Raw genomic sequence first — 70605 nt, 5'->3', positions numbered from 1 at the left:
GAGTGATAAATTGTTAAACTCTGTAGATTCATTTGTAGCACACTCACTAGTTTCACTCTCTTCTTCACAATATGTTTTTCACTCTCTTCTTCACAAATAAACAGCTTACACAAGCAATAAATGTTTCTATTATTATTTAGAAGTCATTAAACTTACTATGTTACTTGGAGTGATAAATTGTTAAACTCTGTAGATTCATTTGTAGCACACTCACTAGTTTCACTCTCTTCTTCACAATATGTTTTTCACTCTCTTCTTCACAAATAAACAGCTTACACAAGCAATAAATGTTTCTATTATTATTTAGAAGTCATTAAACTTACTATGTTACTTGGAGTGATAAATTGTTAAACTCTGTAGATTCATTTGTAGCACACTCACTAGTTTCACTCTCTTCTTCACAATATGTTTTTCACTCTCTTCTTCACAAATAAACAGCTTACACAAGCAATAAATGTTTCTATTATTATTTAGAAGTCATTAAACTTACTATGTTACTTGGAGTGATAAATTGTTAAACTCTGTAGATTCATTTGTAGCACACTCACTAGTTTCACTCTCTTCTTCACAATATGTTTTTCACTCTCTTCTTCACAAATAAACAGCTTACACAAGCAATAAATGTTTCTATTATTATTTAGAAGTCATTAAACTTACTATGTTACTTGGAGTGATAAATTGTTAAACTCTGTAGATTCATTTGTAGCACACTCACTAGTTTCACTCTCTTCTTCACAATATGTTTTTCACTCTCTTCTTCACAAATAAACAGCTTACACAAGCAATAAATGTTTCTATTATTATTTAGAAGTCATTAAACTTACTATGTTACTTGGAGTGATAAATTGTTAAACTCTGTAGATTCATTTGTAGCACACTCACTAGTTTCACTCTCTTCTTCACAATATGTTTTTCTTCTTTCTAAATCGAAATTATCTTCTTGAAGGACAGCTGTCTGTTTAGAATGTTTAGAAAAACAAGTATCAGCCTGCGATGTATAGTGATGTTGCCAAGATTGTTTCTCTTCAACTTCTCTACTAACTACTATGAACAGTTCCTTATCTTTGCACTGCAGCTGCTCTTTGAGGTAAGAAATTAAGTCACTGCCCTAAATAATTCAATCCAAATTAGTACATGTATCATGAAAATATAAACTTCCATAATTGTAAATCACAGCAAATAAGTTTCTCACCTATAAATTTTTAATACATATTTAATTTAATATTATAATTTAAATGGATTACATATATGTATGATATGTACAAATGTATTAAAAAAACATTCTTCAATATATTTCTGCACTGTATGCTGAAATATTTTCTAGTTTTGGGTAAATTCTTTTTTAAAAAATCTTGGCATAAACTAAATACTACCACTAAAATGTATGTGATTTGATTAACATACGTTTGGAATTTGTGAATTTATTAAATAATAATGTACAGTTGCATGTACATAAAAAATATTGGTACAAAACCACTTTATGGGTATTAGTGTCGTATTGCATACTATTTATTAGGTGGGACCTTAAATTAAGTGAGAAAGATCACAAAAAAAACTTGATAAAATATAAATTACGTATATGTAAGGTAAAATGATTATTTTTATTATTATTAAAAAAAAACACACTTGTAATCAACCACTTAATGAGTTTTATTTTATTATACACGACTAGTTTTGAAAACTAACAGATGTTTTCAAACTGATTGTGTATAATAAAATAAAACTCATTACGTGGTTTATTAAAAGTGTTTTATAAAATAATAATCAACATGTCATTCCACAAAGCTAATGCCGAATCAATAAATAATATAAGGTAAAATGCATTAAGAATATCCTTAAATTTCTTTGTTCAATAATTTTTTTTTTATTAAATAGGAACTTTGCTGAATAGAAGTTCATTCTATGAATGTTCAAATGCAATTTGTAATCCTCCTGAAGTAAGAAATTAACTTACTCTTCCTATAAGCAGGGGAGAGTCTAATTTGGAATCCAAATTATAAAAATTCCCATGTATTTGTCTCAATGTTATCCAGTGACGCCTTTTCAATGGAAGCATTACAAATCCTAGTTTATATTCCGATGGCACATTCAAGATGAATCCGCAAATATTTGTCAAGTCCAGGCACCCGGGGTCTCTGAAATATATTCACATTATTATGCTCATGCATGTGGTTCCACCATTTACATACTGAGAAAGACGGCTGCTCTTGGCCTCAAAACACATTTAAATGAGTGATGGTATATTATCACACTTAGATTCTTTTTTTAAAACCAAATGCCTCTTATACTATTTTATTGAAAGTCTATTATCTCTGATTGATTACATTGTATTGTACATCATAGTTTCAAATTAAATCTTTACTTAAATTGGTCAGAAATTATTGCGAGGTATTATATTTATGTACCATGCATTACAATGCAAGGTATATAAATATGATACCTCGATATAAATACATACGTACATATATATTTATATATTACACCAATTAATAGAGAAAACTTTCCAGTTAAATATTGTACATCATTTTATGTCATTTTTCTTGGACTTTATTTTACATCAATTCATATTTCCAACAAAGTTATGTAAACCATTTTGGAGTTTGTGACTTCTCTTTTATCTTCAACTATACTTTTTTCTGGGTTTCGGGTCCGATTCCCAGGGGGGTCAAAATAAATATGGGGCTTTTCACTCTCATATTCATATACTATCGGCATGGACTTGGTACAAGAAGTGCAGGGCTGATCACATTGCCTTAATCCAATTAACAATCAAGATAACATTGCATAAATGTGATGCAGTGCGCTATGCACCATTGGGTACGGAAAAGGATAAAAAATATTTTAAATTTTTTTTTCGCCTTTACCAACAGATGATTGTATTCGAAAGCTTTTTGAAGGAATTAGGGAAATGAAACTATTAGCTGACATAAAATTACATTTAATCAAACAGTAATTTTCACACTATACAGGCGAAAATTATCATTTACTAAAAACATTGATAAGTCTTTAAAATATACATACTTTCTTTTATCAAACCAAACAGCTTCACATCCCTTTTTCTGAAGTGCTGCCATTATTACGTTAATATCATAATTACCCAGACCTAATATGGATCTATGGGGATTTATCCAGACATTCGGGGACAGGGCATTGCAAATTGTATCAAGTTCAGACTTCGAGTAGGAACCCCGGACCTAAAAAATGAGATTCATAAAAATCGAAGCTCCGCTAATTTAGTGTAGAATAAAAGTTAATTCAGCACAAAATACAGAATATTGATAATGGTTCAACCATAAACATCGAGGTAAAAGAAAAATTAAACAGAAACTGAATGAGTGGGTAAAATTCGGTAAATTATGTTTTAAATCGAATAATCCAAGCTATGTTTATAAAATGACCGCCAAATCAATTTAATTTTCTTTTAATAAATACTAACTTGAAAAAGATTATTAAGTGCATGTAAGGCACAGAGTTCTTTAACTTGTTTTTCGTGATATATACGATCTGTTTCATTCATAATTTAAAATAAAAGTGATAATTCATAATATAACTAGTAAAATAAAATGGGATATTTTGGTTATCCCCTGTCCTAAGTTATGTTCTTATCTAACAATAATAAAATTTACGATACATGACAATAACGTCAATATTACATACGACTGTCAAATTACGAGAGATTCACTTCATAAGCAGAGATTTAATTTTCGTCATAGACATTAGTCATAGATTAAAATGAAAAAGAAAACAATCGTCTCTCCAGTTGCTGCCAACAGTTAAACATGCCGGTAGGTACGAATCTTCGTGGGTTACAGTATTTGTGATGATTGGTTTGCTTCTTTTATGGTCATTCTCCACTCATCTCTATCCTCTCCTCATCTCTTGAACCGTGCTTAATTCATGTTTTAGCTCAACTTCTTTTAATCAACTCAATATACAATGTGAGGCGATCTTAAATCAATTTCAATAAACAATCGAAAGGTTCAAAATTTAATCAATTAATTCCATTGCCCCTGAATTTCAGCCTATCTTACATCACAGCTTTAGACGGACAAAACAGGTTGAAAGAACAGGGTAGCAAATAAAATTTAAAAACGAGACGCTAGACTGATTTTTTATATTTTTTATGTGACTGAATTTCAATTAGGGCTTGTCCAACTTAATTAGTTTTATAACCTATTCTTAAACGTGAGTGGATACTCTTTACTTAAATTACGTACAGTTCTTGCACTGACTTATTTCATAAAAGAACTTTTATTACATATGGTTATCGAATCGCCCGGTTAGTGAAAGATCAAGCCATGAGAGTATTATCGTCCTCCCGTGTTGAGCTTACTTCCCGTCACGTAACCCCTATACACCTAAATATCTTAGTGAATGATTTATGTAGCTTTATGATCATGATATGGTATACCCATTCGCTCTTCTCAAAAGAGAACACTTTCTCGTCCTCGAAATAACACATTATTCTTCAGCAATTTCTTTTCTGTTCAAGCGGCTAGACGGGCCAGACTATGGAATGAATTAGCTATTGAATTAAAAATACGCCATTTATTATGATATATTACTAGACACTAATACATCATAGGATAGACATTCTTAGAACCCCAATGTATTATAAGCATTTCGTTAAAAAATATGGAAAAATGTTATTCTTATTAGCTTTATTATTTGTGTTAGAAAAATGATAAACTTTATCCTATGAATCAATTCCAAACCATAAAAACTATATATAACTATTTGAGGTCATATATTTCCAGATAAAAACTTAATAACTTACGAATGTACGAATATTTATAAACAACAGACTCGATTTACCGCGCCAAAGCTAGTTCCTATTTCAGAAAAACATAAGCGCACACACGCACAAGGCAACAAAATAAGCAACAACTATAGTAAGCACATGTCAAAATAAAATGACAGGTTTTGAGAAAAAAAAACTCTCTTAAAAAAAAAACTTAAGAAATTAATAATCCTTATTTTAAAAACAATATCAAACAATTTTAGTCATAGTCAAACGGCATCGCATGGGGTAACTAAATACTTGGAAAATTCGTTTAAACAGGATGTCTTCACACTCATTACTATAAGTCAGATGTTCGCAGAAACAAAGTTTTGTAATGAATTGTGACAATCTTAAGAGTCAATTGTTGGTTCACTTTTTTTCTAAAAACATAAATAACAGGACAATTGTAACATGTTAATAACTAATAGTTATGATGGTATACGGACTGAAAACTGACTATCACACATTTTTATTTAGTCCTTAGTTGCACAGTTGAAAAAGTCCTATTTTGACGATGGTAAATAAAATAACATCACAAAAAACATTCCTAAATCCAAATAGGCACGGCCTGTGTTCGAATGAATAACAATGATGATAAGACAATTAAAGGTTTTCAGCCTCTGGCGTACCTACTTTGACCACACGTACAAACACGTTGCAACTTGTATCTTTATTTCGGAATCGGATGACGTATCCATAGAAAATATTTGACAGCTGTCACAAAAGATTTGAGCTTCGTTTAAATGTTAATTTTAACTTATTGTTGTGCAATAATCATATTGAATACGTATTTTCCGTATCGGGCAGTAAAGGGTGTTGTATAAATTATGAATTTCACCCTTCCCAATTCATTATTTGTGACGACATATTTTCGCGGTATTTCCTTATTTTAACTAACGCTGTTTGTCCTTTAACCACGAAAAACAGTTAAACTGTTGTGAAATAGTATTAAGTACGAAATTTTGTGATAAAAATATAGCGTGTGGCAATTTCAACATTGTTATTATTTGTAACAAGACTTTTTCACAATGGATACGTCTAATCAGTCCCCAACTGAATCGACACCAGATGTGACATCTCCCACTTTAGATGACAGGAATCATTCCGATGTTGACTATTCAGCAATTCGTGGAAAGGTATTTAAAAATCATGTTTAATTTTTCTTCCTTTTTGTCAACAGATATATGTACCACATATCTTGTATGTTATTTTTAATCAAATAAATTGACATGGTTTTAGTGTGGGAATAAACCCAACGAAAAGCATCAACTTCTTTTATGACTGCATACAAAGATTACAGGAAAGTTTATGAATCGACTTTATTTTTCCGTCTTTCCTGCAAAAAGTGTAACGATATAATATATATTGTGGTGATGGTTTCCACTTGTTCCTTCATTATTTTTAATAATTGTATTATTTCTTAAAATGCTATGATTGTTTATATGTGGGTTAAAATCTAAACTAATTCTGAAATGTGTAAACATGCCTACTATTAACCTTCGGGACTCTGTAATTTCTTAATCAATGTTTTTTATTGCTATTTTGTAAATTAATTAATATTAGTTCTGTTTTGGAACATGGTAGAAAGTGTTGATTTTTTCATTTTTATTATTTTAGAAATTGTGCCATGTAAAGTTAACCCTTTCTACGCATAAATTGACAAAAGTCGCCCAATTTTTTTTCTCCTTTGGACGCTTAAATCGACTATAGTCCATGGCTTTTACAAGCCATGGACATGGCTTAAACAAATTAAAGGGAATAAAAGGAATTTTATAGAAAACCTTATTTTTTATGGAAAATTTGCATTTTTCAAATCAACCTTTATTTTTTGCTTAACGCATTCAAAGGGTTAAGCCAAAATTGACATCGGAGTTGGCATAATCAATACAATGCAGAGCCACACTCCACATAGGAGTGCTATGGGTCAAATGAATTCCTTTAAATTTAAATTCAATAAGACAGTTAATTAATAACCGCCTCTGTGGTGTAATAGTTTAGCTACCGTACTGGAGGTCCCGGGTTTGATTCCCAGGGGGGGGGGGGTGAAAATAAATATTAGTGATTTTACACTTAAATATTTTTTTTTTATTTTACCATGGACTGGTATCTGAAGCGCAAGACTGATCACACAACACCTTGTCTTCATATAATAAATAAACAAATTAATATTGCATCAATCTGATGCTACACTGTATATACCATTGGGATCAGATAAGGGTCAGTAGTAAGATTTATAATATTTTTTCCAAGAGTGTTTCTTCGCCATAAGCCAAAATAGGTACTAACAATTTTAGTGGTCCACAAAAGAAAAATATTTTTTTAAATGCTCTACAGTTCATTATATCTTTTCGTGTTGAGGTTGCCATATTAATGTAAATAATTATATATTTATGGGAAAGTGATTATTGTTTTGTATTTTAGACAGTATTAGTGAGTCCAACAGAAGAACAGTATGATCTCTTACAGAAGCAACTGCTAGAAAGGATAGAAGAAGGACATGGAGAAATTATATATGAAATAGGAATTGGAGAAGGTAACTAATGAAAAACTCATTATCTATCATTATTATCCTTATCCTATTATTATCCAAGTCTTCATAAGCGCTCTTGAGGTAGTATTACGAAAATGGCGCTATATAAATTGTCCAAATGATTATTATTCTTATTACACAAGCCAATACGAGTATGGGGATGCAACCCCAATTGCCCTATTTATTGCGGCTATTCTCTTTTTCCTATATACTATTCATTTACTTTCCTGTATAGAAGGAATGTCTTCAACGTGAGTCCCTTTATTTACATCATCGTTGATACATTCATTCTTTTTATGTACATAAAATTTTTTACTTCCATCAATGTGTATCAAATATATGTATTCCACTCCTGTATCCAAAATTTTGGAGAACAAGACTGATTATATTACTTTAATTTAATCAGCAATCAGGCTAACATTGCATTAGTGTGATACGCTCCATGCGCAATCTATGCATCTAGATGCAGATAGGGGTTAAAGTAGTTTTTCCCGTACGCAACACGATATGTATTTTTTTTATTTCTCAATTATTTACTCATTTTAATAGAGAATATTAATAACTGGACTCTTTTTTCAGGTGACAGTGAGAGTGGACTAAATGAAGATGACTACAATGCTTCATTAGCAACGTTACAGACTCTAGCAGCTGCTCTCGGTGCTTCGTGTGTGGAACTGAGAAAAAGAATCGGTTCTCAACCGCATCAATCTATTACTGGTCAATATTTGATCAGAAAGAAACTAGAAGATGCTGATTTTATGGAAATAAGGTCAAAACACATTTAAGAGAAATTGCTTTATGTTCCAAAATAAATTAGCAGTGACAAAATTTAATTTAACAGTATTTGTGTGCTTTAGCTTAAATTAAGATCTGGTTTCTTCCCGCCAAGGTTTAATTTTTTTTATTAAATCATTAATTAGTCCTGGAGGGTATTAATTTAAGTAAAATATCACTCCTATGATATTATAAATATCTAGAAAATACAATTTTCATAAATACACTTTTATTTAATAAATAATTTGGTGTGTGTAAACTTATTTTGTAATGTAAGCTGTGTTAGAGAATGTATATCGACAATTGATAGTTCAACAATGGGACCTGCTAAGTATTGAATGACAGGATGAGGATGCGTTAGAAAGAATTTATCAATTATTCAGCCTGTTAAAAGAAGTTGACTGTGGATTATGATTTCATTGCTACTCTTTATTCTATAGAGTTGCGGTTGTCGGCAATGTGGATGCTGGAAAATCTACATTACTCGGAGTTCTCACCCACGGTGAATTGGATAATGGAAGAGGATACGCACGACAAAGGTTATTCAGACACAAACACGAGTTGGAAAGTGGACGAACTAGTTCAGTTGGTAACGATATATTAGGGTTTGATAGTCAAGGTAATTCACATTTTCCGCATGATATTACGGACTTTGTATTACTTAGAGAAATTATATTATATTTGTATGATTTTTAGGTAATGTTGTGAACAAACCGTCACACGGAACCTTGGACTGGGTAAATGTGTGCACAAAATCATCAAAGGTTGTGACATTTATCGATCTCGCAGGCCACGAGCGTTATCTGAAGACTACAGTATTTGGGATGACAGGACACGCACCAGACTTTGGAATGCTTATGGTAAATTAAATTAAACATTTTTGTTGTATTGTGGGATATACTTTAATATCGGCAAATAAAAATTATTCTATTTTACAGATTGGAGCTAATGCGGGAATTGTTGGTATGACCAAAGAACATCTAGGATTAGCGCTAGCCTTATCGGTTCCTGTATTTGTCGTTGTGACTAAAATTGATATGTGCCCACCAAATATATTGGCCGTAAGAGATAATTTTTTTATCCACTTTGTTCTAATGATCTATAAGACTTAAAATATCTTAAATTTACATACTGCAAGGTACGGTGATTAAGTGATCACTATATTTTAAAATCAATGTCATGAAATAGATCACGAAGTCGCTACTTCACACATTGATTATATTATGTTTTAAATGCTGTGCTGGTATCATTATAGAATTTTTGGGCTTTATTGAGATAGAAATTCTAAAGCTGCACTTTAAAATCATACATTAACTCGCTAAAATCGCAATTTAAATATGATAATTATCAATTTATATAAATGTACCATGGAGACACTATTTATTACATACGGACGAAAATGTTAAGTGGGAATTTTATTAAGGAAATGCATTCTGATATAATTTATGCCAATATAACTATGCTTTCTTACATGTTGTTAAATTATTTCAACAGATTTAATTATTATTTAAATTTAATTTTCAGGAAAATTTAAAACTTTTGGTGCGGTTACTTAAATCACCGGGATGTCGTAAAGTGCCGGTGATGGTCAAAACAAGTGATGATGTCATTCTTAGTGCAACAAATTTTGTATCTGAAAGGTAAAAAAATTGTATAAAATTGATGTATTGATCGACAAATTGTATAATTAATTAAAATAAAATATTACAGTGCCATTGATATGTTACTGGGAATTGCTATAGATTTATCTTCAAAATACATGAATCTGCATACATATTTGTATTTTTTTAGACTATGCCCAATTTTCCAAGTTTCAAATATGAGTGGGGAAAATCTGGATTTATTAACAATGTTTCTGAATTTGTTAAATACTCGAATGCCATCTCGTGATCAAGAACCTGCAGAATTTCAAATTGATGATACTTATTCGGTTCCTGTAAGTTTTATACATACTTGTTTTACTTATTTTTTTACTTTTATATGCATATATACTCGTATATATAACAAACAGTTATTTATTTCAGGGTGTAGGTACTGTTGTATCCGGTACCACATTACAAGGTACCATCCGATTAAATGACACCCTGTTACTTGGGCCAGATCCACTTGGACATTTTATACCCATTGCCGTGAAGAGTATTCATAGGAAACGAATGACTGTACGTGAAGTTAAAGGAGGACAAACAGCAAGCTTTGCACTTAAAAAGGTAGTAGTAATTTTATATGTATGAAGATATCTATATGTGTGTGTGTACTTTTTCTCTCATCAATTTCAAAATAAAACAATTTGTTGAAACACTTGAAAGTTTGGATGCCTTAGCAATGCAAGAAAGTCTGCACATCAAGTCAATATTACACTATGACATTCTCTGCATTATTTTTATATGACGATTACCTAAGAGCACCAAAAATACATCTTCACAGTGAAATATCTATGTATGTTTTGTTGTTAAAAAATTTTAATAAATGTTTGTGTAATAATTATTTGACCATGTATCAGGAAAAACAAGAATTTCAAACACTGGAATAAAAAAAAAATTCTTCAGTATGTATTTTGTTATGTAAACATTATTCGTTTTTATGAGCACCATCAAGAGGTACATATCAGGAAGCATGTGTACATATTCCCTCATGGTTTGGACAGATGTGCTCATAATAAGTAGTTGAATAAAATAGTTTATAGATTCATGAATATAAATTTTCTCATTTTCTTTTTATTTTAAGGTTTTTGAACTTTTTGAGAGTGTTCTAGCCAATGATTAACCATAAAATGAAACGCCCTTATTGGTAATTACTTAATTTTAGATTAAAAGATCACAGATTCGTAAGGGAATGGTGATGGTTTCTCCATCATTAAATCCTCAGGCATGCTGGCAATTTGAAGGGGAAATTCTTGTTCTGCATCATCCCACTACAATTTTATCAAGTTACCAAGCCATGGGTAAGAATTTTTAATAAAATACTTATTTTCATTATTTTTACCTTGTTTTATTCTGCACTTGAATTTATTTAAAGGCACAATTTTAATAGTAGTAAGTGAGCTTGTTGTTTATATTTAGTGTTGTCAAATCAAACTTTAAATATGTACATTGCATTTAATCATTTAGAGCCAAAAAAACAATTGAAAAGTTTTAACAAATGAATCATTCAAAAATATTCAAAGCTAGTAAATCCTAAATGAGCAGTGTTTCATCATGACAATGTGAGACCATACACAAGCGTGATCATCAGTTGAAATTTTTTTTAGCTTGGAGGTAGTGTGCTGCCACACTTACCATACTCGCTCAACCTTGTGCCATCGGACTTTCAGTTCAACTTCCGTTTCGCGTTCTTCAAAACTTATGCGTTTTAACGTCCTTTTCAGTTTTTCACTAATAAAGACAGATTCTACTGAGGAAAACAGCAAAAATGCATCAAGAATTCTCAGACAACCCAATATATCCAATTTGCAATTGTAATTGATAAATTATTGCAGAAAAGATTTAATTTTGCCATGTAAAATAACAATTTTAGTTTTTATTTATTTATATAACCAGAGGGTCGATCTTGATTGATATATTTATGTAGATAAGTGAATTGTTAATAAATTAAATTTTTATTTTATTAAAACAAATGATTATTTTATTTATTATAAGAAAGGTTAACTTTCTGATAATAAAGATCGACAGCCGGTTTTAAAATGCCATGTCGTTTGGAATAGAAGCCCAGAACAAAATTTTTATTTGACTACATATCTAAATATTAATACATATATAGATGTGACCCACAGGTGTAAAAAAAACTATATATGTATTGGTATTGAGTGTTTATTTTAAGAGGAGTATCTCTTTATTAATAAATGTTTTATTTCAGTCCATTGTGGAAGCATACGTCAAACTGCTTCTATACTAGGAATGTCGCAGGAGTTTTTACGAACTGGAGACAAAGCAGTTGTACGATTCAGATTCATTAAACATCCTGAATACATTAAACCCGGCCAGCGAATGGTGCGTAAATTAAAATTAAAATAAACTGTATTTAGTAAATTGACGTTAATATTTTATTTGTTATATGTATTTAACTTTTATATAGCTCTTTCGTGAGGGGCGCACAAAAGCTGTAGGAAACGTTTTACGATTATTACAATCAAATAATATCCAGATTACACCAAAAATAAAAGCAAACAAAATGCACGGCAGGGGACAGCAACAAGGAACTAACGGGGCACCGAGTACTTCATCGAATACTTCGACCACCACACCCCAAAGTAGCATGCCACTGGTGAGTGTATTAAACATTGTAGCTCATATGAGTACAGATGCTCCCATTTAGAATAAATACATACACATTGTTGAACTCTTTTGATTGCATCGCAAAACTGGCCCGACAGATAAGTAGAGACGTACTGCTCAACAGAAGCAGTATGTTGTTGTATATTTTGAAGTACCTTTGCATTGTGTATTTTCCTCATCAAACAAAATATTGTAGCAAGTCTCATAATTTGTATAAATATATCTGTTTGCCGCTTTCATTATGTACAGTAATTTTTTATTACTATTTGTTGTACATATAAACTGTGGTTTTGTATTTGATCTATAAAATAATTTTATTTCTTATAGCCGACCGATGTAACCAATTCGGGTTCAACATTTGAAATTCAAAATGATAAGAGAAAAGAAAACTCGCAACAAAGGACAACTGGAAAGAGGTCCAGAGGGAAAAAGGTTGATCAAGTAAATGTTACACAAAAAATCGAACCACCCAAGGCAACCTCAGAACAAAATATTCATCCATCTGAGCAGCCACCTATCAAATTAGCAGTTTGATTGGATTAATTTTTTTTTAAAAGAGCAGTGGTGAATCGAAAGGTATTATGTATATCCATGGATAAAATTGCGTTTTTATTACCTAATAACTGTATCCAAAAGCATACAAATGAGAGTCTTCCGAAACACAAGGATGTCGTTGGAGTAACATCTTCTTGTCTTAAAACTTTTCATGTTTGGGACTTGCATTTGTATGCCTCTCAAATACAGGTATTATAGTGTACTAAATTGATTCTGTATCAATTCCGATTGTATTTTACAATCTTTTAAGACTCCTTGAAGATCTTTAAATCACTTTCCTCATTTAATGTTATGATACCCGGAAATTTCTAATAAATAAGTAAATCTATGGATGTAATCTAGGTTAAACCAATTTGGTGTAGGTATGTATATGGTAGATATGTATCGGTGTGCATATGTAGGCAATGTTTGTTTGTTTGTTTTTTTTAATATGTATAGGTTTATCAAATTTAATTATCTTCTTTTTAATAAAAGATAAATATTTGTGTTATTATTATATACACAAATAACAATGTGTTATAAAAAAGGCGCCTGTTATAAAAATAGGAATTGATTTGTGGTAGAGTGGGTTCGAACTTACTCATCATATTTGAAATACATATGTTTACACTTTTAGTATCTACAGTAGTTTGTTTGATTCAAGAAAGTATTTTTGACAAAATCATTACAATTTACATAAGTAATAGATATAACACTAGTACATAATATATTTAGTTCATTACTCCATATTTGTCCTTTTAATACAAATATTTTTTCATTTATGTATTTAAAATTTACCGTCCTTATAAAAAGTTATCACATATATAGAAAAATTATAATTGCGTTTAATTCTGAATAGATAAGATATTCGTGGGATTAAAAACTCGGCCAATAAAAAATGTTACAAAATACTATGTAATGGTATTATTACATGACTACCTATAACTGAATTTGGAGTTTTTAGATCCAATAATTTGAAATGAGTATATATATATATATATATATATATATATATATATATATATATATATATATATATATATATATATATATATATATATATATATATATATATATATATATATATATATATATATATATATATATATATATATATATATATATATATATATATATATATATATATATATATATATATATATATATATATATATATATATATATATATATATATATATATATATATATATATATATATATATATATATATATATATATATATATATATATATATATATATATATATATATATATATATATATATATATATATATATATATGCATATCTTGTAAAATGAGTCCTGGTCTGTTATATTTTCTAAAAAATGCATGCAACCCAAATTAAGTATTAGTTAGGGATTCCCCGCATCTATATTATATTTACATATAAAACAAGACTATTTTTGAGAATAAGCATCCTAAATTAAGCTTATGCACTGCCAAGTGGAAGAAAAGAAAAAGTTAATTGTCAGCTACAAGACCTGAAGAAAATATATTTTTATTATATTTAAAAAATGGTCATTTAAATTGTTATTTCAAGAATACCTTTGTAATTGTACTCAACTTTTATTAGTTTTAGTTGCAAGATATGAGGAAAATATATTTTTATATTCGATTATACTACAAAACTTTACATAAATGATTATTTAAGCACACTTGTAAGTTTTTGTATAAAGAACAATTGATATATGTATGTATTGAACATGCAGTTAAACTCTGTCTTCTTTTGGCACTGCTTGTGGTTGATGATATTTTATTTAGGACTGTTGACTTACTGCCAGGTGGTTTGTGATTTTATCTATTTTTGAATGTCGATTGATCTGTGTAACTTCTCAAAAGTTTTAGGTTTCACTTGTTTTTTGATTGGCTTTATTTTGCTTACAATTCTAGTTTTAAAACACCTTTTGTTCCATATGTTTAACTTAAGGGCAGTGATTTGGTCGGTTATGAATATATTTCAGTTCATTTAAAAAATATTTTAATGTTAAATGAATTATATTTTTAAAAAATATATATTTTCAGTATTATTCTGACCAACATCTTTCATATTTTAATTTTATACAGTGATATAGGTATAAAGTATCTGTTTTGAAGTCAATAAAATTATGTTTTTTCATATTATGAAAATTAGTAGTTTTAATAAGTCTGCAAACACTTATTATTTTTAGTGAATATGAAATAACAACATAGTATTTAGTTTATTATAAATAAAATAAAAATTACAAGTATGATAATATTGGTTTTATAAAACTTATTTTTTTAATGTTTTTGGTTCCATTAATTATGTGAAGATTTGAAATATTTTTATATAATACAAACATATAATTAATTAACCACATTCTCATAAATACAAAACAAACTTGTTAATCATTTATACTTATCTCTTTATATTCTGTAAAGATAGCACTTGGTATTATATAATCTTTTTTTCATTTTTATTATATTAAAATGATAACATTTTATTTGATATTATAATATTGAATGTGTAAAAGATTAAGTATTATCTTAAATATTTTCTAATTAAATATGTGAACTTTTATCAATTGTAATTGAGAAAAGAAATCTGCAAGTACTTATTATGAGGTCTGATATATATATTTATAACTTATTGTGTTACATAATAGGTAATACCTTATCTCTGACGTAATATCGCAGAGTAGTACATATTTGGTCTTCTCTACAAGTGCTTTCCATCGGCTCCTATCCCTGGTCTTCTTCCACACTGTTCATCGACCTTTTCCTAGATCTAACTCTGAGCCATTTCCATTAGGGCACCCACCCACTCAGTCTTGACTTGGAGGCCTTTCATCTAGCATTCTTTCTAGATGTCCTACCTAACGCAGCTTTTGGGACCTGCAAAATCCCACTATGTTTGTCTCTTTAAGTCAATATTTTTATCTTACTTCTGTAACACCATTTTCAAACACACCAAATATATTTCTAAAAACTTCTCTGTTCAAAGAGTGGTAGCTCCTCAATCCCAATATTGTCCCAATAACCATTTTTCTTCATAATTTATGTTTTGCATCATCAAAAATTTAAGTACAACAAATCATATCGCTAAGTAAATAAATTTTAATAATTATTTGTATTTGTGGATTTTTATCTATTGTGAATCTTAGTGTGTAATTTATATGTGGCACAATGGTTACACTTTAAGCACATTTTGTTTTTATCAAACACATAGTGTACATATGTATGTACTATGTGATAAATTTTAAGAATACACACTTGTCTCAACTAAAACCGGTTAAGAAAATATTAAGTGAGATTTACTTCAGCTTGTTAAGTGTATTTTTATTCTCCCTGTTTTTAATTGATGTGATTTTATTCTTAATAGATGTTTGGTATTTTTCTGAAACTAATAAAGCGATTAAACACAAATATTTTTTATTTACATTTAGGGCGCTGGAGCAGATTAATGCTCATAAAACTGATTAAAATGTTTTTTTTTTAAATTATATGAAAACAATTCCTGTAATTGGAGATAATCCAGATTTTCTGAACAAGTATTTGGACACACTCAAAATGTTGAAAATAATGTATGTTTACACTTTTTCAAAGTTACTAGATAAGCGCAACATTTGAATCATTATATTTAAGTCACTTTTACTAGGATATACCAATAAGTTTCATTTTTAAATTGAGTCCGCTAATTTAAAAAAAAAGACAAAATCGATTTGAGAACAAAAAATGGATGTCGATGCTGTGCAGATATGTATCTGTTTTTCTTTCTAGTACACAACTGATTTTTGATTTCTAGCTAATTTTTGTTCCATCCGGGTGACCAACATCAAATAAACATTGCACTTGTTGTTCATGCCATCACAATCTAGTAAGCACCTACTAAAGCTCAATGGAAACCAAATAATACCGCTAATTTTCTTTCACTGTTTCATATTTCTCATCGCATCCACTTTTAGGAAATGACCTTTTTTATTTAGATACTATTTTTTAAACGCTTACTGTTGAGAAATTCTGATTTTATTACAATAATAGGTATATGATTAAAAATTTAAAACATTTTTTTTTATGATAATCTATTAACGCTTTGAATAACGATATTCATTAACATATCGCCCACTCCTTTCAAGAACGTCATAAATCAAAAAACTTGATTTTTCAGGAGAACGTTTTGAAAGTTAAAAGATATAATGCAATGTATTAAAAATAAATATCAAGCCACTTATCAAACTTTTTACTGCGCAACAGATCTTTTGAGGTAAAACCTGAAGGTTTTTTCTCCATTTGAAAAATATTTAGTTTATTTAAAAAATTAATTAAACAATACATTTTCTTCAAAATGCAAAAACATCACTTTCTGCCCTGTAGCGGGTAAATATTAAGTTAAAAATATGCCACTTTTGCTGGGATATAGTACATTTTCTGGGCATTCTGAAAACATACACAACTGAAAATTGACGATTTTTGATTTATGACATTCTTGAAAGGAGTGAGCGATATGTAAAAAAAACATTCTTTACAATGTATCTCTCTTATTCTTAAACATGCTCTAAGTTACTATTTTGTCATATAGTGTGAGCGAGGCACATATGTATTTTGTAGAGTATGAGGGAAATAATTGTAAGTGGAGTGAAATTAATTTAAATAGTAAAAAAACAATTAAAAACTATTTCCTGCTAGTTTTTAAGAAAAAACATAAAATGATTAACATAATATGTAATATTATATTGACTTGGTAGATAGATACCACTCATTTTTAATCTGTATTGTGACACATGTTTTAATACCCTTAACATCATTGAAATACCACACATGAAATGACACATGCCTTCTCCTTTAGCTGCTTCACATAACTGCCTCTTGGTTTTTCTCTTTCTCTCTTCCGTTTTCTATTAAGTCTAATAAGGTTTTCTCTCTCTTTCCTTACAACCAATCCAGTTTGTCCCTTTTTATTTTCCAGTTATAACTCTTGCAGAGCAAATCTCTTTGGAATCTGTGTATAGTGTATTTTGTAAAGGAAAAGAGTTGATTGGATAAGTTTTATTTAACACAGTCTTACATAAAAGAAAACAAAATACAACAAATCAATCAGCTTTTAAATCATCTATTTCTAGAATTTATTCCAAGTAAACTATTTCCATGTTTAATTTTAACTCAAAACCAAATTTAAAAAAAAATATTGGCTCGAAATTCAAAAGATTATACTATAGATCAGTTTTATATATTTGCTATTTTTTTTTCGTTATCTCTTCTAATGCTAAAATATTTGATAATATTGTTTCATTTTTTTTAGTGTTACATGTGTGACCTGTATGCACAGTAAACACTGATCATTGAAATTTAATCTGATGGTAATCAAGTATTTTTTTTTAAATAAAAAAAATAGTAACTACAAAAGTTTATGTTTATTTTTATAAACATTCCACATTATTTTCACTGATGAGAAACACAGACCATATCTAGTAATCATGTATGTAGTATCTCAAATGAGATCTTTGCTGATTTTCAAAATTAATCAATAAAAAATTCTATTATAAATTGATTCTGCAGTCAGTATGTGGTGATATCTATGAATTTTTTATTTAAAAATCACTTGGTAAATACCACTATTAGTAAAAATCTACTGACACTTGTTTCAATGCATTTCGCATCATTTTCAAAATACTGTATTGACAATGTGGTATTTACCAAGTGATAATAAATTAAAAACTGTAGAAAATATTTTAAATAAAAGCTAGTTTTACGTGCACTTAAGAAATCTGGCACAATCAGGTTCTAAGTGTTTTATTAGTGGGGTTTTTCTAAATATGAACATATGTTATACGGCAGCCTTCATTGTCATTTATTTTTCTTTTCATTGTCTTTTATTTGTTCCCGTGCTTCTTTCAAACCTTGAGTTATATTTTGTTTAAATCTATTAAAGAAAGAAGAGAAGGCTATTTTATCTATTCCAGGTAGTTTATCTTTCGAACGGTAAAATAGAGATACACAAAGTTGAGCAGTTCTTCTGACAGGATAAGATTCCGCAATTCGTTGCACTAAATGTTCATTATTAGCAAGATACTTTAAGATAAATCGTAGCGGCATTCTTGCGGTTTTTTGGATACTATTCTAAAAAGGAGCGTCAAAAGAACACATATTCCTATATTTCTGCAGAAGTTCACGCTTCAAATGAAGTTGTCTGCGTAGGATTTCAAATTGACGCAACTGTTCTTGTTTGTTGTATTCGATTCCAGGTAACCGCTTGATCTGAAAAGAGAAAAGTAAATGTTTGAAATCAGAAGGCAAGCGAAGCAATGAATACATATTGTTGACAAAAAGCACAATGTTGCTGTCATGCACACAATTGGAACTCCTTTATTGTAGGAACATCACATAAATAAAACACAGCACCCATGAGGTAGTATTATACGTAGTATTAGTAGTATTTTATGAAATAGTATTTTAGTATTTAAATGGCGCTACATAAATTGTGCAAAATTGTAAAAATACAACTATAAAACTTATAAAATTATTTATAAGTATACACAAAGTAAGAACGTTATCAAATACGGCAATATAAACATGGTTCCCTCTTGAATACAATCAAGTTGCCACCAAATTGTTTATCTCTCCCACATTGTCAATAACAAAGATGTTACCATAATTGGAAGGGTTCTATTTTAACTTACGTAACATTAATTAAGACAGTTAATTTATAATACAACTAGCGCATTTGAGTATGCGTAACCGCAACTATTGGAGTGTTATTAATTGAATGAAGTAATATTATTTTAACACTGCACATGATTTACTTACCTGATCTCTTGCAGAGTCGAGTTTTTTTTGCAGCTCTAAAACTTTAAGACTGCAATCTTGCGATTCTCTTGCTTTTGCGGTATTATCGTGGTCACGTTCCACGCTAAAGAAAATAATGTATAAATATATGTTACTATTGTTATTGTGAATAGCAATACAATGGTTTCAATGTGAAGAATACTAATAATAGCAATAAATTCCGAGTGCTTACCTTCTTATTATATCGTATACTATTGGCAGTATATCAACATCTACGTCTTGGACAGTGAGAGGAGAGAAATTGTTTTGAGGTTCGTTGGAATCATTATTTATAGCATCCATTTCTCAATGCCCATATCTCACAAAAAACCATAAATATTCATTTTATATATAACATAAAAGATAGTTCTAATACACCTGCGATATTAATCCTATTGATCGAACAGACCAACGAAATGATTACTAATTATTTACATCTATAAAATCCGACTTGACAGCTTGTTTTTCAACCACAGACTTTTATATTTTGAGGTTAGAAGAAAAGTACACACTCTCGTAGTCTATGGTTAAGTCATTCTGGTTCCGGTTGTAATGTCGAACTCTAGGTAGGTGAAAAAACACCTCTGGTTTGTCGTATTTTTTCATCTATGATTTAATTGTAGTTTCACGACTGGTTTGACGTCTTTGGATTTGACGTATGTGTTAGTCCTGTCATTTTGTTATTTTTTATTATTGGTAATTGATATAATATCAATTAACAATTTAAAAGATGGGAGCTCTAACAAGCAGACAAAATGCAGGCGTTGAAGAAGTGGATGTCATTTCAAATCATGCGTATAAGTATCCACCACGATCAGGTACCTTATAAATTATTTATTTTATGATATATTTAATTGATTTCAATGTTATGCCAGTACCGTTTAGTTCTGCGGTCTTTAATTTAGTTTTATTTGAGGTATGACCTTTTTTCAATTTAATTTCTTTTTATTATGAACCTGTATAGTGAGTTTAGAGTAATTATTGTGCATCTATGTTTGTAGGAAACTATTTTGGCAGTCATTTTATAATGGGAGGGGAGAGGTTTGACACTCCTCAACCTGAAGCATATTTGTTTGGCGAGAATGCCGATTTAAACTTTTTAGGCAGTCGACCTACTCCGGTAAGTCATGTACATTTAACATGTTTAGTATCATAAATATTTTTGTTTTTATTTTAATTAGATTGTTTATTTCATTTTAGTTTCCTTATCCTCCACCGCAAGCAAATGAGCCGACTAAGACGCTTAAAAGTTTAGTAAACATTAGAAAAGAATCTTTAAGGTTTGTCCGTTGTGCTGAAGCTACTGCTAAGATTTCGGAACAAGGAGAAGGCGATGTGGTTGCTAAAAGTTCACAGTTCAACATTGAATTTACATTCGACTGTGATTCAAAATGTGCGATAACAATTTATTACTTTTGTACAGAAGAATTCGCACCTAATGGTGTTGTGTAAGTATAAACCAACAATAATTTTTAATTTCAGAATATAAAACAAAAAAGGTATTTCACATTTTCAAGGTGAAAACTTTTGTTGAACTAATTTGTAAGAATTTATGAAAAGGTATTTACCTGTTTTAAGATATAATCCGCGAGATGCTTCGATGAACTCGCAAACATATCGCTACAAGCGAGGCGCCAATCAACAGTTTTCTCAGGCCACTCATATTTTTGATCCGAGCAAATATTCCGAAGAAGATCTACTTTTTAATTCTGAAAAGGATGTCTTTCCCATTGCTATTCACTGTGTTGTAGAGGAAGGTCTGGAAGGTTTGTGTTGCTCATATTTAAATATTATATGAAAATGTAATTATCATTTTTATATTATATTTTATTTGAATATTCCAGAAGCGAGGCAATCGCACACGACTGTGGCTGTTGTTGAAAAGCATTCGGATGGAACATTCGTTTTGAAAGCCTTGAAACAGAAACTGTTTGTGGATGGTCTGTGCTATTTACTTCAGGAAATTTATGGCATTGAAAACAAGAATGTAGAAAATAACAAGGTAGTTTAATTAACTCTCATTTAAATATTGATTTGCCATATGCCAATTGATATATTTTTCATTTTTATTTTCAGAATAATGGTGATGAAGATTGTGAAGATAATGGAAGTGAATGTGTAATATGCATGTGTGATGTACGTGATACTCTCATTCTACCGTGCAGACATCTTTGCCTTTGCAATTCCTGTGCAGATTCCTTAAGGTACCAAGCGAATAACTGCCCGATATGTAGGGCTCCATTCCGTGCTCTGTTACAAATTAGAGCCTTGCAGAAGCAGTCTGGACTACCTCAAGCATTAGCACCTAGCCCACCAGATGTAAGAATATTTTTATATTTATAATGTAGACTTTACTGCAAGTTCAGAAAAAAATATATTTACTGTGGAAAAAATACTATTTTCTCAAAATTCATATTTTACACGCTGATAAATAATAAAATATTTTTATAAAAAAACAAAATGTTTTAGCCTTCAAGGATAAATAAAAAAAAAACTACAATTTTGATGTATTATCTATTCCAGTGTTCCGCAAACTTTTTCTATTCAAGGTACACCTACCAAATTGAAAAAATTCAGAGGTGCTTATTTACCAAATTATGGTAACATATTTAACATATTGTAAAATAATGTGAAATTTGAGCCTACTTAACTGAGCACAGGCAATCAAAATTTGAAGCAATTGTGTAATTTTCACAAAACTAGACTTTTTTCCGCGACACACTAACTAATCACCACGGTACACCAGTGTGCCGCGGCACACACTTAGCGGAACAATGATCTATTCAGTCATTTTATGTTTGTTGTATTTAAATTGCAATACCACTTACAGGGAAGCTCTGACAATATTCCCCCTGGATATGAAACAGTCTCGCTGATTGAAGCCCTGAATGGTCCATGTCCAGTGCGTGTGGCACTTCCTCCTCCAACACCACAAGCCAACCATCAACCGCTTTCAACCACCACTAACTCTACCGATGGCGAAACAAATATTCAGGCATGTAATGTGAGAGTTTTATATCTATTGTGATGTAACTAACTTTATGTTTGATGTATTTTTCTATATAATAACTAATGAACAAGTATTCACAGATTTTATTCTGCACGATGTTCATTAACGTATTTAAAATGCAATGTGAGGGAATCATTTATAAATATAGAAATGTCTTCTATTTATTTCATGGCTTGTTACTATCCATGAATTTCCAAGTTCTCTTCCATCTCAAACAATATTTAAATATAATGGTAAAATTTATAGAAATTTGAAACACATTTTAGGGAGCGGCAGAAGTTCTGAATCGCTGCAATTTGGAGAGACATTCATCAGGAAGTATTGTTGGAGGTGGTAAAGCAAAGAACATCACGGCCAGTACATATAAACAAAGTCCCAAGGACATAGAAGGAAAAAGTCCCAGAGATCGATCCTTGTCACAAGGCACTAATCCTGAGGTATTGTATTTTAATATAATTTTGATGGTCAATGAGATATATATGCCTACATGAAATAAAATTTTCTTTGTCATTAATACATATTGGCTATCCTATGTAAAAATCTTCAAAGGTTTTTTTGCAAAATTATTCGGAAAATATATTATCACTAGCCGCCAGAACTTTTCTTCGTGTAATTAATTAAAGTCTCATTTAATTCATATTCATTAGATTGCATCTAATATAAAATACATCTGAAAAAAAAAATCTTTTTTTGAGTTAAGCTACATGTGGCATGTAATATTTTTAGGTATGCATTTCGGTTAATAATATAAAATTATTTTACAGTTCCGTATGTCAGTATTATTAGCGAGAGAAGAAGAAGAAAACAACAAAATATTTAATAACAAAATTGCAGTCAACAGTCCGCTGTTAGTGGGACCGAAACTTAAATCTGAACATACAAACATTCTTGAAAAAATTCAAACAGTATGTTTATGCCCTTTAAAAAAATTCTACTCGTATGCATGATAATTTTGCTAGTTAGTTAGTTAGAAACACGTAGCCGTGAAATTGAAGTATTTTAACTTAATGTAATGTAATAACTATTAACTTTAATTATATACATCGCTAGCTTTTATAAAATATCTTTAACTATTATATTTTTTAGATGGCTGAAGATTTTAATACTGATGATCTGGATGTTGAAGTCGATAGTCAGGAAGGTGAAGTGGACTGTGAAGGAGATAGCGATGCAGAAAAACTTTCACCACTTTTAACTGAGACTAAAACTGAATCAGCAAACCGCACTAACGCAGTCAGCAAAAATGGACCCACTCATTTGAGCAATGGACAAAGTACAATCAGTAGGTTGCCACTACATCTTGAAGCTGTTTTAGAACCGATTGACGATACAGATACAGATGAACCCGAACAACTTTCCAATGCGTGTATGTTCCAAATTACATTTTGACATTCTACTCTCATTTGGGAGTGATCATTTTTGAATATTTTTTGTAATTTCTGATCGGAATTAAAACTTGTATTAATTGTAAAAGTGGTATACCTACATACATGATAAGTTAGAATGTTAAGACCAGTGATGATTTTGCACCTAAGATAGTCATGTGATCCTAGAATTGATTGTTGATCCCTTTTAACATATGTATATGTTTGCAGAATTTGTATCTTATTTTAAGTTTGCAATATAATTCTAGAATATAATGATTTACATTTTGAAATTGATGTAATTAATTATTTTCTTATCTAAATATCTTTCAGCTGTAGCGGAACCTCCGAGTGCCATAGAGAATGAAATTGGAGTTCCTGCAGAAGATTCAGATTACTTTACACCTGAAGATACTCACACAACTATTTTAACTTCACCTCAACACCAGAACAAAAGCAAGCATGTCAGTATTTCTCACATTTTATCCCTAATAATATATTAAAAGTGTTCTACGATAATAAATATATATGTTTAATGGTATATTTATACATTTTTAGGATACAGGAATAAACGCCGTAACAATAAGCTCTACCGAGAGCACACCTCAACGCTGGGCTATTCCTCATCATATTACATCTTTGCCAGGTAAATTATTTCATACTATTATTTTATCTAGTACTAAGAATGATCTGCTATGGTTTATTTTTAACAATATTGTCTTTCTTTTGAAGCATTTTGAAATCAATATCATCCAACATTTATGTAATATTGTACTTTTTTTCATAGATTCTTTTGTATATATACTAATGTTTGTCTCAACAGGAACACCTCTCAGCCACATGAGTAATCGTTCATCTGGTGACTCATACAGTTCATCTTCATCCACCAGGCAACTATTGACAAATGCAAATCCAACTATATCTCCAAATAACATAGCTACTGTAAATCATCAAGCCGGCATTGTGCAAAATAACAATGCTGAAAAATAAGGCTCATAATGGGTATATCTGTGTGCAAAAAGAAAATGGACTAGTTATCAAAATATATTTTGACTTGGAAAACATGAACCCTTAAAACAATTTATCTGAATTTCACATGCTAGATTATGTATTTTAGGAACAACTTTAAATAAAGAACTCCAAATTTGACTTTCAGACTAGATCCATTTTTCCTTTTGTACAAAGATGTTATATTGTGATAAAAATTGTACATTTCATTAAGTCTTTTATTTCTATATTCATATGTTTATTGAATCTTTTTTTTCTTCCAGAAAATAATACATTAGATTTAAGTTTTGTACTGACATTTCTTGGTGGATCTGCATTTTAAATCATAAAATAACAACCATTTATTTGATCAGTGACCAGGTTTCCTTGTAACTAACATCATCAGACTGGTCGGATGATATCACCAGTCTGATGATGTTGGTTACGATGAAACCCGGTCACTGGTCAAATAAAATTTATGTGGAAAAAAACTATACAGTTATTTTATTACATATATAAAATATGTATTATTTTTACTGTCTCAATTACTATATATCAGTCACAAAAATGTAAGTGTTTTGGTTAATATAAATATTTATCTTACAATCCCGTATCCTTCCAAAAATAAATAAAATTTTGTTATTCTTTAGAGGTTACATCTTACATCAAGAGAATAATTGTATCAAACAACGATAATTCTTTTCATTTTGTAGAAAATCTGAAGTGTTATCCAATATGAGTTGTCAAGTGATTTTGGCTAAACACAATTTGTTTCCTGAAAACGAAGATAAAAATATTTTTGTCTATTAAAATACATTTCTTTGTAAATCAAAGAAGTTATATCAATCATGGAGTGAAGATTAATTTGAGAATTGCTCTCACATAATACAAGAAAACACCTATCAGCAAAGCACACAAATCATAATTAACACACTTTATGGAAACGTACATACAACTACAAGATCCTAACACATACCTCTTGGTCGAAAGAACTTATTATTACACAGTAAAGGTGTACAAGCTGCTTCCATTATTCATAACGAAATTAAGTTTAAAAGAGCTGAAGTGTCAGCTCACTAATCCAAACGGTCCGTTATTCGAAACGCCCTGTAATCTGAAGGATAAAGGGACTTCCTACAGCCATATCTTCCCAATTTGGTTAAGGTAAATCCATGATCTGTGATAAAAAAGGATACATTAGAAAAGTCAGGTTCATTGGTTCAAAAGAAAATATTAGATTTTTCCAGCTAAAATAAAAATGTTAAACTTCATAAACTGAAATTTCTTTCTCTTCAATCATTTTTCTCAAAACACTCAATTGCCTGAACGATTCCCTAATTCAAACGACCCTTGCACAATTTACATTCGGATTACCGAGCTGGTACTGTATTCGTAAATGGATAATGAAGGTGGATAGATTTAAAATAGATGGCATAATTCAGCCATGTTGTATTGGATGGCATGTCAATAACAATTTTCTTTCATATGGTTTTATTAATAAGTATTGCTAAATGTGTCCTCGGCACGGGAAAACTCAGTGAGGGCACATAATTGTAAATTGTAATTATGTTTCTGGTGAAAAATATATAATTAGTGTTAGTTGTCGTGCTTCAAAATATTGTTTTTAAATGTGATTATATTTTTGGTATTTCCCATCCACATATTTTTCAGAAACTTTGTAAGTGTTGATGCTCTTTGAAGTGTTAAAAAATGAACAAAAACGTTTATTGTCTGAGAACACAGTGAGTTTTTTTTAAAATTAAGAACCAACTATCTGAAATATAATAGTCAATATGTTATTCATCATAATTGATGTTTTTTTTAAATTCCCATAATCTCTTGTGCAAAAAATACAAAGACCTGCGAAGTAACCTTATATGTACATAGGTATGTAATTAGGGATAAATGTATATATTTTCATATATCTGTCATGTATAGAGTACATGACGATTTAACAGTAGTAACTTTTAAAGAATTTTGAGGGTGTTACACATACACTGTTAAGTATTTTTCATACACAACAGTGTGTGCATAAAATTTAAGTCAAGATCAATCTTCAATTACATGCCACAGTCTTACCAACTCTAAGGACGTGTATGCAGAATGTAGTTTAATAAACCTAAAAATGCGTCCTTGTAAAGTGTGAATATTTTTATTACTTACTCTTGTACTTTATGTCTCTACAAAATAGTTTTTTAAAAAATATATTTTATTCACTCAATACTCGAATACTCAATCGTTTGCAAACAGATTTTTCAACAAGTAAAAGGTTTTTTCATTAATTGATTCGGTAGTCACTTTGTGGTAAAATCTATCCATTTTTAATTAATGGTTTACTTAGTAAATATGTACCACTATTTTTTTTAAATCTACTATGTCACAGTAGATTTTAAGAAATAGTGGTATTTACTAAGTAAAACATTTAAAAATGATAAAGGAAACACTTGTCTTTATACCACTTGAGTTTATTAATGACTACTAGTTTCGAAAGCCAAACTTCCATCGTCAGGTCTGAATAATAACTTATTATTGTTATTATTCAGACCTGATGATGGAAGTTTAGCTTCTGTAACTAGTCATGAATTAACTCAAGTGGTATAAAAACAAAATTTCCTTAATCATTTTAACATGTCTTACCACAAAGTAAATGCCTAAACAATAAATAAAGTAAAACATTGATTAAAAATAAAAGGTTTTTGTCAACATGCACTCATTCAGCGATGTTCTCTCAAAATAAAATGTTTAATTAATATTTATTTTAAGAACGCACTAGTGTGATTCCATAAAGTTCTTTGTGTTAAGAATTAGGATTGAATCAATATATGATGCCTCAGGAGCATTATGTATAGCTACATGCTGCCTTTATAATAAAGACATTGTCACTAATGATGGGTTGCTGTAGCCAATACCGAGGTGTAATTTCTTAATCTTGCACAATAATTTAAGCATTTTTATAAAAATTTGTTTGATTTCAGTTAAAGAAGTCATATTGTTTGAAATTCAACAAATTTATTTTAACATAAATATAGTATTATGTAATAATATAAACATTTTTTTGTATTTACATATTTTGTAATATATTCATAAATTGACTATACATAAGTTGTTCTAAAATAGAATTCAACAACAATGCTGAGTAATAGATTGAGCATTGTGTAAAAAAAGTATCACGTAAATCAGTTTTATTTACTCAAGCCAGACCTGCATACCAAATCCAAGTAATATTTACTTGGTACTGGTGAATATTTTAGTTTGGTTTAAAAATAAAAATTAACATGTATGTTGCATATTCTGTATATTGAGCAAAAAAAATTATTCAATGATATTGTATAAATTTTTACTGTCCTAAAATATATCTTTTCTCTATTTACCTCATTTTGTTTTATTATTGAAACCATAAATCATAACAATGATAGTTGAAAAATTATTTTTATTCCTGCTTTTATGGAACTCTCGGTATTTAACCACGGAGAAAATATTTTTTTTTAACGTAAGGCAACAACAAAAGAAAATCGAATGTTCTCCCCCAAACTTAAGATATTGTATCTGTCATTTTGTCTCCAGTTTAATGTATTGAAGAAACCTTTGTTCCTCCAAAGGGCCCCAAAAAAGTGGGAATATGAAGGGTGAATATGATTATTAGTTATGTGGAATTTGCGTTTGAAAGAGTGTAAAGGTTATTTAGAAGAAAATGATTAGATTTATAATATTTGGATAGTAAGATTAAAATTTTTAAAATATTGGAATCCCTAAATCTCCCTCAAAGGTATGAACAATATATGTATATGTTATCTTGATCGTTAAATACACGAATGAAAGATAATCAGCCTTCCGTCTCGGGTAACAGTCCAGGGTCATATGAGATAAATATAATACTGAAAAACCACTACTATTTATTTTGACCCTCTTGGAATTCGAATTCGAGTGCGCTAACTACTACACTTAGAGGCGGACAAATTCATAACTATAAGTATATATAAAAGCTAGCACCGGCTAGAATCAGTTTAATGCTGGTCACTCACGACGAGGAAAATAGTAGATTTTGTTACATTTTCTCTGGTTTTGTAACGTTCAAGTACGAATTTTGGAAAGACGAAAGATTTCACTGCCAACCTGGCGATGTGACGCGAAATCGAATACCTACAGCGCCATCATTAGTATATGATATTTGTATATAAGCTTCGTTCGAGTCTGGCCGGGCGACCGTCATGAATTCATTGCACAAACTAATTTATATAATTCATTGTAAACGATAAATGACACGCCGGGTGATCTCGTGTTGAAAATAACTATTATGTATTGGAAATGTGAGTACTTCATTATTGGTAAGGCGTTTCCTCTCATTCCGCCGTTTGCTAAACAGCTGTCAAACAAATTACGCAAGAAATTTGTCTCGACTGCTGCTCAAATAAGCGCTAATTAGAAGAAATATGTATTCTATAACCTCCCGAATGACCCCATCAACAGCATTGCAGGTAATCAACTGTTTTTGTTGTTGTTTTTCATGCCTGAAAAACTGTGCAATCTTCTTTGTGTGAAATGTCATTCTGACAGTCCGTTGACAGCGAGTCTGTTTTTATTATCGTTTTTATGTTATATTTTAGGTAAAGTACGGACAACCGACTCTGAGCTGTCGGCAGAGCCACCTGGGAAATTTCGGAACATTGTCGGGATGGCAGAAGCCGAGTTTAAATATCCTTTAAAGAAAATACCCTGCGTGTCCAGCGCTCAAGAGGTGAACGATTAAATGTTATTTGAAGCCCACCTTTCATAAAGAGTTACACTAATCGCGCCATATCATCCGAGCATGGACTCGTAAGAAAGAAGCCAAACATAATTACAAGTACATTTATTGTCATATAATGTTGTTTATTGCAATATATGCATATAAAATAAGATTCAACAAACACAAAAGATGTCATTCAAAAATAACTACAGCACGTGGCGTATAGATTTTGAAATGGTTTTCCAGTTTTACTTATACAGTTACAAATGTCAATTTACTAGTGGGTGCAATGCTTGGCCATGTTTTGTTCACAAAGAAATAGGTATGGATGATAATTAATAAATAATATTGGATATATGATGTAAGAAGACCAGCCCGCCGAAGCTTGCAATCGCAATACCGGACTGGACTCTTGATGCTGACAAATTTTCAGCCCCCATCTGTGCTCCACGAGCAGTTTTATGATGAGGTTGGAACTCTTCATATCAGCCCCTCCGGGAAGCCTGCCACTGTATACCTTATAAGACCATCTCAGTGTATACTGGTGTCTGATATCCTCATAATCGGAGATCGCTCAGTGGGTCGTAATGCTCGCAATTATTTTTCAAACATAAAAACTAATTCTGTAACTTTGTTACCTTTTCAGACGATGCAAGATGCAACTATTGGCAAATGACTTGTCGCGGCAGAAGGGTTCCATTTCCCCCATTGTGTTGGCGCTTTGGACAGTTTCATTTCCTAGCGCTGGATCAGAATATATAAACTACAGAGGACGATTCGGCATTGTTTTATTTGGATGTGTAGCCAGTAATTACTGTTTTAGTGTTTGCAGATATGTATAGGCAGATAGATGATATAACCATGAAACGTGTGTTATTGCACAATTTTCTTGGGAGTTATTCATCGTGACTAATATATGTATACTCTCCCCCCTGAAAATAAACATATTATGCTCTTAAATATGTTTTTATTTTGTTCATTAATGACCGAGATCCTTGAAAAGTATCATCCTATCCCGCTCTCTGTGATCTTACAACATTGACCTTAATTTTTTACAGAAATGCAATCTAAAGTAACTAACTGACCATCACGCCGCTTCCGCAGGGATAGGCAGAGAGAATAGAACACCACACCACGCTACTCTTGTCTTTGTACACATTCTTCTTTACGCATCCCCTCACACATCCTCCTCCCAACCCTTATCCGCACCCCAAAGGTGCATAGGGCACTGCATTATATAGAAGCAGTGTTATCTTGATCGTTAAATACACGAAGGAAAGGTGATCAGCCTTTCGCTTCAGGTACCAGTCCAGGGTCATATTAAATATATATTTGACTGAAAAATCAATAATATTTATTGCGACCCTCTTGGGAATCAAACCCGGGACCTCCAGCATGGTAGCCTAGAGCGCTAACCGCTACACTATGGAGGCGGACCTCATACATATCCGCCGATTATTCGGATTCCTGAATTGACCACTTTCAATTATTTTAAATACTTGATCATGCCAAGTTTTGCCCGGTCATCCTCTGCTCATGTTCCCAACAAGATTCGCCTCATAAATTTCTTTTACAGTCCTTTCTTCACTCGTTCGTTTAGATCTTTTATAACTAACTAACTAACCATCACGCCGCTTCAGGCAGAGAGTATAGAACGCCACACCACTCTGTCTTTGCAAACATTCTTCGCCTCTTCCACGTTCATGCATCTCCTCATACATACCCGCCGATTACTACGACTCCCAACCTGACCACTTTCAACTATTTGGCATACCTGATCGTGCCATGTTTTTCTTGGTCTTTCTCGGCTCCTTTTCCCCATTACATTCGCCTCATAAATTTGTTTTACCGTTCTTTCCTCACTCATTCGTTCCACATGTCCAAACCATCTCAACGCACCTTTCTTAATTTTATTGATAATGGTTATCTCCGCTTTGCATTCCTTCCTTATTTCACTATTCGAACATCTATCATGCATCGTTTTGTCGCACATTCTTCTGAGAGATTGCATTTCGACTGCACTCAGTCTACTTTCATCCTTCTTTTGCCAACTCCATGTTTTACTTCCATACATTAGAGTTGGAACCAGGACTCCGTTGCGCACTGCCAGTTTAGCTTCCGCTGATAGGTTTTTATTTGCCATAACTGATATTATTAGAGGGTATTTCTTTTTCATCGACAATTTTAATGACTTCCTTTAATCTGACTCTATCGAATGCTTTAGTAAGACCTGCAAAGCAGAGGTAAGCTGTCTTATTGAACTCTCTTGCTTTTTTAACTATTTGTCTAACAACAAATATGTTGATATTATTTATGTCCGAGTTCACTCGGTTTCTCACCGTCACATATTTAGCATATTCTTCTGGTGACGGTGAGCTTCTGTATTTCAGATGGTTTTTCTTCGGCGAGTTCCTTGACTTCATCAGTACACCATTTTATCAATAATGATTATCTCAGCCCTGCATTCTTTCCTTCTTTCACCATTCGAACATCTATCATACATATTTTTGCCTCACATACAAATAATGTAAATAAAAATAAAAATAATAGCACAACCTGGCTGAACGGTGGAATACGCGTGAATAGCCAATAAATAAAAAAAAGACATTCATAACAACAGCAATGGGGGCGCGAGATAGAGACAGGCATGAATTAGAAAGAGATAGAAAGGCATTCGCCGGAGCTAGCGATTGAGTTTGGCTTAGTCCCCAGAACCAAAGATCAAAGACGAATATCTATTTACTTATATTTCTTCTTTTTTTATGGCTGTTCACGCTTCTAGCCAATGCGAGTTATTTTTTATTTATATATTATTATTTTACACTTTTTACAATTTTAAAAAAGATAATTGTTTGAGTTTTTATTATTTACAAAAAAAAACTTCAATTTCATACTATTTCTGTGAGCCTAAGCGGCTCATTATTAGAAAGTGGTATCAAATTGTGGTAAAGTGGGTTCGAACCGAAAAACTTTGATTAAAAAATCCGAAACACTAACCACGGGACCACAACCCGATACGATTTGAATTGAAATCGTTTGTTTTCCTGTAATTGGGGTTAGTTTCATTATTAAGTTGGTTTGTTTAGTGAGTTATTTAATATATTTCATACACATTTACAAATGATTTTCAATTAATTTTGTTTGTTAGGGGAGGTCGATGAGATTGAGATGTTAGTAGAAAATGGAATTGGATTGAGAAGACAATACTTGACATATAAATTTATCTTAAAATTTTCGACTAAAAAATATAATATTCTGATTTAAAAAAATGATAGTTAATAATTCCGAGGGGGCGTCAGAGGCCTGCACTTGCAGGGCATTAATTGGAGACCTAGATCTTATTTCATTGGGCACCCGTTTAACTCTTAAACGCTACCATGGGTACTGGAGTACCCCACAGGATTTTAAAAACCCAGTATTTAAAAAAATATCGTATCCACACTTGCGCCATTCAAGCTAATCTCTAATTATTAGTTACTGCGACGAACTGTCCATCGAAGTGTCGCGCAGGTACAGACGTGTGGGCGGGTGTTCCGGGGTACTCTAGAACCCCACGGTAGTAGTTGTCAAAGTTTTTTCAAATTCGAAGGCGGCTGAACTTTGTTATTTATTGGTAAGTTTTATTAAATATTATTCTTGAAATAAATATTTAACTCTTTTATTAGGTATATTATGTTTTTATTATCACTTAAAATCGTGTTTTTATTATTCTTTTTACATATGTTTATAAGTTTGTTATTTTCCATGACAAGTAATTTACGTTTTTGTTAGTCATTTGTCTCATAGATCAAATCGACGTCTTAGAACTGATGGTGAAAAAGCAGTGTTTTTAGAAGATTTGGATAATGAGGAGATGAATACTAGAGGTGCTTCAGATGATGAACTGGATGACCTCATTCAAGATTTTAGCTTTTAGAAGAGCCTGGTGTTAATTCTCAAAATCACTACTCCACTCTTGTTGCTTGCAAATACGCTGATAGTGGCGATGAAGATGACATTCGTGGTATCGTATCAATGAAGAAAATAAAGTACTACTGCCAGAAATTATAGCATTTTATAATAAAATAAAATGTGGGTAGATGTTTTTGACCAGATGAGTAAAAAGTATTCTACGTCTAGAAAAAACGAGAAGATAGCCTTTGTGTATTTTCTATACCCTCTTAAATACAGTAGGAGTAAACTCCTGGATTTTTTATACTATGTCAAGAAGTCCAGACAAGAAACTCATTCCGAAAAGACGTCTATTTTTTAAGGAAATGGCAAAATCTCTTATAACACCGTATATGCAAGAAAAATTACAATGGCCATGTTTGCCCCGGGATATAAGGAAATCTATACATGGTATTTTAAAAAATGAAATGGACATTGCTGAACCAGTCCCTCGAGATACCAAACCTGATCGCTGCTGCTTCTGTCCGCATATAAAAGATAGGAAATCGAGGACCGCGTGCTCCTCTTGTCGTCGTCATATTTGTGCACCCATCAAATAAAAATATGCAATCTTTGCAAACAAAAATTTTAAAAATTATTTCAATTTGTTTTGTTTGTAGGCCTAAGTAATAGTACATTTGAGTAAATACAAGAAATTAATTGATAAATTTATAGTTTTATTTCTAACTCATAAATATCTACGGGGTACTCAGGTACCCCACGGTAGTATTCATGCCTATAAAGTTGAGGGTAGTGTTCTAGAGTTAATGACGGCTTCCTTTCAGACCTCTCCAGCATTAGCATTCCATTTTCCACTAACATCTCAACCTTATTAACCTCCCAAACTTGTTTGCAATAATTTTTATTTCTGCTAATAATTTGGATGCAACTGGCTATCCAGAAGCTTTCAGATTCATTGTCGTTGCATAACCTAGTTGTGAAAGTAGAGTGGAGTTCCCTAGATTTTCAATTCTGCGGCGATTGCATCGTTCAGAACTATCTTCAAAAGCTGTTCCGCACGACCGCGCTTTTGTTGTTTTCGAGTCATCTTGCCCCTATGTGCGGCGCGGCGAATTGCATTTGAATTCAAATCGTATCGGGTTGTGGTCCCGTGGTTAGTGTTTCGGATTTTTTAATCAAAGTTTTTCGGTTCGAACCCACTTTACCACAATTTGATACCACTTTCTAATAATGAGCCGCTTAGGCTCACAGAAATAGTATGAAATTGAAGTTTTTTTTTGTAAATAATAAAAACTCAAACAATTATCTTTTTTAAAATTGTAAAAAGTGTAAAATAATAATATATAAATAAAAAATAACTCGCATTGGCTAGAAGCGTGAACAGCCATAAAAAAAGAAGAAATATAAGTAAATAGATATTCGTCTTTGATCTTTGGTTCTGGGGACTAAGCCAAACTCAATCGCTAGCTCCGGCGAATGCCTTTCTATCTCTTTCTAATTCATGCCTGTCTCTATCTCGCGCCCCCATTGCTGTTGTTATGAATGTCTTTTTTTTATTTATTGGCTATTCACGCGTATTCCACCGTTCAGCCAGGTTGTGCTATTATTTTTATTTTTATTTACATTATTTGTATGTGAGGCAAAAATATGTATGATAGATGTTCGAATGGTGAAAGAAGGAAAGAATGCAGGGCTGAGATAATCATTATTGATAAAATGGTGTACTGATGAAGTCAAGGAACTCGCCGAAGAAAAACCATCTGAAATACAGAAGCTCACCGTCACCAGAAGAATATGCTAAATATGTGACGGTGAGAAACCGAGTGAACTCGGACATAAATAATATCAACATATTTGTTGTTAGACAAATAGTTAAAAAAGCAAGAGAGTTCAATAAGACAGCTTACCTCTGCTTTGCAGGTCTTACTAAAGCATTCGATAGAGTCAGATTAAAGGAAGTCATTAAAATTGTCGATGAAAAAGAAATACCCTCTAATAATATCAGTTATGGCAAATAAAAACCTATCAGCGGAAGCTAAACTGGCAGTGCGCAACGGAGTCCTGGTTCCAACTCTAATGTATGGAAGTAAAACATGGAGTTGGCAAAAGAAGGATGAAAGTAGACTGAGTGCAGTCGAAATGCAATCTCTCAGAAGAATGTGCGACAAAACGATGCATGATAGATGTTTGAATAGTGAAATAAGGAAGGAATGCAAAGCGGAGATAACCATTATCAATAAAATTAAGAAAGGTGCGTTGAGATGGTTTGGACATGTGGAACGAATGAGTGAGGAAAGAACGGTAAAACAAATTTATGAGGCGAATGTAATGGGGAAAAGGAGCCGAGAAAGACCAAGAAAAACATGGCACGATCAGGTATGCCAAATAGTTGAAAGTGGTCAGGTTGGGAGTCGTAGTAATCGGCGGGTATGTATGAGGAGATGCATGAACGTGGAAGAGGCGAAGAATGTTTGCAAAGACAGAGTGGTGTGGCGTTCTATACTCTCTGCCTGAAGCGGCGTGATGGTTAGTTAGTTAGTTATAAAAGATCTAAACGAACGAGTGAAGAAAGGACTGTAAAAGAAATTTATGAGGCGAATCTTGTTGGGAACATGAGCAGAGGATGACCGGGCAAAACTTGGCATGATCAAGTATTTAAAATAATTGAAAGTGGTCAATTCAGGAATCCGAATAATCGGCGGGTATGTATGAGGTCCGCCTCCATAGTGTAGCGGTTAGCGCTCTAGGCTACCATGCTGGAGGTCCCGGGTTTGATTCCCAAGAGGGTCGCAATAAATATTATTGATTTTTCAGTCAAATATATATTTAATATGACCCTGGACTGGTACCTGAAGCGAAAGGCTGATCACCTTTCCTTCGTGTATTTAACGATCAAGATAACACTGCTTCTATATAATGCAGTGCCCTATGCACCTTTGGGGTGCGGATAAGGGTTGGGAGGAGGATGTGTGAGGGGATGCGTAAAGAAGAATGTGTACAAAGACAAGAGTAGCGTGGTGTGGTGTTCTATTCTCTCTGCCTATCCCTGCGGAAGCGGCGTGATGGTCAGTTAGTTACTTTAGATTGCATTTCTGTAAAAAATTAAGGTCAATGTTGTAAGATCACAGAGAGCGGGATAGGATGATACTTTTCAAGGATCTCGGTCATTAATGAACAAAATAAAAACATATTTAAGAGCATAATATGTTTATTTTCAGGGGGGAGAGTATACATATATTAGTCACGATGAATAACTCCCAAGAAAATTGTGCAATAACACACGTTTCATGGTTATATCATCTATCTGCCTATACATATCTGCAAACACTAAAACAGTAATTACTGGCTACACATCCAAATAAAACAATGCCGAATCGTCCTCTGTAGTTTATATATTCTGATCCAGCGCTAGGAAATGAAACTGTCCAAAGCGCCAACACAATGGGGGAAATGGAACCCTTCTGCCGCGACAAGTCATTTGCCAATAGTTGCATCTTGCATCGTCTGAAAAGGTAACAAAGTTACAGAATTAGTTTTTATGTTTGAAAAATAATTGCGAGCATTACGACCCACTGAGCGATCTCCGATTATGAGGATATCAGACACCAGTATACACTGAGATGGTCTTATAAGGTATACAGTGGCAGGCTTCCCGGAGGGGCTGATATGAAGAGTTCCAACCTCATCATAAAACTGCTCGTGGAGCACAGATGGGGGCTGAAAATTTGTCAGCATCAAGAGTCCAGTCCGGTATTGCGATTGCAAGCTTCGGCGGGCTGGTCTTCTTACATCATATATCCAATATTATTTATTAATTATCATCCATACCTATTTCTTTGTGAACAAAACATGGCCAAGCATTGCACCCACTAGTAAATTGACATTTGTAACTGTATAAGTAAAACTGGAAAACCATTTCAAAATCTATACGCCACGTGCTGTAGTTATTTTTGAATGACATCTTTTGTGTTTGTTGAATCTTATTTTATATGCATATATTGCAATAAACAACATTATATGACAATAAATGTACTTGTAATTATGTTTGGCTTCTTTCTTACGAGTCCATGCTCGGATGATATGGCGCGATTAGTGTAACTCTTTATGAAAGGTGGGCTTCAAATAACATTTAATCGTTCACCTCTTGAGCGCTGGACACGCAGGGTATTTTCTTTAAAGGATATTTAAACTCGGCTTCTGCCATCCCGACAATGTTCCGAAATTTCCCAGGTGGCTCTGCCGACAGCTCAGAGTCGGTTGTCCGTACTTTACCTAAAATATAACATAAAAACGATAATAAAAACAGACTCGCTGTCAACGGACTGTCAGAATGACATTTCACACAAAGAAGATTGCACAGTTTTTCAGGCATGAAAAACAACAACAAAAACAGTTGATTACCTGCAATGCTGTTGATGGGGTCATTCGGGAGGTTATAGAATACATATTTCTTCTAATTAGCGCTTATTTGAGCAGCAGTCGAGACAAATTTCTTGCGTAATTTGTTTGACAGCTGTTTAGCAAACGGCGGAATGAGAGGAAACGCCTTACCAATAATGAAGTACTCACATTTCCAATACATAATAGTTATTTTCAACACGAGATCACCCGGCGTGTCATTTATCGTTTACAATGAATTATATAAATTAGTTTGTGCAATGAATTCATGACGGTCGCCCGGCCAGACTCGAACGAAGCTTATATACAAATATCATATACTAATGATGGCGCTGTAGGTATTCGATTTCGCGTCACATCGCCAGGTTGGCAGTGAAATCTTTCGTCTTTCCAAAATTCGTACTTGAACGTTACAAAACCAGAGAAAATGTAACAAAATCTACTATTTTCCTCGTCGTGAGTGACCAGCATAACAACACGCTGATTATTTGGGATTACTATTTGGACATAGAGAAAGGGTTTGATCGATAATTTAGGAGGGAAATCATCCTGACGGCTACGTTCTGGAGAGATAATGGGGGGGGGAAATCGCCATTGATCGTTCTCGCGGGGCGGCGAATACGAATTCCGGGAACTCGATTATCTGCGGAAAAGGAAGCCTCGTGTACCGTGTTACCCCGCTATGTATATTAATATCGCGCTTGTTAAGTTCTAATCTGAATGAATTTAATCTTTGTTTATTTGAGCCCGGAGGAAGTATGCATCGAATTGAATACAATTACAATCAAGATAAAGGTAAAAGGGGGAAGGATAATTAAAACTTGAATGTTTCATGTACCTGGTTTAATCGATTAAGTAGACATATTATTAAAATGACTTACCCTAGATTACAACACTTAGAAAATAGCTTATACTAAACGAAAGGTCCTGAACACAGTCCAAAGTTCACTTTCCTAGCTCATGTCTTGTTCACAGATTCACTTAACGAAACACCGTAACGAAGATTGAGATTGATCCATAGTTATGAGCCATGAACGGCTCCGGGGTTGTGGAATCCCGTTGGGCGTGACGGCCACAGGTTGTAGGCTGGGCGGTCTTCGAGGGGCAGGAATCTGGTGTTCCTGGAGGGGCAGGAATCTAGTGTTCCTGGGTGGACGGCGGACGTCCTAGATGAGCAGTTCCTTCGCTGTTGGAAAGAATCTGGCGTTCCTCGGTGTGAAGGATGAGGGATGAGGCATCTTCGCGGCTGGAAGATGGCCTTGTAGCGCTGGCTACATCGTGTCTTGGAGAAATGAACACTATTCACTTCACACGATTTCGCCTCGCGGCTCAGCACTTAGCTGATGAAGTGCCGAGTTTGGGCTCGGGTCGAGCGCGACGGCGTGCGCGTTCGACCTGCGCGGTCGGGGATTTTTCGTCGACTAGCGTTGCGGCGTCTTCAGCTCGCGTGCTACCCCTACTGTTGCTAGAGCAAGAGGGTCGTACTACCCCTCTCGCTTACTCCTTACCCTAGTTAATTTAAGAAGAATCTTATCGTAGCTTACTTACTAAAAGCTTAAACCCATATCTGCTCCCTAGGTGGAGCATACGGTGTCCACAACTACTAGTTAATAGTAACCGAGTTATAGACTTACAAATAATTAAAAGTTAACAAAACTAATTATAATATGACTTATTATTAACTAACTGATTCTTAATTAAACTGATTATAATAACTAGATTAACTTATAATTATTACATAAAATAATGAATTAATAGAGACTCCTTTCAGAGTAGTGGTTGAAGCGTTTGTCAACCACTCGAAGTTCAGGTTCGATTCCTGGCAAGGTTGATTTTAATTTTATTTTAATATTTATTTATTTATTTTTATTTATACATCCATATGTATTGCCAGTACATATGGGAGTACCTTATGGACACGTACAAGGAAAGATGGCGGAAATTAGACAAGGTAGTGTGGCGTTCTATCCTCTCTCTGCCTTCCACTCCCGAGAGGCGGCGAGAGGGTAGTTACAAAGGGCGGCAATATTTATGATCGTAGCTTTGGGTCCGTGGGTCGGCCCGTTTTTAACGACCCTAGACGCGGATGACGAAATGCATTATTGCTAACGGCCGAAATTCCCTAATTGCCGGTCTTACCCATCGTAAACATTGATGGTCTGTTATCATTGTCCCCAAGCAAAATTCTTTTACAATTCGAAATAGTAAAATATATTTTTCTAAAGAAAGGTTAGGCTTTGAAGAAACCCGCCGTCGTTTTATTATTATTTTTTTTTGTCTGATAACGAACAAATGATCTATCTGCGCGCCTAGAAGTGAAAATTTTAATGGGAAGAAAAACGATTTTTAATGTAAAATTTTAAACACCCAGATTATGCAATTTATCAAGTTCTATTTTCATACAAAAAACATTCGTACCGTTGATTCAATAAAAAAATCACATTTTGCCAAAAAATAAAAATAAGACCAGTATTCCATAGATATAAATAAATTGCACATAAATGTTTTAGTTAGTCTTTGGTTTAGTCTTTGAACACCATAGACAAGCTCTTTCCGGTTTGACGTTCACCCAGTCGGTGTGAGTTCGGTATGTTTGTGTTTATTAATTCGTTCTAATCCATCTGGAAATAATATATTATCCGTTGAAATATAATTTATTCGTGTGATATAAGAATTTGTGTTTTAACTATCTGTTTATTTTATTTCTAGACCAAAATGGGTCGACGCCCTGCGAGATGGTATGTAGTCGGCTGTCAAAATTCTTTTAATTTTCAAGTGATGTATTTTTTATTGATAATAAATTATTATTTAAATTGTTCCACAGTTATCGCTACTGCAAAAACAAACCGTACCCAAAGTCGCGGTTCTGTCGGGGTGTCCCTGATCCGAAAATCCGTATTTTCGATCTCGGTAAGAAGAAGGCCTCTGTGGAAGACTTTCCGCTATGCATTCATCTCGTATCCGATGAGTATGAGCAGCTCAGTTCAGAAGCTCTGGAAGCTGGACGTATTTGCTGCAACAAGTATTTGGTGAAGAATTGCGGAAAGGATCAGTTCCACATCCGCATGCGAGTACATCCCTTCCATGTGATCCGAATCAACAAAATGTTGTCATGCGCTGGGGCTGATAGGCAAGTTCTACTTCGATTTTTATTTATAATTTGTCTTATAATTCCAGTTGTTTCAGTTCATTATTAGTGGCAAATATCTATTTCTATCGATTGTGAAATATCTTGGTTAATTATGGTGACTAATAACTTCTTATCGATACTAATGTTTAGCTTTAAATATACCTATGTTTGCTTACAAAAGATTTTTGAATGTCATTTTGGTTATGTTGCTATTTTTTTTAAAATTAACATAATATTGTGTTAACAATCTAAATCATTTGAGTTGGGTTGTAGCACCCCAAGTCAGAGTTTCCAGCCACCCATTCTGCCACAACCTGATTACCATTTACAAACATCAGCCATTTAGGCTTACCATAAAATAGTATAAAATTGAAATATTAATATATATCGTAAGAACACATCAATGACAAAAATAAACCTCTAGTAATTTGAAAGTGAAATAAATTTACCATTATCTTTCTTGTGGGAGTCAATAATTATCTCAAATCATATATTCAGCAAGTCAAGTTTTGTATTAACATTCTTGAAACTGCATTTCGTATTATAAAATAACCAGTACATAGTTTTATCCACTTATATTTGATTTATCCAGTCACCCAAGTTTCGTCATTACCGACATCAAGCTGGATCTGGACCCAGTCTGTTGATGTCGGGATAACGAAGCCAGGTTACTGGTCAAATTAAATATCTTCTAACCCTTGTCTGCACCCAATGGTGTATAGGATACTGCATCGTATTGGCGCAGTGTTATCTTGATTGTTACTTACATGAAGGCAAGGTGATTACTCCTGCACTTCAGGGACCAGTCCAGGGTAATATTAGAGTTTAAAATAACTAATATTTAATTTGCCCCCCCCCCTGGGAATTGAACCCAGGACTTCCAGTACGGTAACTAAATACGCTCTGGCAATTACACCACAAAAAAATATACGCGAAAAAAACTATATATTGCTACTTTATTATATATTGAGGATACTGAGAATTCCAATTGTCGATACAGGCTCCAGACTGGGATGAGAGGTGCATTCGGCAAGCCACAGGGAACTGTAGCCCGCGTGCACATCGGCCAGCCCATCATGTCGGTGCGCTCCAGCGATCGTTACAAGCCCGCCGTCATTGAGGCTCTCCGTCGTGCCAAATTCAAGTTCCCTGGTCGCCAGAAGGTAAATAAATAATTTCCATAAATATAGTCTACCATAGTGGAGAACACATCGTATATTTTTTTAATGATTTTAACCCATCGCACCACTAATAAAGATGACATAATTTGTTCATACAACACACTATTTAATTTTGACACATTTTTTTATAACATTAAGACTGAATTACACAAAATAAAAATGGCAAAACATAAATTTACATAAAGTTATCATTGTCATTCAGTTTTAATGTTAAAAAATTACTTCAAAGACAAACCGGCGAATCGCCGACTTTGTGAGTCATTGACAAATTGATCTTGGCCGGCTTTGTGTTGCAATGGGTTAAAAACATTTTTACCAACACACTTTGCACAGACTATGATAAAACATTTTTCTTAAATATATCTTAAAGGTCTTTAAAATATACAATTTATATTAACTAAAATTAACATGTTTACACTTATATCTGCATCTCCTGCATTTTATTTTAAAAATCTGAATAAGGTACAAGTTATTATGACAAACCGATATAAATTATTCATGGATAAAGAGAAAAAGAGATTTAAAATTTCATTTCAATTTTCTAATTTGAATACCTTTTACAACTTAAAATGTTTAGGACAATTTATAAGGGGAACAAAAACATAACTTTTATTATCATAAATGGTATTGTTATTTTTATATAAAATTAAATATCAACTGCATTTTTTCTGAGCATTGCTTTTTATAGTTTCTGTTGCATATAACATTTAAGTATAGCATTGAGAGTAAATCATGGTCACTATCTATTAAAATATATGTTATAGTGTATTATTTTATAACTATATAGAAACGAGAGCACCTTGCATACTCAGAATTTTTTTTAGGTGGAGGAAATTAGTTTCCGTTACAGTATTAAAAGGTGAAATGTGTTTTTTTTTTTAAATTTTATTTTTGTCAATAATCTTATCTTGCTAATATGTTAATATATTTTTAATTATTCAGATCTACGTCTCCAAGAAGTGGGGATTCACAAAGTATGAGCGTGAGGTATATGAAAATCTGCGTGATGACAACCGTTTGGCCCAGGATGGCTGCAATGTGAAGTACCGTCCCGAACATGGACCCCTCACTTACTGGAAAAAGTGGCAGAGTGAACTTGCCCAAGTGTAAAATCACATTAAAGACCAATAAACTCCATTTGTAAATTATTTTTATTTATTACTTCTCCTCAAAAAACAAAATGACCAAATTTTTTGACCTAATTACCACACTAAATAAGCGTAATTTAATGTGGCCTCAGAAATGTAGAATTTATTGATGCCATCATAAAATAACACAAAACGAATGTAAAATATGACCCAACAATATTAGTTTTCTTCAAGTCGCAAGTTTGTAGATCAAATAAACAAATACAAATTGGCTGCAATTGCCCAATTCCGCTGTACAACAGGTTGATCTTAATAGTGAAGGGAAATTATGTCTCTAATTTTTGTTAATAACTTTGACATTGATTTTTACCAAACTTTTGAGTGACACCTTGAATCGCTTTGCCCTCAATTCCTTTCAATGTGATTAAAACTTTTTAATATCTATATTTCTTGAATAATTAATTTGAGAATGAAACAATGATTCAAAAAATTACTTGGCGTTTTACACAAAGGATAAAATTTATACAGGTTTTTAAGTCATAATTAAATACTACTAAGTTACATAATTTGAATGAGGAACGAGTGATAAATCAATAAAAATCGAATACATCATTATAGTGTTAGAATGATCTTGCACGTATATATAATATCACTCACTCCTTTCAAGAACGTCATAAATCAAAAAACTTCAATTTTCAGTTGTGCGTGTTTTCGGAATGCCCAGGAAATGTACTATATCCCAGCAAAAGCGGCATATTTAAAACTTAATATTTATCCGCTACAGGGCAGAAAGTGTTGTTTTTGCATTTATAAGAAAAGGTATTGTTTAAATATTTTTTAACTATAATAAATATTTTTTAAATGGAGAAAAAACCTTCAGGTTTTACCGAAAAATATCTGTTGCACAGTAAAAAGTTCAATAAGTGGCTTGATATTTATTTTTAATACATTGTATTATATTTTTAAACTTTAAAAACGTTCTCCTGAAAAATCGAGCTTTTTGATTTATGACGTTCTTGAAAGGAGTGAGCGATATATCTATGAAAGGATTACTTGTGCCTAAAGCTGTATATACTGCTGAAGAGTAAGTATTCACGCACATTAAAATGCGTAAATTCAAGCGGAAGTCAATGTGTGCACTATCCTGCTTGAATAATTTTTGACAGCTGCAGCGCAACTTATTGTTTTGTCGTAAGTCCCCAAAATGGTAAAGGAAACTTTTTTTAGGGGATAGAGGTGTGTTTCAAACTCTTACATACGTTATAAAGTTTGTATGAAAAAAAAATGGAAAAGCGATAACATATTTGAAATTTGTAAAATCATTGGTTGATCCATTTGTAGATTATTGAGGAGGTAATCGATTTGGGCGACACCGCTACCTTACCGGAAAGCCAACTAATAAATAAATTGCACATTATACATTCTGGAACTAAGGACTGTGAAGTATGTTCAGAAAAATTCAGGGTGGAAGAAAAGAAAGACAATTGTTTTGTGAAACCTGCCAAAGTAAACCTAGCTTCACACCGTTAATTGTTATGTAAAATAGCAAACAATGAAAAACTTCAAATAATCATTTGTTGTGTCCATTTTATATCCTAAGTACCTGTTTTACTAAAACAAAAAGTTTATTTGTATAAATTTTTGTATTGCATTTCAAATGAGAAAAAATGCTTCGATTTGGCGGTATGCACATACCAAAAATCTTTCAAATGCCAAGGGTTAAAAGAAAGACATACTTAACAGTTAAGAATTTAATATGTATTAACTTGAAGAAAGTTATGGAGAACATCTTAAGTTAAAATAAAAAAGGACAAAGTGTTTTAGTGTATATTGTTCAATAATTCAATGTACGAAAAGTATATTCACTTATAAAACATGGAATGACAACTTAAAGAAATTTGAAAAGTATTGTGGAATATCTGGGTACTATTTTTTTTCATTAAAAAAATTAGCTATGTTAGGCTTATTATTTTCCTTTTTATTTTTTTTCACTGCATGGTCTTCTTTAGTATTCAGTTTTCTTTTTCCTAAATTATCACTGGAATGATTCAATAGTGGTTTATTGATTTCCAAAGATAATTTTTTTGCTTCGTGGTAATCTAGGTGTATCGAAAACTCTGATAATTTTATATTTTTTCCACATTCAAAGCATTTTTCTGTTGGGCTAGTATCGTTTTCCACATTCTTATTTAATTTTCCGAAGAATGCTATAATGTTGCCGCCCTTATCCATTGAAGAACTATTTCTTTTCTTTTTGCTTTGTTCTGGCTGGGCTGTGGCTAATTTAACCACTGGTTTCTGGATCAACCTTCTTTCTTGTTGTCTTATTGACAATGCAACATGGTAATCACTGTGCGTGCTATACTGTAAAACTGGTATACTTTTATTGCATTCTGGGCAGACGATAGTGTCACTGGTTGGATTATTTTCATCTATAACTTCTGTTTTGTCTTCCAAATTTGAAATTGAAAGAAAGTTTCTGGGGACTGAAGGTCTTTCGGCAATATTAGAGCTTGATTCGTCGCAGCTGGGTAGTTGTTTACTTCTATTTATTTCTAATTCTATAGTGCATTCAGAGTCATCAGAATTACACGGTTCTTCAAGAACAGAGGGACAGTTTTTATTAAGCTCAGGGCTAACAGGGTCGGCTATCCTTTGTTGTGTATCTAAAATGTCCGCATTGGAGATAACTTTATTTGAAATATCTCTATTAGTGGGTTCTGAAGAAGAACTATTTTTCTTATCATTAGTTTTGAAAAAGTTTGTAAAAAAGGATTCTTGTGTTGTTAACTTCGCAGCACAAATTGGAATATCTAGATTTGTAGCACACGGAGGTCCTTCTTTAGAGAGTATTAAATCATTCTGGTTATTCTCCTCTAGTAATTTTTTCGTTTTAGAATTTCCATCATTTTCTATTTGATTAAGAGGTAAAGTTGAACTAAAGAAATGAGCGATATTTTTTCCTTTACTCGAATGAGCTATTTCTTCAAATTTACCAACACTTATTCCTAGATATTTGATAGGATGAGAGAGGAGAACTTTTTCTGCATCTGGAATGAAAAAAAAACACTAAAGATATATTTTTTGTATTACTAAAAAGGTTTAAACAAATAATAAAAAAGTTGGACTAGTAATTAATAACCTTTATCTCCTTGACATTCCGCAGGCGTAAATGGCTTTGAATCTTTTTTTATCAACAGTAATGAGTGTTCTGCGAGAGCTTGACCACAAAGGTCATTTCCTTTTTGAACATTTATAGAACGAGAACAGGATACATCTTTACCACTTGCGAGCTGCTTTGTAAAACTTACAACAATCTGTGTAGGGTTTCTGTTATTTTCCACTGAATCGGTTTTCAAGCGATCTTCTATTTCATCACCGAGTTCATTAAGCCAGTGAATTAATGTAGATAAATTTAAAATGGCACTTTTTCCAGCAAATTTTTTGCAGCATCCGATGCTCTTGGAAGTGAATCGCGGTGTGACTGGTTCATTGTCTATTCCTCTAGCTATATTGTAGAGCCAGGCACTGTAATATTAATTTTAAATAATAAACATATTATGCACCCGAAATAATAAAATGATAAAGAACAAGAAATGGATACATCGAAATATGGAAAGAAAATTACCCATTTTTTTCATCAAAATATTTTTGAAGATCTTTTTCAGAAAACTGAGAAAGCTCTTTCATCTTGGTTATTTTTAAAACATCGCATACTGTTTGCCCAAATTTTCCACCGAGACTTTTTATTTTATTTATTGGCAAGGATCTGAAAAATGTTTTTAATCGTTTAAAAAACAAAATTATATTATAAAAACAAATTGAGATCCAAGTTTATAAACATTCAACACAACTTACTCGAAAACAATTCCAATAGCATCTAAAGGCAAAACAGTTTGCTTATTAGGTTTGTTCATTCCACACACTAATTTAGCCATGATTTTATTGTGCGCTATTCCTGCTGAACACTGGTAACCTTGAAATTAAAAGTAGCATAATAGAGAAGGGTTGGTAAACCTATGGCAAGTGACCATAATATATGATTTTCCAGCACGTACCATATACCTTCCTACATGCAATAAACAGTGAATCCTAATAAAAAGTAGTTAAAATTTTGAGGGGTGAAAAGAACAGTGTGCATTATATTTTTGGTATATCAACCTTATTTTCTTATATAAATACATGTACCTTAAACTATGCTAGTTAAACTATAAGTAGATGAAGAAACAATTGATTTTTGAAAGGAAGTACTCTGGTTTTAAATTTAAACATATTGAATTTTAAAGGGGTGAGTTTGATAAAAAAAAAAAAGATTTCATAGACACCTATTACATAATGCAATTTACCTGTGGCTTCAAAAACTGCAGCACGAATTTCGCTGACTATAACAGCACCAATTAAAAGATGTAATGCACGGTCTTGATCAAAATTAATGAAGTCATCATCACAAGTGGAATCTTTATAAACATTTGATATAAAATTTTGAACACTCGAATAACCCAAGACATAAGTATTTGGGAGGTCTTTTGACGTTATACTGGGAGATTGATGGTTTGCTGCTATCCTATCTTTGACCTATAAAGATGAGATAATAATTAATGTAAGGGACAAGAGTAAGAAAAATGTATAGAAAGAAGACATATTGAACTAAAAAGAGTGGTTCCACTGCAGCACAAAATCATTATATAGAGTGGCTGGCACGGTCAAGACTCCAATGATGGTGCCCAATCTCCAGTGTGAAGTGGCATCTACATTTTAAACTTATTTAAAAAACAATTGGTATTATCACCATAAAGATATCCGTCTGTAGATCTATGTTTAAAAATGCTGAAAATACATACTGTCTTCATATTACAAATACTTACAAGTTGTGTTATATCCAGGTATGCTTCATCAATAGATGCTCTTTCAAGTAATGGTGTAAACCTTTGTAATACTTTTGCAACATCTTTGCCAGCATCTCTATATCTACAAAAACATGCATATAGTTTAATGAGATATGCTAATAGACTAAGGGAATAATTTAAAAGATATTGTGAAATAACAAACAAGTCCTTGGGAAAGATAATAATTTACTTGGATATATCTGCTTTTCCTCTGACACAGGGAACTTTAGGAAGAGCTATATCAGGACATATTTCTTTAGCTTCATCTCCCCTCATAGATCTTGTGACTCCTTTTGCTCGAGCTAAATAATTTACAGCAATTATTCTGAAAAATGAAAAATGATATTTATTTCAAAATTTGTAAACATGTAAAGGGTATTAAAAAATTTATCAATTACAATTAGATTTATAAAAAAATAATACCCTCCGCCTTTCCATTCATTGTATTGAACGACCGCTATAGGTTTTCCTTTTAAATCGGGATTAATTTTTTCTTCGACTTGACAATAAAAACAATCCATGTCAATTAAAGTTACGATACGACTATCTCCCATTATTCGAGTAAAATTAGATGACGATTTGATATTTTATTACAATAATGGAGGTTATAACATTTCGCGCGCTAATCAACCAACTAAAGATCTTAATAATTTAATCTGAAATCTGAAGGTGAATAAGTAACCAGCGAATAAAATAATAGCACTGACAGGAACTGTCAAAATATTTTATTTAAAATTGCCCTATCAAAATATTTTGGGTAAAAATTTACTGGTGAGTTCTCACTTTTACCTTTATTTTTTATTTTATTTTGATTTATCTTTATTTTTCAATGTAAATACCAATTATAAAGATTTTCAAGCAATTAAAAATTAAATTAATCATTTGCAGCTACCAATTAATTTTCAGTGCACCTAGAAAATAAATTTGGTAAATTGGAAATAAGTTGATATTTGTCGGGTGTTTTATTATTCATATACTGGCAGCACTTGACAAGAGCGAATGTCAAACAAAAATAATTTAAGTTTGAGAAAATCGTGAAAATGGCTGACTGCGAGAAGGAGGAAGCGATGAATTTGGTAAATAATAAACTTTTATTTAATTGAAAGATAAGTTCTATACTTTGTTTCGCTAATTAAGAAAGATAGTTTTTATTTTGACGTCAGTCATGTCTAATATGGCTGTCATTTTTTATGGTAATTCTTTTTGTTTTGGCATTATTCTTCAATAATTTAGATTTTCAGGCGCTCATCTTTCCGGTTGATTTTCTATTAACTTTTGTGTATACCGAATAAATTATAATATGTCTGTCTTATGAATGACCTTCTACTGAGTGCTGCCAATCCTATCTAGGTACCTAATAATGTATCTACATGCTCTAGTACTACTGAAGTATTTATATTTTCGTATATAGCTTTGTACTATTTGTTTTTAACTTGATTTGTAATTATTAAAATTCTAACTTGTTTAATAAAATTAATCTTTGATGTTTATGTAATATTTTAAGAGGACACCTATTTATCTATTCATTCCATTTTTCTACACATTTCAAGTGTTTTTTTTTAAATATTTTTTTGCATTGGGGATACAAACAGCAAAAAATGTTATAGAATATATTTGTATGAGTTTTTTTTTACATTTTATTTTTTTGTTCACCAATTATTTGTGAAACCACTAACATTTTATATTTATGTAGGTATGAGATGAACAATCGTAAATCCAAAACTTCAAATGTTCAGGAAAAATACATATTGATTTTTGGAAGATTTTTGTAAACATAATATTGTTAGAGATAATTTTATTATGTCATAACCTAAAATTTGTCCATGCTTGCCAGGGATGTTTTGTCACACCCCTTATACATGCCTGACCTTGTGCCGTCAGACTCTCTCTCGCTCTCTATAGCGTTTAACTATTTTGCGCTCTCTAAAACTCGCTTTGTATAGTGTTTTATTCTGATGCGACCATAAAACAAAACCTTGTGCAGTTTTGAATAAATACAGGTCCTTCTTATACAAGAAATTTCAAAGCTCACTAAATAACGGCTAATGGTTATCAAACAAAATAGGTGATATATCATTAATGGGTCTTTGTTCTTTATACAAATAAATGACTTAGAAATACATGCAATCAAAAATGCGTTTTGACTTTTCAGAGAACTCATAGTTCTTGAAATTTTATTGTTCTATTGCAAAATGAAATAAATATTTATTAGAATCTATTAAAAGTTACAAACAAAAAGGTTTTTACTTACTGCGAGAAATGACTTCTGGTAGATGTCAAGTGTTTCATTAGTGTAGTTAAAATTAGCATTTGAATGAGTATTAATTAATGGCACTTATGTTTCAGCAAATGGAGTTTGAATGGGTTCTTCACGAAGAAGTTCACGCCATTTTACACCAGTTGCATTCTATACTAGTGGTATGTATATTATTAAATACTATTTGATGAATTTTCATAAATATTATTTCTGAAAAAAGTGTGTATTTTTTACAATGAAAGTGGAAAAATTATTCTTTAACATATTTTCCACTTGGTGTGTCATTAATTAAAAGGTCATTATCGGCAGATACAGCGATATGGAGAAAGTTTTTAAAGCAGTTATTCCTCTTCGAAATTTTTATCTTCAATGCAAGGGTCACTTTTAGCATGAAACCCTGTAGTAAAGCCCTGCAATGGAGTTAAGTTAACGGAAACACCAAAAAAATAGTTCAATAAATATTTTCTTTTTCTTTAGGAATGTGCTCATCGTTTTCCTGTTCCATTATATGGAAATGAGGGACAAAAACAGGATAAGTTCATTCTTAACTCTCCACCCGAGCAATTGAAATGCGTGCTGACTCTTACGGGTGATAGTATTACAAGTGCGGTCAGTATCAACTTTGATTGAAATCACTAGAAATTTTTGTCTTAATTTTTGATCTTGAATAACTAAGCTCTCGATTTGTTGGCAAAATAAATATTTAGCTTTGACAAGATTTTGTATTCTCAAATTACTAAGTGAAAAAAATGATGAATATAAAATTTAATATAATTTAAATATAAAACTTTAACCACGTTGGACCAAAGAAAACAGTTTTTTTCCAGTAAACTAAATATGAGAATTGATATTTGCATTACATTTAAGACTAATCCACTCATCCTTATGTGATGATGCCATAAAATTTTGGTTACCTGTATATTTGCTGCAATAAAGTATTTAAAAGGGTTTATTTTAGTTATATATAAACTAATTTTAAAAAAATAACACATTTATTTTTTATCTATTGAAATCACAGGCACTGCGGCTCAATTGAGTATATGCTCGGCTGCAAAACTGGCAGCACGAGTTTGATACCTGCCAATTGCAAAACGAATTGACGAAATATTTATTTGCAATTGGTTTGAGTATTTGTGATGTATTTTTCAAATTTACCTTCCCTATCCTTACTATCATACCAGCAGACAAACTTCTAAAAATAGAGGGATTGTGAGTTATTACTGAAAATAAATAAAAATAAATTTACCAATACATTTTTACCAATAAAGACATAACAATTTATGATTAATTCTTGTAAATATTGTGGCTGAAGCAATTTAATTTAATAACTTAATCTTTTTCTCAAGTATTTAGTTAAGTACACATTATTCGGTCATTATAATCTATTTATTGATAATTCAAACCAAACTACTCTTCACCTGTCATATTTCTGATTGTGCTAATATGAAAGATAATAGGTACTATCAAGTTTATTGATTGTATTGATTAAATTATTTCCAAATTATTAGTCATAATACTGACATCATTAAGCCCATATAATAATTATTTAGTGATAACACTAAAAGAACACTCTTGTAATATTTATGTCATTAAAATTATTATCATAATTTTTGCCACTTCGTTATTTTTGACAAATATTGCAGAAAGTATAATGCTAGTATAATGAATTTATAGAAACTAGTAATTTAATTACTACAATTTTATTTATCTATATACTTTTTTTTATAGTCGAATTAATAGGCTCAAACTTACTTTGCCAAAGCTTTATTCTTATTTTCAAACGCAAGCTACTTAACTTGTAATACATTAAAAATCTTTGCTATTGCTTTAATTATTATTATTGCTGTTTTTTTTTTAAATTTGATATTATTGTTAAGGTTGTGTTTATTTTATTTATTTTTTGAAAAAGAATCCTTGATGTAGTAGTACAAACTGAACAAAAAACACTGTTTATTTGTAAAATATAATAAATGAATATGTATACTGGGGTACACAACAGTTTTGGTCAATAGTGTCTTAGTTCAATAAAATTACTCAGTTTAATTACCTTCTAATCTCAAACTAAATTGAATTTTAGAAACATACCGCAATACTCACATTTAGTATGAAAAAAATTAAATCGATTTGATAGACAAAATGTAAAATTTCAATGAGTAATAAAATTATTTGGTTGACACAACACTTGAGAGGCGTCTTTCTTTTTAGATGCTCTGAGACATGTTTTTTGACTATGTCTTTTGTTTTTGTAGCTGAGTAATTCCGTCCACAGTTGTCTGCTAGCTGGGGCTACCCGCCCTTCTCCCATTTGTGTACATAATAAATATTTTTTATGATAATAAATTATAAATAATCTTATTTGAAATAGGAAATCAATTTCAAAGTAATGCGGCAAATGCATACACTTTGCCGCACGAGCATAAATCAGGACAGTCCGTGGAAACTGCAACAGATACAGGATGCAGCTAATCATCTGCAGCAAGCTATTGGCCATATTGATAATGTCGATAAACATTATATCTTCAGGTATGAATATCAACTGTCACTGTTTCATCAAATCTGTCCACCTTTATATTATAATATTTATGCTTTTATAAAGTTGTTTTAGTAACAGCTTAGTGCTGTTTAAAATTTATGTTATTTAAAAAATATTTTCTACCAATATTCATTTCAGGTCTGCTGATGAAGTGCTACATATTGTGAGTTGTTTATTGGGAGCTCTTCAGAGAGCTCGTTCAGCGCTAGTTTTGCCCAAGAAAAAAACAATCGATGAACTCATTAAAAGCCGAAACATGGTAAGTATTTCTATAAATTTTTTGAAAAACAACTATTATCTTAATGTATCTATTTGTGTGTATATTTAGTTAAGGTTTGTCATCATCAAATGTAATTTTTTATAATAAGAAAAAAAAAACGCGCCAAAGTATGATCGATTTTTTTTTAGGTTTGAATCAGTCAATTTTGACTTATTTAAGGTTATTTTATAATGTATCCCTATGTTTTTGTTACAGAAATCTTTGTCACCTAATTTGCCAGAGGATTTGGCTATTTCATTTTATATCCAGTCACATAAGTTGGTATTCGCAGCTTACCAGTTAAGTTCTGTGCACGGTACAATGGGTTATGACTCTTGCCAAGCAGATTGTGCTGTCCCGTGGCTGAATGAAGTATTATGGCTTCTCACGGCGGCTTTGCAGATGTGCCAGCAACTCAAAGATAAGGTCAACTATTCTCTGATCTATTACATATAAAAAATACTTTACTACTGTGCAGCCCTGATCCCATGTGATTTAGGATATTCAACTAGATACTGAATTCATGCTTAATCTTTGGTCCAGTTATAAAATGTTTTTGAGAAATTTAGTGGTAACCTATTATCACTTTTTTTGATTTCTCAAACATTTTTATCCTAAAAGTGCATTTAAAAAAAATACCATGTGTATGAGTGTGTGTACATATTATATATATAAGATTTTTTTTTTAACAATTAACGATCAGAAAATCATTTTGAGGACAATAATCATGCAGTGTTAATCAAATGCAGCATAAAAAAGAGAAAATGATATGTGCTTATTTATTTGCTCTTGAGATATTTGTATGTAGCTATGCTTAAAAAGAGTGAATTGGAGTCGTCTCGTGTTGGCCATATGCTCCACCTAGGGAGTGAACATGGAAAAAGAAGAAGATGCTTAAACCATTTTTGTTTTCAGATATGCGTTTTCTCTCAGTACAAAGACTTCACTGTTGGATCACGATCTGGTTCTGCTATATTCTACTAACCAGCGTAGTGTCGGGTGCTGCCTTGAGGTGGAATTCTTCTGTTCTCCTCGTCTCTCGGTCAATCATCAGAGCCTGATTGCCTTATGACTGTAATGTCTGTTGTTAATTTTTTTGTAAGTTATTCATGAAGTTATTGTAAGGAATTTTAACTTGCTATTGTAGTAAACTGTTAGATGTTTCTTGTTATGGAGATACCAGTTAAGGTTGTAATATGTAATGTCTGAATTTATTCAAAATAATTTCACCTATGGAATAGACATAAATATATTGCATTTTTTAAACATTTTTGTTCCTTGTTCAGCTGACATAAATCTCTCTTTCATCTTCCTACAAAAATATACATACTTTCGTATATATTAAAGCAGCATTTCTTCATAAATAAACAGTGTCAGTTTTTGTTTATTTTATTCATGCTATATTTTTACATACACTTGTAATGCTAAATGCACAAAAAGCAAATAAAAAATACATTACATAAATAACTTATTCAGTAAAGTTTTATGGGGTGAAAAAAAATTGCTTGCGTAATATCAGTGTTAGATCTGAAGTTGAAAAAGAGACAAAAGGGGTGGAAAATACTGAAATTATTAGTATGTAAATGTACATTCCAGTTAATGATCTGTCATTTGGTGTGCTTTGTAAAATAATACAATTTAGTCACTTTGTGATTTTCCTTGATGGAGAAAATTATACTCAGCATAATTAACTATCGATGATCAACTCTTCCTTTTCTATCAATACCAATACCCGTTTAATAGTTGAAATATAATATTACCTATCATATTTTAGAAATATTTATATGTATATTTCCTTATTTGGTGTCAAACACCTACTATCTACTTAGTTTGATGAAATACTTATAAGTTTTTTATTATATTTATTTATACTCTTACTGTATTTCTATTTTCATGGAGTAACATCAGAAATTTTTATTTATTATCTACTTATAATCAAAATACTTCGTGCTGATAAACTTTTAAAATGAGAAATGTATACACGGTTAATTTAAAAATTATAAAAGGTGATTAACCCCACACTGTACAAATTCCTGATGAACAAACCCATTGTTTAAATCCTTTACAATAAGGATTTGTGGTTTGACATGGTTAAAAGACGAATGGCACATGAATTTTCCAAAGGTTATTTTATATCCAATGCCATTGTTTGTGTTAGCTGTCACCATCTCATGTGACTTTTTTGTTTTCAGTTCGTTTATCAAAATGGTTGAATGTATTGCTACTTGCAGAAATAACAATGCCAAATAAATATATACATCACATACAACTATTTTTATTACTACTTATTACTGCTTTTATATAAAAATGTATGTTGCAAAATGAAGTACATATAGGGTTAATGTAAAAATCCATTTCTTTCAATTAGAATATGTATATTATACATCTTTTATTATGCAATTCCAAATACATTGTTATTGATGAAACGAGGGTAAATTTACTTCAAGAAATAAATGTTTATTCTTATGGATTATTTCATAATTTGGCCACGATTTTTTATTTATAACTATCTATTTACATAATTTATTTATTGTTTACACAAAATTCCTAGTTACGGAATAATGAATCAGTGTCAATTTCTTATACTAAGCTATGCTACACGTAATTTTATTATTGAACTCGTTTTGTTCGTCTGAAAATTGTTTATTAAATTATTTTAATTTGCACGTATGGACAACAGGCAGAATTTTATTCAGAATTTAAAAAAAGGCTCAATCAGAACAATTCCTATTAGTATTTTTTTTAACTTGTGAAATTAATGTATACTTACTTTTTGTAGTTTTGATTTATTTTGGTTACAAAAACTGGGGAAAGAGCAATAACTAAAAGCGTTTGTATATAATAGTGTACATTTAAACAAAAACTATTCTTCTACATAATTACTTCATTGTTTGTACAGAAGAAAATCAGATTAAGGTAATTCATTATATTATTGCACTTTTAAATGTTGATCTGTTTACTTTAATTAGTTTTTAGTGTTTTGATGAACCATTTGATTAATGAATTAATAAAATATTTATATTATTTATTATTGATGTTGTCGATGTTACGATGTTAATAAAATTACCATATTTGACAATAAACTGTTAATTGGTAGGTTAAGTAGGTATATTATCTAATTTAATCACATTACACGAATTTATGCACTTCTAGATATAAGATGTTAAATGTATGTGGTTCGATTTACCTCCTCATTTTACAATTAGTCAAAGAGAAAGATAACAACTTTTTATTTTATATTAATAATGATTTTGAACATCATATTTAATGAGAAGAATTTTGTTTACCATCATAATAGTATCTTATTGCAATCACCAAGAAAAATAAAGCTTTACACATTATTTTTGAAGTTATACCGTGTATGTATATGTCCTTAGTATGCAAATCCCCTCTAGCATACAGTGATGGCTGGCCACAGGCTCCATTCCTTGTGGTATCAATGATTTATGCGTGATGAATAATAAAATGTTGTAGGTACTTCAAAAATATATGAAATTGTATTTGAACATACTTAAAGTTTTGATGTTTTTTGAGAGATTTAATGAATAATAATTTTATATAAAAATCTTCAAAGTTTCAGATTTTATAGCTCATGGGTTTTTTAATAAAGGGTATAATGCAATGTAAAGGCTTGTACAAACAATGCATATTATTGGGGGACATGTGTGTCAGACTGAGGAATTTGCCGAAATCCACGACGAGCAGTGACAAGATAGGAGCTTTACAACCCAACCAGACTCAAACAACTCCTAGACTCCAAGAAATTGAAAACAATCAACCTTTGTAAAAAAAGATATACCCGCTTTATATAAAAAAACTTATTTTTAGCATCGTAAATAAGGTTCCTCTCTTATTGCACACAGTATTTAAGTACCAAGAAATTTAGAATTGAATCATTTTAAGAAACTAATAAATTGTTATTTTTTTTTAGCTGTCTGGTTTTGCAAATAAAACTTATTACATTAATTTTTAAAAAAATTACAAAAAAATATCAAACTAATTATTTTCCTATTAGTTTTGTGGTTAGCTTCCTGTATTGTCATACTTTAGGTTTGAAATTCAATATCGGATAAAATATAGTAAAAGCACTCGTAGACGATTAAAAAGGCTTAAAAAAAAAATTTGGTTAGGGGTCTCTGACGTGGGTAAAGCTGCTCCCTTTTAGGCAAAGTCTGAAACTGGTTTACCTTGCGTCTCGATTTGGCCAGTTTTGTCATTTTGTCCCAGTTTGCAATGTAGTAGAATTTCCCCACATGGGCTAGGTGAAGTATGGTCTATAATTTCATTTTTATTCAATATTTCGACATAGTAATACACTTCAATGTTTTTTAAAACTAAAATATAATATGAGAGAATCATACTAAAATAGAAACCGTAAAATAAAATACGAGAGTGACAATTTTAGAATCATAATTTGTAACCGCACTCATTCATAGCGCAAGCCTTCTGGTTTATCGTAAGGAAGGTATGGTATCAATGCGTTATACAATGCTTGTTTGTCTTCACGATTATGAAATATTGCATTATTTAGGCTTTTGTTCTTGGCTAGTAGAATATTTTTAAGGATTTGATTTTTGTGGTTATTATTTGTTTTTTTTTTTAGAAATTTTAATAACATTCATTACTTTTTTAATATAAAAAAAGAGTTCTTGATAAGCCTGTGCAACATGGTCCTAAGGAAAGCATAAAAAATGCAATAACATCACATATTCGTAGGCCATGTTTTTATTATTATTTTTAATATAGCCTGTTAACTATGTATATTTATTAAGATCTATTAAAAAATCTGTATATTGTTATTATAATTCAAGTACTATATTGAATAAACATTTGCAAAATTATTCCAGATTTTTATTTACCAAAATGATTGTTCACAAATGGTGTTAGCATTTGAAACTCTGTGGGTAGAGGACAGACCCCTGAATATTGATTACCGGAATATTTGGGATAAAGAAGGAGGAATACACAGTTTATTAGTTATGAGAGGGTTCTCCCATTTTCTTTTTTATCTTGACCTCTTAAGTGAATAGACCTATAGTAACCGATAGTATACCTGATTGGAATATTTCCTAATAAATGGGCGGGTGTCACAAGTAAATTTTAAATAACTGCTTTTATAGTTATTTGAGAGTAGCGAGATCTTATGTTTTCTAGTCTTCTCTGCTCAGCCAGAATGTTTTAAAAAAAGTCTCTTAAAAGGGAATGTTCATGCCACAATATAAAACTTCATTACACATGAATAAAAAGCTCACGGGGTAAGTAAAATATGATCTATTCTTACTTCATTATGAGATGGTAAACGGCATACATTGTTTTTATTCAGGAAGGATAGGTAGGTTTGTACTTTAACCAATACATAAATGATTAAGAAGAACAAGTTAGTTTTCCATGCATTATTTTTTTTTACAAATAAGCTCAAAATAATACTTCATTGAATGTATTGTTAGCTGCTTAAAGTTATAATTTATTAAATGCATAACAGATTTGAAAGGTCTAGAACTAAATAAATAATAATGAACTCAAAGAAAATACTTTGATGGTGAATATTATTCATATATTAATTTTATTTTATAAATAATCAATATTGAGACAACTCATAGCAACTCGAATAAGAAAGTACCAACAGCCTATCGACAGAAGAAATGCTACAAATTAATTGTGATTTATTGTAGAAAATTGTATAATTGATCTCAATACTGGTATCGACTTCTAATGCATTGAATTTCACTAATTTGAAGGTAAAAAATTCAAAAAATATTTTTATTTTTATTTTTATTATTTTAAAGGTTACATCTATATGTATGTAATATTATGTATGCATATTGTGTATAATAATTTGTAGATATGAAATACACAAATTTTACTTATTTTATTTTAATTTTTAAAAGGTGTTTCATAGTTTTCTAGACCTTTCAAATAACGTATGTATAATATAACAATTTGTAGGTATGAAAAACACTTTTTTAAAAATTTATTTTTAAAAGGTGTTTCATGGTTTTCTAGAGCTTTTAAATAGCGTATGTATGACAATTTGTAGGTTTGAAATACACATTTAATTTTTTAATTTTTAATTTTTAAAAGATGTTTCATAGTTTTCTATACGTTTCTAATTACGTATGTATGTTGGTATCAAATTAAATGCGTCACAAATTAATGCATCTACTGAAACTAAGAATCTAATAATAATAATAATAGTCAATATTTTATTATTGGTGGAACCTATGTGCAAAATAAAATAAAATTTTAACGTAAAAGGCACCTACTTGGAAACTGAGAAATATTTAATGTCCAATGCATTACGCCTTATTTCATTGATAATACTGTCCGTTTAACACGGTTGCCAGTCAATGGTGTCGAGCGTTTAATTTTATGTTGCGACTAGAAATATAGTGGACATTATTGAAATAAATTCAAATAGAGCATAAGTGTTTTCTCATCCGTAAGAACTTAACTGTAAAATCCATATTGATTAAGTGCATGTTATCGTCATTAATGAGAGAAAACATTTGTTAATAACCTCAGGGACTAATAACAATATAATATTACTATTATGTTCTCGATATTTGGTAAGAAAGGCAAGGCGTTGTGAATTATATTCCAAGAAATGTGCAATGTAATTAACGGGTTTAAAATATTATTACGAAAAAAGTGAAAGTACCCGAGAAAAGTACTTACATTATATGGGATATAATAAAGGTTTAAGTTTTGGTAATGCGGATGTAAATATTATTTCAACAGTGTTGGTTTATCTGCCGGTCGGGATAGTACTTAATAAGCCGGTGTATCTTTATTAAAAAGATATTTTTAAGTCCATCCTCTTTTTATTTAAAATATTGTTTAGCATTCTATAAAATATTATTCATCAATAAGATTTTTAGAAAACATGAGCATCAACGATGATGTAATTTTGATAACAGGTAAAATAATTCTAAATTAATGTTTTATTTAAATTGTGTTAAGTGAACATTACTGCTATGATAGGTATATTTTGTTTTTATATCTCAGTGTGAAAAAAAACATGTGTGTTTATGAATAAATACGAAACGTATCGTTAAGATCTATTTTTTTTACTTATATTAATTTAAGAATACGGTTGCGCCATGAGCTATCTTTATCGTGGATATCAATTAAAATACAAGATTGAATAAAATTAAAATCATAAAAATAATATAAGGTTAATTGCTTCCACGCCACTTCTAAAATATTGTATGGTTCTAAAACATGTTTATTTTAGTTCTTCAACATGTAATTAAAGTAAATATTATTTATACAATTATCGAATCAAAACATCAAGCTTGTTTTATATATATATATATATATATATATATATATATATATATATATATATATATATATATATATATATATATATATATATATATATATATATATATATATATATATATATATATATATATACATATATATATATATATATATATATATATATATATATATATATATATATATATATATATATATATATATATATATATATATATATATATATATATATATATATATATATATATATATATATATATATATATATATATATATATATATATATATATATATATATATATATATATATATATATATATATATATATATATATATATATATATATATATATATATATATATATATATATATATATATATATATATATATATATATATATATATATATATATATATATATATATATATATATATATATATATAATAATATATATATATATATATATATATATATATATATATATATATATATATATATATATATATATATATATATATATATATATATATATATATATATATATATATATATATATATATATATATATATATATATATATATATATATATATATATATATATATATATATACACACACACATACATACATACAAACATACAAAATTTTATTTGATTTCTTTGATTTGGGTTAGGTATTTTTTTTTCAATTATCAAGTGAGTAATGTAAAACAATGTAATTATCTTTTTAAACAATAGTAACATTTAATTTATTTTATAATTTATTTGCAAATATGCGTTTTATCTTACCACACGCACACTGGCAAAAATTTCATTAAATATTTCATAAAGGTCTCGCAATATTTACTAATCGGTTTTTCAAGCTTTTGAGAATGTAGTCACTCTGTATTGCACTATTATTTCGTGTACTTGTACAGTTAGAATACGTGCGGAGTTTTACTTCGTATTTTAAAACATAACACAGGAGGAGCTGGTTTCCTGGGACAACACATAGTTCGAGAGATTCAACTCAGGCAGTCAGGTGTTACAGAGATACGAATTCTGGATTTAATACCTTATCGTAACTTCTTGGGTAAGCAAACTGGATGAATAATAATATGTTTATGAAGTACAAACACAACGAACATTATTTGTCCGTCTCCGAAGTGTAGTGGTTAAATCCTTGGCTACCGAGCGGAGGTCCCGGATTCGTTACCCCAGATGTTAAAATCAATATGAGTGAATTTTATATGACTAGTCTGCCTACGTGGTGTAATGGTTAGCGTGTTTAGCTAGCGTGCTGGAGGTTCCGGGTTCAATTCCCAGGAGGGGGGGTGAAAATAAATATTTGTGATTTTACATTCTAATTTACACCTTGGACTGGCCCCTGAAGCACAGGAATGATCACCTTGCCTTCGTGTAAGTAGCGATCAAGATAACACTGTGCCAATATGATTCAGTGGCTTATGCACCATTGGGTGTGGATAAGGGTTAGAATAAGAATGTTTATTGAATATCATACATAGTTAAAGTTGCGATAAATGTGATTATAACTTTTAATTTTCCAGATCATAAAGAAGTGATACCGGTTGTTTCCATAGTGGGAGATATTTCGGAACGCCATTCCATAAAGGAAGCTTTTCATGGAGTCACGTGGGTTATTCATTGTGCAGCACATGTTTCATACCAATATCCTCCCAATAAATCCGATCTGCATAAAAATAATGTCGAAGGTGAATTACAGTTATTAAATAATAATTATCTTAAAAAAAAAACATATTATATCATAAAATTATGCTCTTTTTTATAAAAGACTTATTACAATATCCTTAACATGCGATTCTGTAATTTGTATGAATTTAATAAACATGTGTTAAATCTACTGTTCTTTATATATCAATACTTATATGTATTAAGAGGAAAAAACAAAACTGATTTATAATGATACTGAAACGATCTGAAATTCTTAGTCGTCAATCACATAAATCAATAAATAATTTTATTTTATGTTTTTTTCTAAAAATAAAGATAGATTCATGAAATAAAATTTCAATTTAAAATTATTATTATCACTAAAAACGATGGGAATAAAATATTTTTTGTTTATAACATTTTGAGTGAGTCCAAATACTTATTCACAAATCTAGATTATCTCCAATTATACATAGAACTTTCAAGAATTTGAGTAGTGTGGTTGTCAATAATGGGTATAATTGATGAATGTTACACGTGTGTAAAGTGATCGCTTAAACCAGCCTATGGGCGTTTGTCCACTACACGGGATTTCACCGTCCGGCAGTCCGGTTTTGAAAAATGAAAACGATTACGACAGTTTAGCGTGATCGAATTTACGAGCAACGTGTTCACGCACCGATCAAGAGCTCCGATGCGAAGAAAGATGGACAAAAGTACAAGCCAATCCAAGCCAATCGTCATTTTAAAACGCTAACTGACGTGCCGGACGGTAAAATTACACGGACTTCCGGGTAGTGGACAAGCGCCCTTAGACGGTCGTCAGCCCCGTAAATGCCCAGATTTCCATATTCTTCTTCATCTTTGATGAGATGTTAAAAAATAATGTGTTTTTTTTTTTTTTTCATATTTGATATTTTGCTTGTGCAGTATTTACCTACGTATGTATCAAAATGAACAAAGATAATATGTACGTTAATAGTATTTTAACGATGTTTCATTTCAGGAACACAGAATGTTATATCCCTGTGTCGGGAACTCGACATAACTAGGTTGATATTCACGAGTTCAGCGGAGGTATGTATTGTGCCTTACCTGGGGTCGACTTGTATAACGATTATTGTCAACCAGACAGAGAAAAGGGCGCTGCCTCCTACAAATCAGGGTAGCTTCACCCTTCCCGGATATGCAGCATCGAAACTTCAATCCGAACTAATGGTTTTAGAAGCAAACGGCTCTCTAACAAGTAAGGGAAACTGTCTTTTTATAACGATATACGATGATAATATGATTCTATAGCAGTTTATCGAGAATTCTTTATATTCTTTTTTGTGATTAATAAATAAATGTGTGTATAATGCATATTGGAGTTTGAAACTATATATATGATTGTTTAAAATGTATTCCAATTATTTAATGATTGCTAATTCAGAAAATAAAGTATCAAATTTTAAAGCTGATTGTAATTGTTTTAGGAAATATTATTTAGATATAATATAAATACAACACACTATGTTTAAACGTATAAATTATAAACTGGCATACCTAAGTAACGTGACTTTTTTGTTGCTGTATTATATTTTTTTTAGGAAGCGGCCTGAAACTAAAAACGGTAGCTCTTCGACCCCCACTTACTTATGGCGAAGGGGATCCAAATTTCATCACGTCTATAATAAGTATATCGCGTAGAATGGGCGGCAAGATACCCCGAATAGCCGGCGCGGGTGGGAAGCAACAAATCGTCTATGCAGGAAATGTCGCGTGGGGACACATTTGCGCCATGAACGCACTAGCCAAGGAAAACGAGACTATCTCCGGAATGCCCGTCTTCATCACGGATGATACAGCCGTAGCGGACACCTCTCGGCTGGTGGAGAGGCTCACCAAGGGACCTCGTAGCGACGAGCCTCTGTGCAAGCAAACTTGGTGGTCCATCCCGCTACTTCTCTCCATGTTGATCGCGTTCTTTGTCCAAACGCTCTCTAGAGGCTTGGGCATCAAGCTCCCCATCAGTCCGCGGACCTTGGTCTCCTACCTCGGCTCCTTCATACTGCTTAGCAGGCTCAGAGCGTCCATTCACATGGGCTACACGCCCATCTATAGTGAACAAGAAGCCGTCAGGTCATCCGCTAAATTCTACATCAACTATTACAAAACAATGGATAGTGAGTGTGATTGCGAGGTAAAATAAGCCAATTTGTTTCCTGCTTTTAAAATTAAAATCAAAAGTACATTGTTTCGGGTTTAGGATATATTATTACGTAATAACGCATATAGGTGAAATAAGAGTACATTAAAGATTTAATCTAATGTTGTTGTTGTATTACGACCCTCATCACAGCTAAAAGCTGCTAACACTCATATTTTTCCCGTCACACATCACCATAAAGAAAAAAAAATCGCGATAGTTTTGAATTTGTTAGAAATATTATTATTCGGTGGTACGAGAAATACTTTCTGTAAAATTATTCGTCATTTTACGCCCCATCCTTTAGATTATCACATTACATTTTGAACTCTAAATTATTCAAGAATGAACAATAGTTTTTTTGGAAGCCATCATAAATAATACATTTAGTTCATAAATAATGGATCAGTCCGAATACGAGAAACAAAACTCAAAGTTCCTTAATTCAGAGAAGTAAGTTTTACGAGCGAAGGAAAAAAGAAGAGGGTGGAAACGCTCACATCTGTATTTGTGGATAAGTTTATCAAAGATAAATTTTAGTTGAAATGAAACAATGGAAACTTGATGGTTGCCACTTTATTGAAGTTTTTATGAACACAGTAATGGCACTTTGTATTTACTGAAATGCAGCACTCAACCTATAATATGAACCTTTTTATAAATCACCGACCTCCAGTAAGTATCCATGAACTTATTTTAGACTGTTTCTATTGGTGTTAAATTATATGGGTAGTAGATTTTTAATAAATGCACATTAACCTTAAAATATTTATATATGTATCACTTACTAAATATTGATAGTTAAAGGCTAAAACTATTGATAATTATCCTAAATTCTTAAAATATACCTGTATTTATAAAACTTAAGTTTAGAAAAATCATTATTGATATAAAAACGTCGCACTTATTACCCTTAAAGTTGCCAGTTTTGGTTACATAAAAGTTAATTTGGTCCATAAATCCGGTTTTACCTTAATCGTAATAAACATACGCAAAAACGTGACTACATCTACAACCACAATATCTTGAAATTTGTGAATGTTGTGTAAGTAGAATCACGCACGTTTGCATCGTATATCAGTTTTTTTTACGTAATAGTATAAATTACTTCCGTCCCTCCATCCATTGTTTATCATCTCACCTTCTCGTAGGTCGTGAGGTAATGTTATGTGCGATGTTATGTCATAGTTATTAAGAGAGATGTCGGGTACATACTTCATATTTGTTGCGTTTCCCTCTAGATCACTCTACTGTGAAGAACGTGAAAATAAAAATAAAATATGCACAAACATAATTCACGTATGAAGACGGAGAAATATAATAAATGAACAATTCAACTTTGGGTAACTGGAAGATCTCCTTGTACCATTCATAGAAGAGAATTTTTTGTGTAGTCTATGAAATGTGTTTCTGTGAATTTTGTGAATATCATTTTTGGCAGTTGCTAAATAAAAATGTTATTAAATCTACATTTTATATATCTGATGATAATTGAAATACCAAAAAGTATCATGCACCATGAACCTTTGACACTTGAAATAAAATGAAAAGAAAATAATTACATAATATTGTTATATCAATGCCAATTACGGAAATCTCTATTATCCAATTCTGATCAACATTATGATAAATATAACCAAAATTCCAAAATGTTTATTTATTTATAATTAGTTATCTTATATATTAGATTTTCAAATAAGGGGATTTATAAACCATTTTAAGAAATGTCTAAATATTAAACACAAAAATGATATTTATGCATTCTCGACTTTGGCCACAACCTAACAAAATGAAAACCATGCTCAAATAAATGTACAAAAGACGCATTTATTTTTTTAATAAAAAATCGTAAACAGTTAGTTGAACGATTTGTATTATAGAGTAGGTACAAGAAGGATTACTTTATTAACTCGATCATTGGTATTATGTAAGGTACCGCCCTAAGATTGAAGGTTTTGGATAGCTTCAGGAAATTGCCTTTACTTGTTGATCGTTACGGAGTTTCCATTATAATGATATATATTTGGGCCGGACAAGAAGTTATAAATGGTTATGTATTCTGAACAGGTAGTACTCAGCTGTTAAGCTGTTCGAGAAAATGTTATTTCGAGATTTTGCTATCATTTCAAGGACTACGTCTGAACTTTGTGAGTATCCAATATAATTATTACGCTGGCGATTTTTTATTTGTATTTTTATTTATATTTGTGATTTGAATGTTATTATTTTCATTGATTGACTTGAATATGATGTTTGTGTTTAAAAATCTGTATGAAAAAATATTTCTAAGTTGTGAACAAAAATGTGACCTCAGTTAGGAGAAGTTGAATATTGTATTATATGTACATTTCTGAAAACTATTTATTATAAGGTTCTGGCTCTCTGTTATCTCTAATTATTTTTGTGATAGGTTTAAAAAAAAAATAAAGCGTACATCAGTAAAGAAATGTTTCGATAACTTTTGTTATTACCATAAATCTTAGGAAGGAAAGTTCATTTTTAAAGCACCACTATTTTCAAACATTTAACTTGGTTCTTTCAATTAGCGTTTCTTAAATGTTCAGTAATTAGAGGAAATTATAAGAGGGGCAGACGATGTATACCGTCATTATGTTGCACAGTGCACACAGAACAAGTACGTAGGTACTGTAAGCTGTGCATTTAATGTAAAGTTTCTACTGCAACATTTCTGTGACAGGGTACAGAACCAACAGCAGAAGGAAATAATTAAAACGAATTACTGCAAAAACTCCAACTGCACAATTATCAACAATATGAAATACAGGCTCAAATGGGACTTTATCAGAGATAGGTTTGTGTTGAATACATGCATTTTTTATTGGAAAGTTTTGAGAAAAATATAAAATCTTAATACCTAAACAATGAATGAAGGATTTGAATATTTTGAGAAAAATACAAAATCTTAATACCTAAAGAATGAATGAAGGATTTGAATAAATTAATGAAATGAAATAAAAATAAATATCGCCGGTATTCTATTGTAGGTACATTATATCAACATTCGGATTGATAGATATTCAAAAATAATAATGTTACGTTTCTGTTCTTAAAAAAGGACATATCGCTCATTCCTTTCAAGAACGTCATAAATCAAAAAACGTAAATTTTCAGTTGTGCGTGTTTTCGGAATGCCCAGAAAATGTACTATATCCCAGCAAAAGAGACATATTTTAAACATAATATTTACCCGCTACAGGGCAGAAAGTGTTGTTTTTGCATTTTGAAGAAAATATATTGTTCAATTATTTTTTTAAATATACTAAATATTTTTCAAATGGAGAAGAAATATTCAGGTTTTACCTAAAAATATCTGTTGCACAGTGACAAGTTCAATAATTGGCTTGATATTTATTTTTAAAACATTGTATGAACTTAAAAAACGTTCTCCTGAAAAATCAAGTTTTTTTTTATTTATGACGTTCTTGAAAGGAGTGAGCGATATGCGTATTATATAATTTCTACGTATTTCTAAAATATACAATACGAAATGAAAATAATTGATCAAGATTGTCGTGTGGGTGCGAACACAAACATTTTGTGGGTAAAAAGGACTGTACTTAATTTTCTAAAAGTGTATGTTTTGAAAATTTTCAGAATGGAAATAACAAGTTTTGAATACTTTTTCATACATAAATCGTGGAAACAACGGGGGTGTCTGCATAAATTCTGGACTATTGTTATCATTATACGGGTCCTTGGTCATTTTCTCTCCGTCCAAACAAAAACACTACCCTTTTTGACATTTATTACCGGGAGGATAGATGTAAAGTCGAAGGATAAAAAGTGATAATAGGATGTTCTAAATAAGTTTAATTTACAATGTATTTTCCATTGCGTATTCGGCAAATTAATGTTACCGTTTTGGACTGATTCAGATAACGCGAAAATAGGTATAATTTCTTATATACCTTGTAATATTCGATACAAAAGCGGTGTTGTTTATGAAACCCAAATGGTGTAAAACATCTGCTCTAATAATTATCGCACTGTTTTTTTTTTTTAATTGAACACAATTGTTTTAAACGTTATATAATTTCTAACATACCTACGATAGACTCAAGTACGCAAACAGTAACAAAGTTACCTTGAGTTCTGTAAATACATATTTCATTTTTTTCTGTTTTCTACCTCACTTTCCTTTGGCACATAGCAATTTGACATACCCAATTGTGCCAAGTTTTCTTCGGTCTTCCTCCGCTTCTTTTTTCAGCTACGTTTGCCTCATAAATTTGTTTAACCGTTCATCCTCACTCATACGTTCCACATGTCAAAACCATCACAACACACCTCTCTTAATTTTATCGAAAATGTTTATCTCAGCCTTGCATTCTTTACTTATTTCAATGTAGGTATTTCCCGATGCAACATTTAGGATTCGGCCGTCTTCGGTCAGTGTTAGTGGTAGCGGTACCACCTACCCTAATAGGCCGGTCTTACTTTGGCCGCCTCCCAAAATACCCCTAATTGTGGTTAGTGATGTATGTAACAATCGCAGCGCAACTGTTTATTAACCCTCGCATAACGAGGCGGCGCAGTGCATGTGCATTTCCTGCTCGGATCGGACTTTTGTGCATTTTTGTTTTTATTTTTTTGAATTCTTTTTAAATGATAGTATTATTGGCGCTTCCCGCTACCCGGAAGCGACCACTCTTCACTGCATTAATGCGTCTGTAAAGGCGTACAACTACACTTTGGGAATCCGCGGTATAAATAGAATAATTTGCCCACATCTTTATGTATAAATAAAAACATAAATGCTCGTTTCTTCAATATCTTCAGACGGTTGAAGTTAGATATATGTCCCAAGTGCATAAAACGCCTTTTGTCCGCCTCCGTGGTGTAATTAATGGTCAGCTCGCTCGGCTGCCGTGCTGGAGGTCCCGGGTTCAATTCCCAGGGGGGGTTCAAATAAATAGTGATTTTTTCATTGTTATATTTATTCAATATTAACCTTGGACTGATACCTGAAGCGCAAGGCTGATAACTCTTCTTTCATGTGTTTATAACGATAAAAAAAACAATGCAATGCCCTATGCACCACCGGGTGCGGATGAGGGTTGGAACATTAAACACACGCATTCACATAGGCGCGTATTTTATATACTTACGACGGGTGAAAATATGTTTTTACAACAGCTTTCTACAATGATTGCACTATTTGTTGAACATAACAGCATTACGCATTATACTAATCATTGCCCATGGCTGAGATCGTGCTTCTTGATGGCTGACAAAATATTGTATATTGCTCATAAGCATCGTGAAATTAAACACATTAGAAATGTGATATTTCTCATTTCTTTCTTTTCCATTTAACTAGAATAAGCTATAGGAAATCGCTCGAGAGATCAGGTTTAGGTAGGTATTTTATTTGGACATAGATGAAAGCAGCTTTTTCAGGCCGTCAAATTACAATAGTCTTCACGTTTTTCTTTACATCTCATATCCTATTGCCAGATAGCCGTACAGTTTAAAACAATGACTCCAAGCTTAAGGACCCATTTAAACTGTCATCTTAATCGAAAAGTATGTTCAATCAACCGCAATGTAAAAATACGGTGAATTCAGCTTCTGAGTCATAGAATCTTTCGGCTTGCTCCCGAGATAAATATCTCCATTCGGTTGCCTCGAAGACGTTACAATTTGTCATGTCAAAAGTTTCGCGGCATTTTTTGAAGTTTTCGAACGGAAACCGGGTGAGATCGAGCTTCCTCCATAACAGCTAGTAAAACTTTAACTGCGGTGCTTGCAAAAAAATAGCGTTCGATTGTAAACGTCGTAGGAGAATTGAACATCGAGTTATAATTGGAAACATTTGTTGGAAAAAGAACTGGTACATGGGAATATATTATTTCTAACTAACTTACTAACCATAGAACGCCATACCACCCTGTCTTTGCAAACATTCTTCGCCTCTTCCACATTCATGATTCTCCTCATACATGCCCGACGATTATTTCGACTCCTAACACGTCCGCTTTCAAATATTTAACATACCTGATTGTGTCTAGTTTTCCTCGGTATTCCTCTGCTTATTTT

The 70605-nt window shown here is 31.5% G+C and overlaps 9 protein-coding genes and 1 long non-coding RNA gene across 21 annotated transcripts; 6 read left to right on the top strand and 4 right to left on the bottom strand.

The window, feature by feature from the left end:
• Nucleotides 1-823: 823 nt before the first annotated feature.
• Josd (Josephin domain containing) lies at nucleotides 824-3667 on the bottom strand. Its single transcript, XM_088264817.1, has 4 exons — nucleotides 3437-3667; nucleotides 3022-3194; nucleotides 1955-2135; nucleotides 824-1108 (listed from the first exon to the last, which is right to left on the bottom strand). Exons 1-4 carry the CDS (start codon nucleotides 3515-3517, stop codon nucleotides 824-826), a joined length of 720 nt encoding a protein of 239 aa, XP_088120943.1. The 5' UTR covers nucleotides 3518-3667.
• GTPBP1 (GTP-binding protein 1) lies at nucleotides 848-13025 on the top strand. Of its 2 annotated transcripts, XM_088264814.1 has the most exons (14): nucleotides 848-1087; nucleotides 5801-5919; nucleotides 7205-7316; nucleotides 7893-8082; nucleotides 8528-8706; nucleotides 8784-8947; nucleotides 9026-9148; nucleotides 9612-9727; nucleotides 9879-10023; nucleotides 10112-10294; nucleotides 10893-11028; nucleotides 11940-12073; nucleotides 12159-12347; nucleotides 12686-13025. In XM_088264814.1, the coding sequence occupies exons 2-14, from the start codon at nucleotides 5812-5814 to the stop codon at nucleotides 12890-12892; spliced, it is 1986 nt and encodes a 661-aa protein (XP_088120940.1). In that variant the 5' UTR covers nucleotides 848-1087; nucleotides 5801-5811; the 3' UTR covers nucleotides 12893-13025. The 2 variants fall into 2 exon arrangements, with proteins under 2 accessions (XP_088120940.1, XP_088120939.1); XM_088264813.1 differs by lacking the exon at nucleotides 848-1087 and having other exon boundaries at nucleotides 5471-5919.
• A 4877-nt stretch (nucleotides 13026-17902) lies between these two features.
• Nucleotides 17903-20175, bottom strand: MED9 (mediator complex subunit 9). Its single transcript, XM_088264780.1, has 3 exons — nucleotides 19887-20175; nucleotides 19676-19778; nucleotides 17903-19126 (listed from the first exon to the last, which is right to left on the bottom strand). The coding sequence occupies exons 1-3, from the start codon at nucleotides 19994-19996 to the stop codon at nucleotides 18989-18991; spliced, it is 351 nt and encodes a 116-aa protein (XP_088120906.1). The 5' UTR covers nucleotides 19997-20175; the 3' UTR covers nucleotides 17903-18988.
• Nucleotides 18696-18964, bottom strand: LOC148306520 (protein NCBP2AS2 homolog). The gene has a single exon (XM_088264781.1). It carries the CDS (start codon nucleotides 18962-18964, stop codon nucleotides 18716-18718), a length of 249 nt encoding a protein of 82 aa, XP_088120907.1. The 3' UTR covers nucleotides 18696-18715.
• A 126-nt stretch (nucleotides 20176-20301) lies between the features above and the next one.
• Mrgn1 (Mahogunin ring finger 1) lies at nucleotides 20302-26863 on the top strand. 7 transcript variants are annotated; one of them, XM_088264790.1, is made up of 13 exons: nucleotides 20302-20511; nucleotides 20695-20813; nucleotides 20894-21141; nucleotides 21272-21459; nucleotides 21538-21695; nucleotides 21770-22012; nucleotides 22524-22688; nucleotides 22970-23140; nucleotides 23468-23608; nucleotides 23790-24069; nucleotides 24401-24531; nucleotides 24626-24713; nucleotides 24891-25206. In XM_088264790.1, the coding sequence occupies exons 1-13, from the start codon at nucleotides 20424-20426 to the stop codon at nucleotides 25055-25057; spliced, it is 2187 nt and encodes a 728-aa protein (XP_088120916.1). In that variant the 5' UTR covers nucleotides 20302-20423; the 3' UTR covers nucleotides 25058-25206. The 7 variants fall into 7 exon arrangements, with proteins under 7 accessions (XP_088120916.1, XP_088120917.1, XP_088120915.1 ...); XM_088264791.1 differs by having other exon boundaries at nucleotides 22524-22697; nucleotides 23790-23985; XM_088264789.1 differs by having other exon boundaries at nucleotides 22524-22697.
• A 2194-nt stretch (nucleotides 26864-29057) lies between these two features.
• Nucleotides 29058-30750, top strand: LOC148306517 (uncharacterized). Of its 3 annotated transcripts, none has more exons than XR_015837988.1 (3): nucleotides 29058-29361; nucleotides 29659-29789; nucleotides 30427-30750. It is a non-coding gene; the product is annotated as an uncharacterized LOC148306517 (long non-coding RNA). The 3 variants fall into 3 exon arrangements; XR_015837990.1 differs by having other exon boundaries at nucleotides 29065-29529; nucleotides 29659-30102; XR_015837989.1 differs by having other exon boundaries at nucleotides 29081-29529; nucleotides 30427-30746.
• A 9868-nt stretch (nucleotides 30751-40618) lies between these two features.
• On the top strand, nucleotides 40619-43528 carry RpL10 (ribosomal protein L10). Its single transcript, XM_088264827.1, has 5 exons — nucleotides 40619-40656; nucleotides 40779-40807; nucleotides 40894-41199; nucleotides 42200-42362; nucleotides 43323-43528. The coding sequence occupies exons 2-5, from the start codon at nucleotides 40785-40787 to the stop codon at nucleotides 43488-43490; spliced, it is 660 nt and encodes a 219-aa protein (XP_088120953.1). The 5' UTR covers nucleotides 40619-40656; nucleotides 40779-40784; the 3' UTR covers nucleotides 43491-43528.
• Nucleotides 43529-45281: 1753 nt separating this feature from the next.
• PolH (DNA polymerase eta) lies at nucleotides 45282-49058 on the bottom strand. The gene is made up of 8 exons (XM_088264825.1): nucleotides 48778-49058; nucleotides 48545-48679; nucleotides 48334-48436; nucleotides 47815-48043; nucleotides 47327-47444; nucleotides 47097-47237; nucleotides 46611-46996; nucleotides 45282-46518 (listed from the first exon to the last, which is right to left on the bottom strand). The coding sequence occupies exons 1-8, from the start codon at nucleotides 48906-48908 to the stop codon at nucleotides 45395-45397; spliced, it is 2367 nt and encodes a 788-aa protein (XP_088120951.1). The 5' UTR covers nucleotides 48909-49058; the 3' UTR covers nucleotides 45282-45394.
• A 263-nt stretch (nucleotides 49059-49321) lies between these two features.
• rogdi (rogdi atypical leucine zipper) lies at nucleotides 49322-55881 on the top strand. 3 transcript variants are annotated; one of them, XM_088264822.1, is made up of 7 exons: nucleotides 49322-49430; nucleotides 50701-50772; nucleotides 51089-51220; nucleotides 52977-53134; nucleotides 53283-53403; nucleotides 53620-53829; nucleotides 54319-55881. In XM_088264822.1, the coding sequence occupies exons 1-7, from the start codon at nucleotides 49395-49397 to the stop codon at nucleotides 54385-54387; spliced, it is 798 nt and encodes a 265-aa protein (XP_088120948.1). In that variant the 5' UTR covers nucleotides 49322-49394; the 3' UTR covers nucleotides 54388-55881. The 3 variants fall into 3 exon arrangements, with proteins under 3 accessions (XP_088120948.1, XP_088120949.1, XP_088120950.1); XM_088264823.1 differs by lacking the exon at nucleotides 49322-49430 and adding an exon at nucleotides 49571-49704 and having other exon boundaries at nucleotides 54319-54854; XM_088264824.1 differs by lacking the exon at nucleotides 49322-49430 and adding an exon at nucleotides 50603-50623 and having other exon boundaries at nucleotides 54319-54854.
• Nucleotides 55882-60139: 4258 nt separating this feature from the next.
• On the top strand, nucleotides 60140-66187 carry LOC148306513 (3 beta-hydroxysteroid dehydrogenase/Delta 5-->4-isomerase type 2-like). The gene is made up of 5 exons (XM_088264763.1): nucleotides 60140-60320; nucleotides 61651-61758; nucleotides 62234-62398; nucleotides 63364-63603; nucleotides 63947-66187. The coding sequence occupies exons 1-5, from the start codon at nucleotides 60287-60289 to the stop codon at nucleotides 64546-64548; spliced, it is 1149 nt and encodes a 382-aa protein (XP_088120889.1). The 5' UTR covers nucleotides 60140-60286; the 3' UTR covers nucleotides 64549-66187.
• Nucleotides 66188-70605: the final 4418 nt, after the last annotated feature.

Source organism: Brachycentrus maculatus, unplaced genomic scaffold, assembly GCF_059751285.1.
Source record: "Brachycentrus maculatus isolate JH-2025_06_01 unplaced genomic scaffold, ASM5975128v1 h1tg000238l, whole genome shotgun sequence".
NCBI classification, from domain to species: domain Eukaryota; kingdom Metazoa; phylum Arthropoda; class Insecta; order Trichoptera; family Brachycentridae; genus Brachycentrus; species Brachycentrus maculatus.
The sequence above is the reverse complement of the archived record's forward strand: the minus strand, read 5'-3'. Positions and strand labels throughout refer to the sequence as shown.

Bases quoted from the DNA above. Each gene is read 5' to 3' on its own strand.
- MED9 (XM_088264780.1), bottom strand. From the start codon at position 19,996: ATGGATGCTATAAATAATGATTCCAACGAACCTCAAAACAATTTCTCT. The intron at 19,779-19,886 runs GTAAGCACTCGG...TATTTTCTTTAG, and splicing joins GTATACGATATAATAAGAAG to CGTGGAACGTGACCACGATA. The intron at 19,127-19,675 runs GTAAGTAAATCA...TTCTCTTTTCAG, and splicing joins TCGACTCTGCAAGAGATCAG to ATCAAGCGGTTACCTGGAAT.
- rogdi (XM_088264822.1), top strand. From the start codon at position 49,395: ATGGCTGACTGCGAGAAGGAGGAAGCGATGAATTTG. The intron at 53,135-53,282 runs GTATGAATATCA...TATTCATTTCAG, and splicing joins GATAAACATTATATCTTCAG to GTCTGCTGATGAAGTGCTAC. The intron at 53,404-53,619 runs GTAAGTATTTCT...TTTTTGTTACAG, and splicing joins TCATTAAAAGCCGAAACATG to AAATCTTTGTCACCTAATTT.
- Mrgn1 (XM_088264789.1), top strand. From the start codon at position 20,424: ATGGGAGCTCTAACAAGCAGACAAAATGCAGGCGTTGAAGAAGTGGAT. The intron at 20,814-20,893 runs GTAAGTCATGTA...ATTTCATTTTAG, and splicing joins TAGGCAGTCGACCTACTCCG to TTTCCTTATCCTCCACCGCA. The intron at 22,013-22,523 runs GTAAGAATATTT...TACCACTTACAG, and splicing joins TAGCACCTAGCCCACCAGAT to GGAAGCTCTGACAATATTCC.
- RpL10 (XM_088264827.1), top strand. From the start codon at position 40,785: ATGGGTCGACGCCCTGCGAGATG. The intron at 40,808-40,893 runs GTATGTAGTCGG...ATTGTTCCACAG, and splicing joins GGTCGACGCCCTGCGAGATG to TTATCGCTACTGCAAAAACA. The intron at 42,363-43,322 runs GTAAATAAATAA...TTAATTATTCAG, and splicing joins AGTTCCCTGGTCGCCAGAAG to ATCTACGTCTCCAAGAAGTG.
- LOC148306520 (XM_088264781.1), bottom strand. From the start codon at position 18,964: ATGCCGCTACGATTTATCTTAAAGTATCTTGCTAATAATGAACATTTA.
- GTPBP1 (XM_088264814.1), top strand. From the start codon at position 5,812: ATGGATACGTCTAATCAGTCCCCAACTGAATCGACACCAGATGTGACA. The intron at 12,074-12,158 runs GTGCGTAAATTA...ACTTTTATATAG, and splicing joins TTAAACCCGGCCAGCGAATG to CTCTTTCGTGAGGGGCGCAC. The intron at 12,348-12,685 runs GTGAGTGTATTA...TATTTCTTATAG, and splicing joins CCCAAAGTAGCATGCCACTG to CCGACCGATGTAACCAATTC.
- LOC148306513 (XM_088264763.1), top strand. From the start codon at position 60,287: ATGAGCATCAACGATGATGTAATTTTGATAACAG. The intron at 60,321-61,650 runs GTAAAATAATTC...AACATAACACAG, and splicing joins TGATGTAATTTTGATAACAG to GAGGAGCTGGTTTCCTGGGA. The intron at 62,399-63,363 runs GTGAATTACAGT...GTTTCATTTCAG, and splicing joins GCATAAAAATAATGTCGAAG to GAACACAGAATGTTATATCC.
- Josd (XM_088264817.1), bottom strand. From the start codon at position 3,517: ATGAATGAAACAGATCGTATATATCACGAAAAACAAGTTAAAGAACTC. The intron at 2,136-3,021 runs GTATGTATATTT...AATATATTTCAG, and splicing joins GTTTGGTTTGATAAAAGAAA to AGACCCCGGGTGCCTGGACT. The intron at 1,109-1,954 runs GTAAGTTAATTT...TGAATTATTTAG, and splicing joins CTCCCCTGCTTATAGGAAGA to GGCAGTGACTTAATTTCTTA.
- PolH (XM_088264825.1), bottom strand. From the start codon at position 48,908: ATGGGAGATAGTCGTATCGTAACTTTAATTGACATGGATTGTTTTTAT. The intron at 48,437-48,544 runs GTAAATTATTAT...ATGTTTTTGTAG, and splicing joins GGAAAAGCAGATATATCCAA to ATATAGAGATGCTGGCAAAG. The intron at 46,519-46,610 runs GTTATTAATTAC...TTTTCATTCCAG, and splicing joins GGAATGTCAAGGAGATAAAG to ATGCAGAAAAAGTTCTCCTC.